This window comes from Dromiciops gliroides, chromosome 3, assembly GCF_019393635.1.
Source record: "Dromiciops gliroides isolate mDroGli1 chromosome 3, mDroGli1.pri, whole genome shotgun sequence".
Lineage (NCBI taxonomy): Eukaryota > Metazoa > Chordata > Mammalia > Microbiotheria > Microbiotheriidae > Dromiciops > Dromiciops gliroides.
In genome coordinates this window covers 468,062,808-468,134,896 of record NC_057863.1, presented here as the reverse complement: position 1 = coordinate 468,134,896, position 72,089 = coordinate 468,062,808, and the positions used below count along the sequence as shown (strand labels likewise).

At 37.1% G+C, this 72,089-nt stretch overlaps 1 protein-coding gene and 1 pseudogene across 1 annotated transcript; one reads left to right on the top strand and one right to left on the bottom strand.

Annotated features, from left to right (window-relative positions):
- Nucleotides 1-14,361: 14,361 nt before the first annotated feature.
- Nucleotides 14,362-14,843, bottom strand: LOC122751472 (annotated as a pseudogene).
- Nucleotides 14,844-41,567: 26,724 nt separating this feature from the next.
- Nucleotides 41,568-69,598, top strand: TNFAIP6 (TNF alpha induced protein 6). Its single transcript, XM_043995913.1, has 6 exons — nt 41,568-41,722; nt 50,641-50,778; nt 54,100-54,261; nt 61,728-61,956; nt 63,438-63,478; nt 67,890-69,598. Exons 1-6 carry the CDS (start codon nt 41,629-41,631, stop codon nt 68,057-68,059), a joined length of 834 nt encoding a protein of 277 aa, XP_043851848.1. The 5' UTR covers nt 41,568-41,628; the 3' UTR covers nt 68,060-69,598.
- Nucleotides 69,599-72,089: the final 2,491 nt, after the last annotated feature.

The following is a 72,089-nucleotide window of genomic DNA, read 5'->3' as shown; positions in this document are numbered from 1 at the left end:
TATATGATTGATCATAAGATGATAGATTCAGAACTGGAAGGATCCTTAGAGATAATCAAAGACAACACCCCTCAATTTATCAATGAGAAAATTGAAGTTCACTTAGTTCAATTTCTCTGGAGGTAAAAAAGCATGAGTGCTATGGTAAGGTTTTTCTCATGTTGATCCTGCTTTTCATTCACACTAGAGCATTTATTAAAGTCTAATCAAATCATAAGATCTAGGGCTGGAATTGTCTTGGATCATTGCACTGCTGAGAAGAGCCAAGTCTATTACAGTTGATCATGATAGAAAATGTTCTCCACATCCAGAAAAAAGAACTGTGGATTCTGAATGCAGATTGAACCTTACTGTTTCTACTTTGGGGCTGTTTTTTTTTCTTTTTTGAGGTTTTTCCCTTTTGTTCTGATTCTTTTTTCACAATGTGACTAATGCAGAAATATGTTTAATGTGATTGTACATATATAACCTATATCAGATTGCTTTCCATCTTGGGGAGAGGGGAGGGAAGAGAGGGAGGAAGAAAAATTTGGAACTAAAAATCTTATGAAAATAAATGTTGAAAACTATCTTTACATGTAACTGGAAAATAATAAAATATTTTTATGATAAAAAACAAAAAAAGATTTAGGGCTGGAAGGACCCTTAGTAACTAACCCTAAGTCTCATCTAGTTCAACTCTCTTATTTTTACAGATAAGGAAATTGAGTATGGGAGAGATGAAGTTATTTGCCAAGGTCATACAAGAAGTAAGTAACAGATCTGGGATTGAGCCTCAGTTCCTCTGACTCCAGTTCCTGTGCTTTTCCCATAATGCCGCAAGTGCTTCTTATACATGCAACTGGCTAAGATTGCCAGTAAGTGGGAAACTGGCTATGCCCTTGAGTTGTTGAAATTGTCAAACCCCATACATGGACTATCTAGTTATAAAGTAAGTCACAAATCTGATTTGAATTTTCCCATAGTCATAACAATGACTAAGTTGTTATGTAGGGTGAATTACTGGGCGTTTTCTATAACTTGAACTGTGACCAGAGGTTTTCCCACATTGATTATATTCATAGGGCTTCTCTCTGAACTTTGTAATAAGATTGGAGCTTCCTCTAAAGATTTTCTATATTTGCTACATTCTATACATTCAGTATAGATTTTCAGATATTCAAAAATGGTACATACTCTTGACAAGGCTTTCCCACATTCATAACACTCATGAATTTTACTTTAGTGCTAATTATTTGGTGTCAAGATCCTTGTGATAACTAAAGGCCCTTTCATAGTAATTACTTTCATAACATTTTTCTCCAGTCTTAATTTTATGATGTTGCCTCAAATTTGAGCTTTGACTGAGGCTTTCCTATGGTGATTTCATTCCTTATAATATGCATTTTCTAGCAGTGAATCACTTTAGAGCTGTGGATAAAGGTTTTCCCATATTTTATTACATTCAAAGTGTTTTTCACCAATATGAATTATCTGGTGTTTTCCTTGGTGTCTGACTCATGGCTTTATCATATTCATTACAAAGTTAAGGTTTCTCTCCAGTATGAATTACCTAACAGCAACTTAGGTTAAGGAATCAGTGAGACATGATAGGAGATCCAGCTTTGGATTCTAGATAGAACCTTTATTGAAATCCTGCTTCTTATGCCCATTACCTGTGTAAACTTGGCAAAGTCATTCACCTAAGTGGCCCAGCAGAGAGAGCTCTAAGCTTGGAGTCAAAAAGCCTTAAAGTTCAAATACTAGCTCTACCACTTACTAGCTGAGAGTCCCTGAGCAAGTCATTTAACCTCTGTTAACCTCAGTTTCCTCATCTGTAAAATGAAGGGATTGGCCTTGATGGCCTCTAAGATCCTTTCCAGCTCAAAATTCTTGACCCTATGACCTAAATGGGAACCATTAAGGGTGTGAACTCTGGCTAAAGGCTCTACCACATTCATTACTTTTGATATAGGAAGCAAAGAAAGGGTTAACAGAAAAACCTAAGACCTGAGCTCTGATTTAGATCTGAGCTCCAAGAGGGGCTATAATTTAGAGACCCCAGCTCTCAAAGGGATTAATGGATAACTTAAAGACTTGGGCCTTCATTAATACAAGTCAGGGACTGGATTCTTGTTACACCCACATTAATCACTACTCATAACAGGAACATAAAGAGGCAGGTCATAGAGACCTTAACTATAACAAAGACATAGAGACAGGCTATAGAAATTAGGCCTGGGAATGAAAAATATAGGGACATTCTCTCTCTCTCTCTCTCTCTCTTTGACATTTTTATCTCTATTTCTGTCTCTGTTTCTCTCTGATGTTAAGTTTCAGCCTCTCTTTGTATCTGTCTCTATCTCTTTTTGTCTCCATCTCTCTGTTTCCTCTCTATGTCTCTGTCCCAATTAGAACTTAGATATCACTTGTAGTAGCCTAAGCCGGAATTATAAAAGTCCATCAGATGCACCAGACATCAAACTGCTCCTGGGTCAAGACTAGGACAGACTAATGTGTTCCCTGCACAAGGAAAAGTTCTAGGATTTTATGTTTACTGGAGAACAATGCTAATGGAAGGAGACTTGCCACCTTATCACTACCTTAGAGGGCTACAGTAGGCAGAGTGAACCTGGTGAGAATAACATTTCTAGGACCTTTAGGAATCAGGTTGGTGGTTTGTTCCCTAGAAGGGGTGATTGTCTCTAGAGAAGAGGAGGCCACTAGAAGTCACATGGAACTAGAAAAGTAGAAGCTCAGACAGAAGAAATTGTCACAAAGATTAGAACCAGGGGCCAGCTAGGTGGTGCAGTAGATAGAATACTGGCCCTGGATTCAGGAGGACCTGAGTTCAAATGTGACCTCAGACACTTGACACTTACTAGCTGTGTGACCCTGGGCAAGTCAGTTAACCCCAATTGCTTCAAAAAAAAAAACCAACAAAAAAAACAACAACAAAGAATAGAACCAGGAATCCAGGAGTGAGGCAGTATGGGCCGGAGTTGGTCCAGAGAAATAGTGGCACAGTTGCTAAATTGCTGAAACTCTTTCTCAACCCCACCCTTCCAACTGCATACCTCCAGGCAGTAAGTTCATACCTTCTTTCTTCCCCTAGAGCTCTTTTATGGAAACTTGAAGCCCTTCCCTTTGGCCACAAGTAAAGTCTTTACCTTTCTTTGTTTTAATTTGTTGACTTTTTTCTTTATAAACTCCCTTGCCAGGGCACAAGTAGCTAGGAGGAGGCAATTCTGGGAGAAGCATCCCCAAAGAGAAAAAGATTTTTTGGTATAGGATTGTCTCTTGGTAGGGGCTGGGGTGGGTGGGGAGAGACAAAGAGACAGAGATGATGGAGGAGGCTAAAAGGGGTTAACAGAAAAACCTAAGGTCCAAGCTCTAATTCAGATATAAGCTCTAAAAGGGATTCAAACCCTGATGTGGGCAGAAATTTGGGGTCAAATTGATTGTGAGTCATCCCAAAAGAATTACAAGACTCAGTGACTCCGTTTACCAAGTTTTATTGCAATGCTGTGAGTGATCACAGGAAGAGAACCAGAAAAGTGGAAAGGTATCTCTCAAATAAGGAAAGGAAAGACAGTTATATTTATAATATGGATAAATTGATTTATCAGTCTCATTATAATAATCTCCACCTTGGGGAGGTACAAGGGAGGGCCTGTCTTACTCATTATAATATTCTCCACCTTTGGGAGGTACAGAGGAGGGCCTATCCTAATTTGGAGTTTCTGGGGTCTTAAGCCAACCCCCGAGGCGGGTACCTTTTTCTGTGGAGGTGTGTTTTTGGGGTTTACACGTCATAAGGTGAATCTGGGGACAAATTTGGCCTTTTCTGGGCATGTCTCTTTTTGATTCCCATGGCTAGTTTCAAAACACATTCATTTTTCTTTTATTTCTAGTCTGAATTTCTATAGGCTGTCATTTAGTCTAAGGTCATCATGGCCTCTCTCCCTCTGTTCCTGTTATAGGCACTGATTTCTGTGGGTAAGAGAACCTAACATGCAGACTCGTAAGTTATCTATTAACTGGGGTCTAACTCCCTTTTGGAGCTAATATCTGAATTAAAGCTTGGGTCTTAGGTTTTTCTATTAACCCCTTTTTGCCTCCTACATCAACCCCAGTTAATGGATAACTTAAGATTTGGGAAACAAGTCAGTATTCTAGGTTCTCATACCCATATTAATCAGTACCCATAACGGGAACATAAAGGGGCAGGTCATATAACAATGATAAAATGACAGGCTATAGAAATTTAGACTAGAAATAAATGATAAAAGAAGATGTTTTGAAATTAAGCATGGAAATCAGAAAGAGATGCACAGAAAAGGCCAAATTTGTCCCCAGATTCACCTTATAATATGTAAACCCCAAAAACACACCTCCATGTGTGAGAAAATGGGTGGTTGTCTCCTCTCAATGAGGATATAACAGTCAATCATACTTCTCCTGACCTGTTTTTAGGACAAAGGTCTCAGATCCCCTCCTCCCTCTCTGGCTAACAAAATCACATGGTTCAAAGAGCCCTGGTCTCAGTAAGGTCCACTCTGGAGTTGTGTCCATATAAGGAAGAATAAGGTCCACTCCTGAGTTATGCCCATATAAGGAAGAACTGATTAGGGATGAGAATACTATGTTCTAATTAGCTAGTTTTTGCCCGTAGATTATAACCCTTGAGTTACATTGGACCAATGATGAAAAAGGTGAGGGTCCATTCGCATTAGGGACTAGGGCCTGCGAGCCCCCTTTCTTTGCACCCACTAGCTGCACACCAGGATGCCTCCTTCTCATGAGAAGGAAATAAAAGAGCCTTTGTCACATCGCTGCTGAATTCCCGAGTATTATTGAGAAGAGAGTGGTTTTCCCTCACGCATGGAAAAAGGTACCTGCTTCAAGGGTTGGCTTGGGACCCCAGGAACTGCAGATTAGGAAAAGCCCTCCCCTGTACCTCCCTAAGGTGGAGATCACTGATAATCAATTTATCCATACTGTAAATATAACTTTCTATCTTTCCTAATTCAAGAGATACCTTTCCACTTTTCTGGTTTTCTCCCTGTGTTCACTCACAGTATTGCAATAAAACTTGGGAAACTGAGTCACTGAGTCTTGTAATTCTTTTGGGACGACTCATGATCAATTTGACCCCAAAATCTATCCCACATCAGAGAGAGAGAAATAGAGAGACAGAGACAGAGAGACAGTGACAGAGAAAGAAACAGACAGAGAGACAGACAGAGCGTGACCCACAAAGAGACAGAGAGAGAGAGATTATAGCCATTCAGTGATTTTTTTTTTCAATAAACCCCAACTGATCCATGAATCAGTAGATGTCTGGGAGGGAAAGAGTGGTTGGAAGAAGGGAAGGTAGAGAAGGGATTTGAAAACAAACAGAAGCGATCAAAAACTCTGCTCACTGTATCATATTCCTTCCCCCTTCCTCCTCCTCCCCAGTCCCCCACTGCTACACATACAAAGTCATTTCAAGAAAGGCATGGCAGTAATAACTGGAGGTTTCCTTCAGCTGGGCCCTGAAGAAAGTTAAGAGTACTAAGAGGTAGGATTGAAGAGGAAATTAATTCCAGACATAAGGGACCTCTGCACAAAGACACAGAATCCAGAGACCAAATGTCATGCATGGAAAGTACCCAGTAGGTCAATTTGACTGCAAAACAATGTGCCTAAAGGGGAGTACTATGAAGTTAGACAGGAAGCACAGATGGAAACAGTACTGAGAAGGGCTTTAAATGCCCAAGTGAGGATTTTGTATTTTATCCCAGAAGTAGCACTTATTACAAACCCAGTACTATATATCCCAGTGCTCTGGAATAAATAAAAGTATGGTTCTAGTACTCAGAGAGGACTTTATTTACCACTTTCTTTACTTTGAGCACTTCTATATTCACTCTATATTACTCTATCATCTTAATTGTTGGTATATTCTTTGTAACTCTATTCTTCTCACTTTGTGTGCATGTTTGATCTTCCTAACTAGATTACAAACTCTTTATCATTGGGGACCATACCTCTTCTTACCAGCAGCTAGGTGGCACAGTACATAGAGCACTAGACCTGGTGTTAGGAAGATAGGTGACCTTGGGCAAGTCACATGCTTCTATCTGCCTTGGTTCATCTGTAAAATTAGAATAATAATAGTAGCACCTACCTCCCAGGGCTGTTTTGTGGTAAGCTCTTTGCAAATCATAAAGCATTAATTATTACTAATAGAGCCCTGGGCCTGTAATCAGGAAGACCTGAGTTCAAATTTGGCCTCACAAAACTGGGTAAGTCACTTAACTTCTGTTTGCCTTAATTCACTGGAGAAGGAAATGGCAAACCACTCCAGTATCTTTGTCAAGAAAACCCCCTGGACATTATTGGACATTATCTACTGCACCACAGGGTAACAAACAATTGGACACAATTGAACAATTAATTATAATTGTTATTATTGTTGTTGATATTACTGTAGTCCTCACTCTGAAAGCAAGTTGCCTCTCCCCTAGAGTATTACCATGGAAACTTGGTGGACTGGAAGTATCTGTCTGCAGAGGAAGAGACCCGACATTACGCAAAGTACCCCAACTTCCTGTAGTTTTTGACCTTGAAGAACTTTTGCAGAGGCAGCAGCTGGTCAGACAGTGGGAAAACAGAGAAGGAACACAGATGGCATCCATGTTAGCTGGGACTCCTCTATGCTTAAAAGGATATACACCCATGGGGCAGCTAGGTGGCGCAGTGGACAGAGCACCGGCCCTGGAGTCAGGAGTACCTGAGTTCAAATCCGGCCTCAGACACTTGACACTTACTAGCTGTGTGACCCTGGGCAAGTCACTTAACCCCAATTGCCTCACTTAAAAAACAAAACAAAACAAAACATTAAAAGGATATACACCCACACCCACACCCACACCCACACACATACATACAGAGGCAAGGAAGAACATAGGTTGGATAAACCTCAGAGCTCAGAATGCACATGAGGTGCTAACAATCAAAAGCTGTGCACTAACCAAGTGACTAGGAAATCACTAGGATTAATGACAGCCTCAGTTTCCTCTTCTGTAGAATGGTAATAAAAATAGAATTCATAGGATCATAAATTTAGAACAGGTAAAAGTTATCTAGTCTAACCCTGTCATTTTCTTCTTTTTTTTTTGAGGGGCAATGAGGGTTAAGTGACTTTCCCAGGGTCACACAGCTAGTAAGTGTCAAGTGTCTGAGGTTAGATTTGAACTCAGGTCCTCCTGAATCCAGGGACAGTCCTTTATCCACTGCACTACCTAGCTGCCCCCAACTCTGCCATTTTCTATATGAGAAAGCCAGGGATTCAGAGAAGCTAAGAAATTTCCCCAGGTCATATGAAGTAGTATATTAAGGTAGTAAGTTCATAGCCAGATCTTAAAGCCAAGTCCTCTGACTCAAGTTTAATCAGACACTTTGTAAACTATAAACGCAAGCTAAGATCATGATCTCCTTGACAGGATTGTTATGAAGGTCAAATGAAATGGCAGATAAAGGCTTTGTAAAACTTTGTAAACATTGTACAAATGTGAATTATTATTATTATTGTACAATATGTGTGTTTTAAAAGTTATATTTAAGGTTAGGGAATAGTATACAAATCTAGAAACAGAAAATAATTCCAACAAAAGTCTCACTGCAGTTGAGAGTTTCCTCTTGTACTGACTTCTGTCTGAGCCAATGACTCAGTGTATAACTTGTACAACAGTCAACAAATCCTGTATTAAGGAGCAAAGCAAGTACTTTTGCCCAACCTATTAATAAAAGATCATTGAATGGATTGCCTAATTATGATGAAATAACAGCAGTTTAAAATCCTGAAATTAATGCTTTTAAAAGTTACAGTTTGTGGTCTAGTCATGAAAAAAAGCATTCGCTCCTCATACCCATTAAAAATAAGCCAGGTAATAGGGCTCCAAAAAATCAACCAGAGTGGGTTGTTTGGGGATATTTTGAGTATATAGTTGTTTGTGTGCTCTGGCTTCTTTGTTTGAATCTTTGTAGGCTGTAAAAAGAGGTTTGTTTTTGTTTTTAAATTGGGTTCAGATCACATAATAAAAAATAGAGAAAAGGAAAAATCCAGTAGACTGATGATGAAGCATCCATCCCACCTCTTGGCGAAGAGGTGATGGAATAGAGATACAGAATCAGACAAATGTTTTCAGATATAATCAATGCAACAGAAATTCATTTGCTTAACTACACTTATTTGTTACAAAGAGGGCTTTTATGGTGCAGTAGATAGAGCACTGGGCCTTTAGTCAGGAAGACCTGAGTTCACATCCACACTCAGACATTTAGTAGCTGTGTGACCCTGGGCAAGTCACTTAACCCCATTTGCTTCAGTTTCCTTATCTGTAAAATGAGCTGAAGAAGGAAATGGCAAACCACTCTAGTGTCTTTGCCAAGAAAACCCCAAATGGGTTCACAAGGAGTCAGACACTGCATTGCTGAGAAGAGCCAAGTCCATCACAGTTGATCATCACAAAATGTTGTTGATACTGTGTATAATGTTCTCTTGGTTCTGCTCATTTCACTCAGCATCAATGAATGACAAAAGGCTTATGGTGGAAAATACTCTGCACATTCAGAAAAAGAACTATGGAGTCTGGTTTTTTGCGGGGGGTTTTCGGGGCAACAGGGGTTAAGTGACTTTCCCAGGGTCATACAGCTAGTAAGTGTCAAGTGTCTGAGGCCAGATTTGAACTCAGGTCTTCCTGAATTCAGGGCCAGTGCTTTATCCACTGTGCCACCTAGCTGCCCCCAGAACTATTGAGTCTGAATGCAGACCAAAACATGCTATTTTCACTTTTATTGTTGCTCTTTTGTTATCATTCTTGTTTATTTTTTTCTTGCATTTTTTCCCCTTTTGTTCTGATTAATGTGGAAATATGTTTAACATGATTGCAAGGTATAACCCATATCAAATTGCTTACTGGCTTCGGGAGAGGGGAGGGGGGAGAATTTGGAACTCAAAAAATATCTTTATATGTAATTGAAAAAAATTAAAACAAATAAAAAAAACAAGGAATCAGGCATGACTGAAACAACTGAATAACAAAAGAGTTGGAGGGGGGAGTGGGTGGAACTGAAAAGACATAGAAGAGGAAAGGAGTTCAGAAGGGTGTATGGATTAGGTTTGATGCCATCCTGTTAAATTTCATACACATATACATACACAAAAAAGCCCCCCACAAGCTGTGAACTGATCCAACCATTCTGGAGAGCAATTTGGAATTATGCCCAAAGGGCGATAAAGCTGTCCATACCCCTTGATCCAGCAATACCACTTTTAGGTCTTTTTCCCAAAGAAATCATGGAAAGGGGAAAGGGACCCACATGTACAAAAATATTTATAGCTGCTCTTTACGTGGTAGCAAGGAATTGGAAGTTGAGGGGGTGCCCATCAATTGGGAAATGGCTGGACAAGTTGTGGTATATGAATACAATGGAATACTATTGTGCTGTAAGAAATGATGAGCAGGAGGAGTTCAGAGAAACCTGGAGGGTCTTGCATAAGCTGATGATGAGTGAGATGAGCAGAACCAGAAGAACATTGTACACAGTATCATCAACATTGAGTGTTGATCTACTGTGATGGACTATATTCTTCTCACCAATGCAATGGTACAGAAGAGTTCCAGGGAACTCATGATAGAAGAGGATCTCCAAATCCAAGAAAAAAAAAAAAAGAACTGTGGAGTATAGATGCTGAATGAACCATACTATTTCTTTTGGTTTTGGTGCTGTTGTTTTTTTTTTTTCTATTTTGAGGTTTTTCATCATTGCTCTGATTTTTTCTCTTATAACAGGACTAATGCAGAAATAGGATTAATGTTATTATGTGTATATATATATCTATGTGTGTATAGATATCTATCTATCTATCTATCTATCTGTATATATATATATATATATATATATATATATATATATATATATATATATATATATATATATATATAACCTATATCAGATTACCTGCTGTCTAGGGGAGGAGGGAGGGAGGGGAGGGAGGGAGAAAAATCTGAAATTGTAAAGCTTGTATAAACAAAAGTTGAGAACTATCTTTACATGTAACGGAAAAAATAAAATACCTTATATGTAAAAAAATAAATAAATTTTTTTAAAAGCCCCCCACAACTGAATATAATAGTTCACTGTTTTATATACAACTTATTGTTGTGTTCTTCTTTGTATATTGAATTGTTCATGTTTGTTGATATGTGTTAATTTCATAATAAAAAAAAATTTATATCACACTTCTGTCCACTAAGTTGGGCAATTTTCCTGCATACACAGAGGACAACATGACTAGCAAATACATTAATTATGCTCCCTAAGACAGGATTTGGTGGTGATTATTACAAAAATGGTTCACTGACTCATTGACCCAGACAAGAGTTAACACAAGAGCAAATTCCTGATTTCAGTGAAACCTTTGAATTATTTTCTATTTCTCACCCTGGTATTAACTGATTGAGAAAATGCTGGGCTGCAATGCTACATGGCGGAGAAAGGATTTCTTAAGGTGCTTCAAGGGCTTTAAGGGAGTCAAACCTGGAGTTTTGGGGCAGAGAAAAGATCTCTCTGGAACCACAGAAATGTAGGGAGCCAATCCCAAATGTGTCCCTTGATTTTCAGCATTTGCAACCCTAGGGAATGCTAAGGGCAGACTCACCCCAGTAAAATAATTTTCTCTCCTTGGTTGAGCTGAGAGTTTATCTTGCTTCGAGCCAAGAATTCCTTTACTATGAGGTATTCTTTGATTCATTCTAGTCTGACCTGGAGTCAGGAAGACCTGAGTTCAAATCTAGACTCAGACTCTTATTAGCTGTGTGACCCTGAGCAAGTCACTTAGCCCTTTTTGCTTCAGTTTCCTCATCTCTAGAATAAGCTGAAGACAGAATTGGCAAATCTTTATATTATCTTTGCCAATAAAACCCCAAATGGGGTCTCGAAGTGTCAGACATGACTAAATGACAAATCACAATATTTTGTGTTACCAGTGTTTGTGTGGTGGGAGCTAAACTGGTAATAGTAAGCAAAGTATTATTTCCCCCTTTGGTAATGATCAGGAAAGTGGCATTAATCCTGGACCCCAAAGTGTTATATTCCCTACCAATATTTGAGCTGGAGTGGATAGCTATAATTCTAGCCAATAACCCCATTCAAGGTAGGTAGTGGAAGGAACACGTTGTTTAGAGGTCAGGCATGTGGCACAGTGGATAGAGTATTCTAAGTCAAGAAGACCTGAGTTTAGATCTGTCCTCAAACACTTAGTATCTATGCCATCCTGGGCAAGTCACTTAACTGTTATCTCTTTTGGTTTCTTCAACTGCAAAATGGGTACAAAATAGTGCCTACCTCCCAGCCTTGTTATAGAATAAATTGAAAATTAATATTTGTAAAGCTTTTTGCAGATCTTTAAGCATCTTGTACTAGTTATTATCATAACCAGGAATAAGCACTCAGTTGTCCTCTTGTTCCCTACAAAGGCAAAAATTGCAGTCTTCCTTGCAGAGGGCCAGACTCCAGATCAGATGTGTACCCAGGCTACACAAAAGCCAAGTGATCTTTATATTCGGACAGCACAACCACTCACATATGCTCCATTTTAAATGAAAGAAATGGAAGATTTATTTTTTGGTTTTGTTTTGGGGTGGTTTTTTTTGAGAGGCAATGGGGGTTAAGTGACTTGCCCAGGGTCACACAGCTAGTAAGTGTTAAGTGTCTGAGGCTAGCTTTGAATTCAGGTCCTCCTGAATCCAGGGTCAGTGCTTTATTTACTGTGCCACCTAGCTGCCCCAAAATGGAAGATTTCTAAAGAAATCAGTGTAGCTTCACAAAAAGCTCCCCAATCACCTCGGATAAGAAAGGATATGTACAAAAGCCAAGAGACTTTCGAAAGTGTTGCTGTGGTTGTTTTTCTTTATTTCACAACCATATGAGGGTTCTCCGGGCTGAGGGGAAGCAAGTTTTACTCCAGAGAAGTGAAATAAGTTGTTTTTCAATGCTCCCCTAACATAAATGTCATTCCAGGGACAGCATCAAATCAAAGCCTAGAGCAATTGTATATGAGAAATGTCCTGACTATTACAAAAGCAAAACTTCAAGCAAAATGATACTGATGATTTTCTGCTTTTGAAAATGAGCATTTTTCCATTGTTGAATCTTAGTCATTCTAAAAATACACCACAACATAGAGTTCCCTTTGGAAGAATATCTCAGTAGTGGGCATAATTTCTGTCACCATCACTAGTCAAGTGGTCCACCATTGTCAAAGAATAGAAATGATTCAAAGGGCAATGGGATGTATTGAATTTATCAGCACCTACTACATGTTAGGCACTTGGGGTACAAAGACAAAGATGAAACACCAGCCCCTGCCCTCAAGGACCTTACTACTGGGGAATTTTATATTGCAGGGTTAGGGAGAACAAACATTTAGTAAGCTCACTATGAGCCAGGCACACTAGGTGGTGCAGTGGATAAAGTGCTGGCCAGCCCTGAAGTCAGGAAGGCTCATCTTCCTGAGTTCAAATCTGATCTCAGACATTTATTAGCTGTGTGACTCTAGGCAAGTCACTTTACCCTGTTTGCCTCAGTTTCTTCTATAAAATGAGCTGGAGAAGAAAATGGCAACTCACTTCAGTATCTCTGCCAAGAAAACCACAAATAGGGTCATGGAGAGTCGGACATGACTGGGCAGTAACAACAAAATGTTCCAGGCCTTGTGCTAAGCCTTTTATAAATATTATCTAATTTAATATAAACTCTTTAAGGGCAAGGCTATTTCATTTGTGTTTTTTTATACTGAATCTATAAATGATAAACATAGGAGGCATATAGGAGGCTCTTAATAAATGCTTGTTGATTGAGTAACCATAAAACAAACAAATATCTTATTTGATCCTCACAATAGTTCTGTGAATCAGGTGCTATTATCCTCATTTAACAGATGATGAAACTGAGGCAGATAGAGTTTAAGTACTTTACCCAGGGTCACACAGCTAATAAGTGACTGAGGCCAAATTCAATCTCAGGTCCTCCTGACTCCCTGCCCAGAGGTCCCACTGCTGTACCACCTACCTGCCTCTTTTATGTAGTAAATGTCCACCCACATTTATATAGTGCCTTATAGCTTACAAACAATTAAGGTTAAGTAATAAAAATACTATGCTCTCGGTTTTATAGTTGAGTAAAAGGTGCCAAAGAGAGGTTAAGTGATTTGCCTGAGTTCACATGGCAGAACTAAGACCTGACCCTAGTGTTTTATTCCAGTGTGTTTTCTACCAGATCATGATACCAAGGTAGAGTATTGTTTAGTACCCTAAAGCCAACTTGATAGGCTGCCCATGATAATTAACTCCTCTCTTTGTTGGCCCTCTCTCCCATAACTAAACTTAACTAGTCTCCCAGGCCTAAGATCTGGGATGTATTCTCTATTGAGAAGTTGTAAAGAAACTATCTGTAATGAGGGGACAACAGTAATTCTCTCTTTTTTAAAAAGTCCCCTGGACTTTTCCACATCTAAGGATAAAGCATCAATGTTTCTTTACCCACTATTTCAAATCCTGCTTCAGTCACTAATTAATTAGCTATGTGACTGCACAAGTTATTTTATAGTCTCTCAATCTCAGTTTCCACATCTGTCAAACAGGATAATAATAACACCCACCTTACAGATCAAATGAGATAAAAGACTTTGCACATCTTAAAATGCTATCTAAATGCTGCCTATTAACATCATCATTACAAAGGTGAGGCAAATGGAAATGGGGAAAATCAAAAGAATTGGTTATTTAGGCTAAAATTCTAGCTAGTCTGTCTAAAATATCTAATGAGTGGTCGCCAATAAATTATAAGCATTAACAAGAGTTAGGCTTTTAAGCATTTATTAAGGAGAATAAGAATTTGGTAAAGAGAGAGTGAAAGGCCTACATTCATCTATCTATTAAAGGGAGAGCGCATTTCTTGCTCCCTTTTCCGCCGGAGTCCTCAGGAAAGAGCGTCAGTCAGAGCGCCAGGCTCCCCCTTCTTCCTCCCACCAACAAACGTCACTTCCTTACGCCAAAGAAAAGACGCATGGTCTTGAACTCAGAGACGTTCACCTCATGGTGCAGCTTTTCTACAGTAAGTCTCCATCAGGTGGCATCATTCCAATCGTTACATGGTCAAAATCTCTTTAGAAGACAAAAGGGCAAGTAAATAATGTAATTAATAGATACAGTGCATTTCAGAGATTTGGAAGAAACTCTTTTCTCCTTTTTCTAAAAATAGAAATACTAAACATAGCCATAATTTTTTTTTTAATCCAAGAATCTTTTTATTATGTTTTTTAGTCATTTATGCCATGAATTCGTAGGGGATTGGTTCCAACAGCTCAGGTTCCTTGCCATTGGTCCTCACAAAGTGCGCTTCTCTGGGTGGAGCAGGCTGATGTTTCAGTTGAACCCGGGTGCCTTTTTCTTTGGCTTCCTTCCTCTTCTCGTCATTTTCTTTTACCCTCTTCAGGAAGCTATCTCTGCTCTTAGAATGCTTAATATGCTCAATACGCACATTAATTCTCTTGGCTAGAATCTTGCCCTTAACCTGTTTGTTTACAACAATGCCTACAGCATGTTGAGTAACATTATAGACCCGTCCAGTCTTGCCATGGTAACATTTGTGGGGCATTCTTTGCTGAACTGTGCCCATACCCTTGATATCTACAATATCACGTTTCTTGTATATTCACATATACGTAGCCAAAGGACAACACCATGTTTTCTAAAGGGCCTAGAAAACATGTAACGTGTTCCTCTCCTTTTTCCTTTTGTGTTCATCATTTTGGCAATTCACTGGAATATGGCGGAGCCGGCGGAAGGCCATAGCCATAATTTTTTAATGGCCTGTGGTAAAGGGTGACCTCACAGCCTGAATGAGCTTGGCCATCCCCTATGAAAGGTGAGACTGTGGAAAACAAACCTAGCAAGAGCAAGGGGAGACGATGACCTTGCCCTCAGTGATCTGCTTTTTCTCTGGGCCTCTCCTATGTAGGATACCTGGAACCTGGAATAGCCTTCCTCTGCAGGAACTTCTTGTGGTTTGAGGTGGGGGTGAGGCATCTCCTGGGTACCACACTGACATCTAGCTGTGGTGTCCCCAATCACCTATGTGATACTTCAAGGAAGTGTTACTAAATTCTTGAACTCCCTTGGCCTCAGAAATTATCAAGCAATAAAATCCAGCCCCAAGATGAGCTTCTCCCTGTCCCAAATGACAATAACAAATTTCCCACAAAAGCATCCTCTAATCTTTTTATTCTAATGAGCTATTTCATTAATCAAAAATGAAACCCAGTTCTTCCTGGAACATTGATTATTCTTATTGTTTACCAGGAGATACAGTTCAAAATAAAAGTTTTTATTAAAGAGCAAGATTTTGCCCTCTAAGTATGAGTTCCCATTCAAGTAAATTGGTTGCCCATTCACTGAGAAAGTAGATCCGGAGAAGAGGTAGAGAAAAAATTTGGAAGTAGGGAGGGGTGTGTTAAGAGGTTAGGATTAAAGCCAGGCAATAAGGTTGACAGGGTTAATGATTAGCCTCAGTAGGAAGTGGAATCAGAGGCAGCAAAAAGTAGATAAGGGAAGAATCTCTGATTCCAGGGTCAATCACTCCACTAAAGCAGATATAAGCCTTAAAAGAAAGATAAAAGAAATAACTAGAAAGTGCTCACAGCATCTCACCATTCACTCAGTCTACTCAGGTTCCAGGGCCCACCTCCCTTAGAACTGGCCAGACCATAAGCCATTATACTAAGGTTACCTGAGCCATGACTAGGCCAAAAAAAAAAAAGTTCTCACCACCAAAATTCTCAGGCTTCCCTTAATTCCTGCCTTGAATCCTCATCCAAGACTGTGAACCTAGCCTATCTGCCTAGTATAATGAGCAACTCCCTGAAACCCCAAGCAGCATTTCACACAAACTAAACCAGCAAACTCCTTCCATCCAGATCCTTCAGAAAATCTTCTCTTCTCGAATTCCTCTGTGCCTCTGAGCTGTAGGGTCCCTGCTCACTATAATTTCTTTCCTTTTCACACATACCATTCCTCCAAGCTCCTTACTGAGCTGTAGTCAAAAAGCTGTAACCAGGGGCAGCTAGGTGGCACAGAGGATAAAGCGCCGGCCCTGGATTCAGGAGGATCTGAGTTCAAACTTAGCCTCAGACACTTGACACTTGAGGTGATCTAATGCCTCTCTTGAGCTAGAAAAAGTCCTTCACCTGAGACAACAAATGATTTAGTCAATGAGGAAATCACTGAAGGCATTGAGAAGTTAATTGACTTGCCCAAAGACCCATTTGAACACCCTGGTTTTTCTTTCTTTTGGGGGGGGGCAGGGCAATGAGGGTTAAGTGACTTGCCCAGGGTCACACAGCTAGTAAGTGTCACATGTATGAGTTCAGATTTGAACTCAGGTCCTCTTGAATCCAGGGATGGTGCTCTATCCACTGTGCCACCTGCTCCCTGAACCCTGGTTTTTCTCAGTCAACACCGGCATAATTCCCAGTGCCACACTGCCTTTCTAATATGTGAATAAGGAATCAACTGATGACTGGCCTGCCTTCTACAACCCATTCTCCAAAGTCAACAAAAATTCTTAAAGTAATTTAAGCTACAGATATTAAAGGATAGCATTCTGTTTTTAAAGAGCCCTATGTTTTCCATGACTATATCTTTGGGTTTTCATCCCACTCCCAACCTGTTTCATAGAAACACCATGTATTTATGGTGTTCCTAGGTTCCCAGAGCCAACCATTATGGTGCCTTTCCTGGACTTTCCTTCCCCAACAGTGTTCCTATCCCCTGGACCCTTCCCATTTACTTATCAAAACTTTGAGATGATGAGTTCAGTTGCCACAGGACTGGTCCTTAAACTAATGTGTCTGATCAATTAATCCTGATAAGGATTCCATATGTGAATAATCCTTTCACCTTTTTAAAAATGCATTTTTATCAAACTTAACAAATGCTGGTTAAAATCCCACCCCATCACTGAACCGGGCTGTGATTCTAACCCTATGGAGTACGTGACCACAACTCAAATGTCCTCTCACACTGAAACTTCTGTCAGTGCCTGGAGCCTTTTCGCCCTGAGATATCCTTCCTTTGTGCTGGCCTTCTTCTCATATTGATGAGTTCCTTTTGGGACCTCCATTTTGGGGAATGGGGCCTAGGCCCTAGGGTGGTATGTTCATTCCTCTCCTGATTCTCTGGACTTTGTCAACATTCCCTACTAAGAGTGCCCCTATCCATACACATTTCTCTCTCTCTCTCTCTCTCTCTCACACATACACACACACACACACACACACACACACACACACACACACACACACACACACACACCCCTTATGTATTATCTTTTCCCATGAAAGTTTAGGTTCCTTTGAGGGCCAGTATTGTCTTCCCTTCTTTGTTTGTGTTGGTATTCTCAGTGCTTAAAATAGTTCCTGGCACATAGTAAATGCTGATAAATAATTATTACCTTCTTTCCTACCTGCCTAAAATGGGCATTTCCATATGAATACTAAGATAGGAAAATAAGAAGGTTGTGCATAAGCCTGCAGATCTCTATTATTAGGTACAACTTACTTTTCTTTTTAAATATATAATAAATTCAGCATATAATTTTTCAAAACTATGCTGATTAGCTGCTCTTTCTGACCTTCCTTCTGTTTTCTTCTATGTATTTTTAAAAGATGCCTCAGCGGCCCTTATTACTTTCTTTTTTCCTTTTTGCAATCCTATTTTTTATCTTCCTTTTCCTTTCTACCATATCTACCCCCCCTCCACACACACACACACACACACACACACACACACACATACTGGAAAAGAAAAAGAAAAACAAAGTCCTTGTTACAAATATACAATCAAACAAAGCAAATTCCCACACTGATTATTCAAAAAAAGTGGGTTTATTCTGCACTGAGTCCATCACTAATGGACTCTTAGGAAGGAGGCAGAATGTTTCACCATGAGCCATCTGGCATTTTGGTTGGTTATTACCTTAATCAGAGTTCTTAAGTTTTTCAAAGTTGTAGTTGTTGTAATGTCATTGTACACATTGCTCTCCTAGTACTGTTTACTTCCTTGTTGTTGTTGTTTGTCCGTTGTTCTCAAAGAGGACCATGACATCGAGGGTGATATCATGACTTGCACTGAATTGGATTTAAGTGACGGAGGTCTTGTTTCCTTCCTTAAACATCAGTTCATAGAAGTCTTTTCAAGTTTCTCTGCAACGGTCCCTTTTGTCATTTCTTATGGGACAATAATATTCCATTACATTCATATACCCACATAAGAATAAATTTCCCAAAACACTCTTTTCACCATGTCGATCCAATCACAAAAGCCTAAAATAGATCTCCTTTGCATACAGGAGAAACTCCACACACCTGATCTTAGGGACTCCACAACCTACACACCCACCCTTAGCTCCCTTGACTCTGAACCCATTATTCAATCTGATTGGCCTACTTTCAGACTAATACTTTGCATAATCCTGCCTCTCTGGCTTCACTCACAAAAGTATTACATGTCACAGGACCATAGATTTACAGTTGGTAGGAGTGTTAGAGGCCGTCTTGTCCCAAACCCTCATTTTATAGATGAGAAAACTGGGGTAGAGAGAGGTTGCCCACAATTACAAAGGCAGTAAAAGACAGAGGCAGGATTTGAACTGAGAGCTTCTGACTACAAATTGATCAACCCACAGATATTTACTAAGCACCTTTATGTGCCAGATACTGTATTAGGTGCTACTGATATAAGCACAAAGAATGAAATAATTCCTACTCATATACTTTCTGCACTGAGTTCATCACTAATGGATTCTCAGGAAGGAGGCAGAATGTTTCACCACGGACCCTCTGTCCCATACTTTCTGGTGGGAAGAGACAACAATTTCATATGAAACTATATACAACATAAATATATAGTGAATAAATATTAACATATACAAAGTAGTTAAACACAATATAGTTTTGGAAGGCCTACTGCCAACAATTGTACTAGCAGTTGGGGTGAGTGGCAGGATCAAAAAAGACTTCACATTTAAGGTGTTACTTGAATGGGTACTTAAAGGAAGAGTTGAACTCTATGAGTTGAAGATAAAGAAGGAATGTATTCCAGGTTTGGGGGACAGCCAATTTAAATATATAGAGATAGACAGAAGTATCATGTGTAAGGAACAGAGAGAAGGCTAGTTTGTCCGGATCACAGTGTTCAAGATGATAAGCAATGTCTGAGCCTGAAAAGGAAGGTTGTAGTTGGGACCAGATTGTGTAGGGCTTTAACAGGGGAATTTTAATTTTACCCTAGTAGAGGTGCCATATGGTTAGATCTTTATAAAATATGGAGTGGGGGAAGGTAGCTATCTAATCTATAAAAGATGCCTACCTGCGACTTGGCGATATATGATCCAAGGACTGGAGACCTTTACAAAATGTAGTAGTAATATACCACCAGTGGTCTTACTGGGGGAAGGACAGGTAGGATCCAAGAGTGTTAAAGCTGCATGATTTATCCTCTAGTCTCCAAAGTGCTACCAGGATCAAATTATATTTATCTTCTACCCCTCAAATATCTCTAGTCTGGGAGTAAGTCCAAGTTCAAAAAAAAATTGCTGCCCCGATTGTTTTTGAAAAGTAAAGGTAGGTCTTACTTTACACTCACCAGTTTAGCCTCTTCCTACCAAATGCTGGTTACACAAAAGACTATCACAAATAGTAAATAAAGCCATTTTTTTTTCTTTTTGCCAGGCAATGGGGGTTAAGTGACTAGCCCAGGGTCACACAGCTAGTAAGTCAAGTATCTGAGGCCAGATTTGAACTCACATACTCCTGAATCCAGGGCCGGTGCTTTATCCACTGCTCCACTTAGCTGCCCCCCCCCCATTTTTTTTTCAAGCAAAATAGCAATGGAAAATGGAGGTGTACTATAGATTAGAATATACCAAAGAATACGCAAGAATAGGTGAACTCTTCAGCTAGGTGCAAGATAAAATCTCATTTCAAACCAGGAACTCCAATCCACCATACAAATGGTTTAACTTCTTGTTTTTTCTCCTAACAGTGTGTCTTTGAAACCAAATGAAATAAGTTCCTCATGCTAGTATGCAGTATCACGCTCATGGACTGGAGTGGAGAGAAACTTGAAGCCATAGTTTTTCCAATGCCCACCTTGTCTAGAACTTACGATAGCTACAAAATACCTTTCCAGTGACACCCCTCTGTCTATATCAGTAATACTTTTTTTCCCCAAGAAGTAGTTCAAATCCCACTTCCCCATGAAACTTCTTTTTTTTTTTTTTTTTTTGCGTGGCAATGGGGAGTTAAGTGACTTGCCCAGGGTCACACAGCTAGTAAGGGTCAAGTGTCTAAGGCCGGATTTGAACTCAGGTACTCCTGAATCCAGGGCTGGTGCTTTATCTACTGGGCCACCTAGCCGCCCCCCCATGAAACTTCTAAATCCCAATTCCACAATGATTTTTCCTTCTTCTGAACTCCTGTATCCCTAAACTCCTATTTTGTTCAAAACATTTACTTGACCTGGTACTATTAATTGTATATTTGCATATAATCATAATAATGCAATTAATATTACCTAACATATTTCTTTACATTCACTGTCTCATTTGATTCTCACAGTAACCTTTGTGAGGCAGGTTCCATAGGTTCTATATTATTATATGCATTTTACATATGAAGAACCTGTAAGAGTTAAGTAAATGCACATAGTTAAGTAACTAGTAGTTAAGTCCTTGGTCATATAGTATCAGAGCCAGGATGCCAATGTAGGTCTTTCTTGACACCAAGTCATGTTTTTTCCATTGAACCATCCTCCCTTTTGTGATGGAGCATATGTTTTTTTCTCCAACTTATTAACTCCCTCAAAGCAGGGGACATTTATTCTGATTTTCAGCCAGAAAATCCACTTCCATAGCACTAAGCAAAATGTCTTATATGTAGCGATTACTTAACAAATATCTGTCTATTGAATATTATCCCTTTTTGGTAACAATTTTCACATTAGCAAGAGCTTCCTAGAGATAGAACCTTAAGCCAAAGAAATAATTCTAACAGTAGACATTTCAATCACTGCAAGAAGAAAATGAGAGGAAATTGAATCAAGTGGGTTTTTTTGATACTCTTGAGATTATAGCACATCAATGGTCTCTTATGGCTTTTGTGGTCTTCCATTGTCACTCAATTCTACATTCTTTCTGGAACATCCATCCCCTCCTTAAGCCTTCTCATCCTATAGCATCCCTTTGCCAAGTCAGCCCTCTTCTACCACTGGTGACCTCTTCCCTGAGGCCTCCATTTTGGGGAGGCAATTAAGCCAGCCAAATTTAATTCCCCTTCTGGCTCCACTTTTAACTTTCTGATTTTTAGCTTCTTTTTGTATGTTGTCACTGATTGGAATGTAAGCTCCTTGAGGACAAGAACTGCCTTTCTTTTTTGCTTATACTTGTAACCACAGCAATCCCACAGTGCCTTAAACATAGTGAATGTTTAGTAAATGATTATTGCCCATTGCTTGGGAATCTGCAGAGGAGGGCATACCAATCTTCCTTTTTGCATTCCATACTTCTGAATGAGGGGCTCAAGTTTAGTTCAGTTATTGTTGGCTCCATTATTGTTCACCAGTATGACATATTGGAAAAATCTACTGGGCCAGTAGGTAAGAGACCTGGATTATATTACCAGCTCTGTCTCTGACTCCCTGTGTGACATTGGGTAAATCACTTAAACTCTCTGTGTCTTCATTTCATCACCTATAAAATATGGGGGCAGAGCTAGCAGATTTCCAAGGTCCTTTCTGCTCTAATATTGTACCATTACAATAAAAAAAACTCAAGTAATTATGATGTAGATTAAGAAAATTTTCATTGCTGACAAGGTAGACTAGATGACCTAATATGTCCCACTTGCCACTAATTTCTGTGATTTGGTAAGCATCTAGAGTAGAAGTATGATTCATGTCTAGCATACAGTAAAAAGAGATTATTAAAAATATATGAATTACTTTGACCTAGACAGCCCTTTCATCATCAGTAAACATCCCCTGGATATAAATTCAATTTTTTTCACTTGAGATAGAAAAGCCCTATTATATCATCATCTCCAGAACTCGAGGTAGTACTGACTCACAGAAACATGTTATTTGGCATGAGTCCAAGGGATACGGTTTCTCTCACTTGCTAAGAAGTCTTAGTCTAATAAAACAGTCTGAGACTGAGAGAACTTTTTATTTGAACATATCTGCTATGGGACAGACTGGAAAGAGTAGGAAATTACAGTTTGCCACTCATACTTGTGAATTAATCATTTTTCATGAATCAACATGGATTTACTTCATTTCTTTGAATAATAATCTTGTAACTCTTCAGTATCATAATGGTCTTTGGGCTAGCTTAAGGTGCTTAGAAATGTCTTTTTGGAACATGTTACCACAAAGAAATAACAAGGCAAATGGACAGAGAAGGGACATCTGAAAGAAAATAGTGTAGTAAAAATAGTATATCAGGTCCCATTTAGGATTGGAGCCAAGCTCTGCTTTTTTGGCAGAAAATCAGAGTAATATAACAATGAACACAAAGAAGCCACTGTAGTCCAAGAAATGTTGGGAAAGTTTCCATGAAATCTCTGGAAGGATAGAGGAGAGCAGGAATAATACCCAAGTTTTCTTGCATCTGGTTTTCACTGAGATTCATTTAAAAAGAATAAAATTTCACTCTGAATTTATCTATGTTCATCTAGCCCCACTCTTCTCTTTCTAGGCTTTTTTTTTTTTGTTCCTCTGAAATCCAATGAAAATGGCTTCTTTTCTGTTCCTCAAATAAGACACTCCATTGCCAGATCCTTTATGTGATGTTCCACTGGCCATGCACCATTCCTAGAATCGCCACCCTTCTCATCCCTGCCTCCTGGCTCCTCTGATTTCTTTCAGGTTCCAGCTAAAATCCCACCTTCCTCAATCCAACCCCTGCTACAGTTGAAATAAATTAGCTATGTTATATCCACAGGCCTAAATGGCAACATACCTACCCCAGGACCTTTCCTCTCTTCCAATCCTCAATTTGTTTGTAAAGAACCTTTGAGATAATGTAGGCAAACGTCTTTCTTTTACAGATGAAGTAGAAAAGTGACTTTCAGAAGAGTGAAAATAAGCCTTTCCCAAAGACTCGTATTGCTAGTGTCTTTGCTCTAAGATTATTTCCAATATAGCATGTATATATCTTGTTTGTACATAGTTGTTTGCATGTTGTCTCTTCCATTAGATTGTGAGCTCCTTGAGGACAGGGACTGTTTTTTGTTTGTTTGGTTTTGCCTTTCTTTGTATCCCTAGAGATCCTGGATTCAGGAGGACCTGAGTTCAAATCCAGCCTCAGACATTTGACAGTTACTAGCTGTGTGACCCTGGGCAAGTCACTTAACCCTCACTGCCCTGTTTCCCCCCCCCTCCAAAAAAAAGATTAGCATAGTACCTGGCACATAATAGGCATTTAATAACTGCTTATTAACTTGACTCGACTTGTTCCATGTGATATGGTATATATTACTTTTGTGTTTTTTTTTTTAGTGAGGCAATTGGGATTAAGTGACTTGCCCAGGGTCACACAGCTAGTACGCGTTAAGTGTCTGAGGCCAGATTTGAACTCAGGTACTCCTGACTCCAGGGCTGGTGCTCCATCCACTGCACCATCTAGCTGCCCCTGTATATATTACTTTTGAATAACACTTAAGCAAAAGCCAACCTACATCTTATGATCCCATGACTTATTCGATATGGGATAGGAGAAAAGGTATGGTGAATCAAGAGAAAGATTATTGTGTTGGGAATCAGGATGCCTGTGGCAATCAGGTGATTCACTAAATAGAGTCCTCTGCCTGAAGTCAGGAAGACCTGAGTTCAAATCCAGCCTTAGACACTTACTAGGTATGTGACCCTGGGCAAATCACTTAATTCCTGTCTACCTCAGTCTTCTTTACTCTAAAATGTAGATAATAATAGCACCTACCTCCCAGGGTTGTTGTGAAGATCAAATGAGATATTCATAATGTGCTTAGCACAGGGCCTGGCACATAGTAAGTGCTTAATAATAATAATGTTGGTTTCTTTCCTTCCTTCCTTTCCTTGCTTCTAGTACCAGCTCTACTACTAGCTTGCTATGTGACCTGAACAAGGCATTCACTCTTCTGAAACTCACTTCTTTAATTCATCTGTAGGAGAAAGATATTTGACTACATTATCTCAAAGGTTCCTTCCAAACAGATTGAGGGTTGGAAGAGAGGAAAGGTCCTGGGGTAGGTATGTTGCCAGTTAGGCCTGTGGATGTAGGATAACTAACTTATTTCAATTGTAGCAGGGGTTGGATTGGGGAATAAAAAGTAGAGCCTACATGGTGCTGAACTCAACTTCCCTGGCCATTCCCACAAAGTGTATCTCACATAAGAGTTGTTTGGAAGCCTATTTTCAGCTAAAGGAACACAAAGTCAGAAGAGGCATCCAAAGGGCGCAAGGCCCCTAGGCCAGACTCAGGCTCCCCTAGGTAGAGCAGGCTTTAGCTGCCATGTATGAACAGCTGATGAGAGAAGGTTTTTTTTCCCCTTTTAAGTCTACTGAGTGAGCTGCTCTTCTTGCCCAGTGAACAATAAAAGGATTGTCTTGTCATTTCAAAGTGTATATCCTTTAGCACTGCCATAGTTACTGGAAATGCTCAGGGGACCTCTGCTCAGCTCTACTCATACTCCATGGGATATGTTCCAATCCACCCCCCATTACACTAAGCTGGGAGGGACCTTAACACTCATCTACTCCTAACTCCCACTCTACTAATAATCATTCCAGGAGAGTTACTTAAGCAAGATTTTCTCTCCTTTTTCCATCTTAACTTGAGGCAGTGGCCTGTATAATGGATATAGTTGGAGTCAGGAAGAACTCAATATACAACCTGCTTAGGTTTGTGATCTTGAACAAGAAACTCCTATTTGCCTCAAGAAACTCACTAGACCTATTCACAAGCAAAATCATAACCAAGTCCTAACATTGAAGATACAAAGTTAAAGACAGGATATCGTTGCCATCCTTTGCCATTTGTGATTAAGTTGTTTCAGTTGTGTCTGACTCTTCATGACTCCATTTAGGGTTTTCTTGGCAAAAATATTGGAGTGGTTTGCCATTTCCTTCTCCAGCTCATTTTACAAAAGAGAAAATGGAGGCAAATAAGGTTAACTGACTTGCCTAGGGTCACACAGCTAGTGTCTAAAAGCAGATTTGAACTCAGGAAGATGAGTATTCCTTAATCCAGGTCTGGTGCTCTATCTACTGCACCACCTAGCTGCCCTGTCTTGATATCTCAGGAAGAAGGATTTCTCACATTAAGCAAATCACAGATTTTCATATATTCTAACTCAACAAGAATGTTGGTGCTCTATTAAATTGGAAGAGAAAACAAAAAAACAAGCAGGCAATGTTACATACTGGAAAGAGCAATGGTTTTGGAGTCAAAAAACTAGATTCACACTTATTACAAGAGTTACTTCTCTGGACTTGTTCAAATTCTGGCTCAACTAATAACAAACAACTGTCAACTTGGAAAAGTTCGTTTCACCTTTCTGACCCCATGTCTTTCTTGGTAAAAAGGAATAGATTATACTACATGACCTGTAATCCAAGTTCTCTTCCAGTGCTAAAAACTTATCGCCTTTATGAAAAGATATAAACATGACTGGATGCAGAGTGAAGTAAGCAGAGCCAAGAGAACAAGATGAACAATAACAACAATGATAATAAATGTAACTGGAAAGAACCACCACCACAAAACAATGGAAAGTGAAAGTTGCAGAATTACAAAGAACCAGCATGGCCCCAAAGAAGAGCTGTGAGAAGATGCTTCCCCCAATCCTTTTCAGAGGTTCATTGATGTAGAACATTGCATACATTTTCAAACCTTGTTGGTGTATTATTAATTTTTTTCTCTTCCTATATTTTTTGTTTCTTTAAAATATGTATTTTTTGCTATATGGGACGGCTCTCTGGGAGTGGGAAGGGAGAGGGATACTGGGAGAAATTTAGGAGATGTACAAACAAGAGATAGCAATAAAAATTTATTTTTTAAAAATGGAAAAGAAGTAAGGAAGATCTCCTGACAGAAAGGTGATGAACTAAATATGCAGAATAAGAAACACATTTTTAGACATGGCCAAAAGATTTGTTTTTCTTGATTATGCATATTTTTTAGACATGGCCAAAAGATTTGTTTTTCTTGATTATGCATATTTCTGTGTGTATTTTTTTTTCTAGTGAGGGGGAAATGAGGATAGAAAATGCTTGTTCATTTTAAATTTTAAAAAAAAATTTAAAGGAAGAAAGAAAAACTACAAGGAGGGGTTAGGGCAAATATAGGAGGAGAAGAAATGAAGAAAATACATCAGAGAAGAACCAACTTTTAAAGTGTGACATCAGTATCTATGTCATCATAATGTCAGGAAAAACCACAGGGGTAGGTGGGGATCTGTGTTCTCATTTTTAGTGACATAAGAGATTTCATGTAAAATGAAGCAATTAGCCAAACTTAGTTGCCAGAACAGATCTGGTCATTTATCCTCAGACTTCCAAGTTCTAGAAGAGGCCAGAATTGTGTAATAATAAAAAGGTCCCCAAATGTCTGAAAGGCAGAGAGTATAAGCTTTTGTGATCCTTATCCTACAGAGGAGGGTTAATTTTCAGGGACATGAAAATTCACTTCTAGGAAATAACCATATTCACAGCTTTCCTAGTCTAAGCCTTCCCTTTTTTCCTCTTTCCTTTTTTTCAACATAAATAATTTCTTCTGATTTCCTAAGAAAAAAATGGCAATGGAACTGAGAAATAGAGGCTGCTAAGAACTAGGGCCTCAAATTTGATTACTTCACAGGAATTGGCATTGAAAATAGTTATCCCAAAAGTATTATTTTTATAGCGGAAGAGAGAAAAAAAATTCTAATTTGAAAAAAAATTAACAACAAAAGGAGGAAAAATATAAACCTAACTTGTAACTTTTCATGCAAATAGATTAAAAAATCTAAACACTTTTAATACAATGCCAAACAAATTGATAAAGGGCTGCTTTATATAACTTGATAAAATACTAACTAAATTCATCTGGAAAAAATAAAAGTTCTAGAATATCATGAGAAATTATGAAAAGAAGTAGGGACAAGGAGGAAATAGTACTTCTAGACTTCAAATTATATTATAATGTAGAACTCACCAAAAGCATCTGGTATTGCTTAAAAATAGAGAGGCAGATTAATGGAATAGTCTAGACAAGGGAGAATGAGAGACAACAGAATTCAATAACCCAGTGTTGGATGAAGCAGAAAATAAAAATTCCTTCGGAAAGAAATTTTGATTTAATAGAACAGAAATATTTCTTTAAATTTCTATTTTAAAAATATCTTTATTTCATAAAGCTGGCTGAGAAAACTGTAAAGTAGTCTGGCCAAAATAAGGCTTAGACCAACACTTTATATCAAATTCCACAAAACATTCTAAATGTTATATAACACCTTAATATTAAATATCATATTATTTTTTAAAGTAATAAACATTTTTATTTATAGTTTTGAGTTCTAAATTTTATCCCTCCTCTCCCTCCCCTCCCCCTTACCTGAGGCCACAAGCAATCAGATATGGGTTATACATGTATGATTATGTAAAATATTATCATATTAGTTATTTTTTACAAGAAAACTCAAATAAAAGGAAAAAAATCAAGTAAAGTGAAAAATCACATGCTTCAGTCTGTGTTCCATCAATATCAGTTTTTTCTTTGAAGGTGGAGAGTATACTTCATTGTTAGTCCTTTTGGATTGTCTTGGATCATTGAATTGCTGAGAAAAGTTAAGCTATTCACAGTTCTTCATTAAACAATATTGCTGTCTCTGTGCACAGTGTTCTCTTGGTTCTGCTCACTTTTACATCAGTTCATACAAGTTAAAGATCATATTATTTTTAAAAAATAGAAGTGAAGTAGATTATACACCTCTCACAGCTTTGGGTTGTAAATGTATACATAAGCAAACAAGGGAAATGGGCAGTTACAGAAGATAAAATAGATAACTTTCATTACAAGTATAACTAGAGCTTTGCTTTGGACATGCCCGGATAACCTAACTGGAGACATTGAGTTTCTAGAAGACATCCTAAATTCCCTTCAATGGAAAAAAGCTGCACAGTCAGGGCAGGCTTCATCTTTAAAACTGCCAGATTAGGAATCTCTGTGTCTTTGTCATTGCTGTGTGTGTGTGTGTGTGTGTGTGTGTGTGTGTCTCCATGTTCAAAAAGGATGAAAGTCATGCTCACACACAGCATGAGCACTGTGTGCTGACTGCTTGGGAGGAAGAGCTACTTTTCCCTCTACCCCCTTTTTATGCTGTGGCCTAAAGAAATGGGCATGAGGTTGGAGTTTAGTCCTTGGTTGGTTCTGTTTGTCCTTTCCAATTATAGGAAAAGGCAGTGGAATCTAGAATGGACCCAGGAACTCTACCTTTGGCAACCTTGGAGACAGAATCCAAGCTGGATCTATAGCTAGCCATCCTACCAGGCAAGACCTGAGAAGCTAGGGGGCCTGATACTTAAGTCTAAAGCCAGAGTGGGCTTTGGACTTGAAAATTGGAGCAGTGCTATTTAGGAATGGAGCTAATGCATAAATCTATTTCCTGTCCTCACAATAAAGAATGAGATAGCATGGGGGAATTATGTTCCAAGTGTGGGGGAGTATGTTTTTATATTATTAATTTGAAGTAAATATTCCTTTGTAAAAGCTAATTTGACTGTTAAGTAGTAAATGGAACTAGAATGCATGGGACCCCTCCTATAACTGAGGGAATACCATTGGTGGAATGCCCCCAAATCTCCTTAGGGGTATGAAGGTACCTGGGGAAAGGATGAAATATTACATGTCTGGCCTTCACATAACAGAGGTCAGGGTAGTCACTGTTACTCAAACACTTCTGCATAGACAAAATTACCATATTTAGAATAAGAAGGGAAGTGACTGAACGGGGGAAAAATCTTTATATCAAATTTCAGTGATGAAAATTTGGTATCCAAGATATTTAAACAATAATATATGGGTATATACACATATGCACTCACATATACTATATAATCAAAAGCCATTCCTTAATAGAAAAGTCATCAAAGGATATGAATAAATAGATCCCCAAAGAATTATGAACTATTAACAACAATATGAAAAGAATGCTCCAAATCACTATCAAAATAACCCTGAAGTTTTACCTCCCACCCCCAAAATTGGGAAACATGATCAAAGATGGGACTAGTTAATGTCAGAGAGGTTGTGAGCAAACAGATACATCAGTACATTTTTGGTGGAGCTGTGACTCAGTATAACCATTTTAGAAAGCATTTTGCAAATAAAGTAACTAAAATACTCCAAGGAGGCTGATGATAAAAAAAGTCACTTTATCTATATTTATATCTATAGCTATCCATATATTTGTTTATAGAAGCATTTTTTGTGTGTGATAGGAGAGAACTGGAAACCAAGTAAATTCTCATCAATTAGGGAATGGCTAAACAAATTGTGGTACATAAATGTAAAGGAATATTACTGAAACAGTTAAAATGAGATAAACAGGCACAAAGTTCTGAGTATGATCAATTTATTAGTAAAGTTTAAATTTACCAATAGGATCTCTGCTTCCTTGGTAAGGCTTAAACCCTGAAGAAGAGGGATAATTATTCTTTATAGTTTGGGGGAATACAGAACAAAGAATAGGACTTCATAGGTGGGGGGAAATTATGATTGGTCAAAAGAGCTTAATATCATGAATGGCAAAATTTAAATGATTTATTACAGACCTGAGGCATGGGGGACAGTATGATTGGTTATTAATTGTGAATGAGAGGCTAGCAACAGCCCCCTCCCCTTCCTCCGGGGACTAAGAAATGTTCATTGTTTTCATCTACCTTCAAGGTGAATGATAGTAGACCAGACTTCTTTATATAGCAAAACAGATATCCTTGAAGGATAGCTTGGTATTGTGATAAAATAATGGGACTTGGCAGATGCCCAGGAGCCCCACCTGAAGACTGATTTGAAATTGATTGAATTGAGTGAGACTGAGAAACTGAGAACCTACTTAATAATGATTAAATCAGGACCACACCTGGCTGGCCCTGAGTAGAGTGTGTTCTCAGAAGCTGTGGACTGCAATGTCAACAGGAAACCACTCTCAACCAATCAACTTGAAGAACCTCCCATTTCAGGGAGGAAAACAGGAAGTAGGAAGCTGAGGCTGTCTGACTGGATCTGCCTGTTTTGGTTCAAGACATCAGCTTGGCAAGCAGATCTTCACCTGGGCAGCTGGGAAAGCTAGGAGTTCCAAAATCTTTCTCTCTCTTCACTATCTTATAATATATCTTTTAATAAATCCTTAAAAGACAAAACTCTTGCTGAATTTTTCAGTGATTTTAGCCAGTTTCCCCCTAAAACTGGGTGGGGGGGGGCAGATTAGAACCCACATTTAGATTTTAAACAACACAGTATAAAAATAATAGACCAGACTCCCTGGTGTCCACCTGCATCCCTCAAAAATAACAGATTTCCTTGAGGCAAAAATAGAAGCGATTAGAAAGAGAGATGGATTGTAAATTTAACTCATTACAAGGCAGCTGAATTTCTAAACTAAGTTCAAAGACAAAGAACCATGCAAGACTTAGAAATTCACAGGACAAAATTAATTCATTACAAATATCAATTAAAAAAAAGAATCAATATGATAATTTCATTACTATGCTATAAGAAATGATGAATATAATGAATAGAGAGAAGCATGGAAAGATATACATGAACTGATATAGAATGAAGTAAATAGAGCCAAGAAAACAATATGTACAGTAACTCAATTATACTAAAAAAACTTCTATTCCTGCTTTAAAATTTTCCTTTTTATTATGAAATTAGCAATCTTTCTTTCTTTTTAAACATCTCTATCACTACATCCTAACTCATACCCCACTCCCAAACAATTAAGTATAGAAAAGTTCTGTTTTCACTAATATCAGTAGTACCTCCACTGATGCAGATAGCACCCCTTCCATGACTTCGTAGATGTTCTTCAAGAATGTCTATGGATGAAAAAACTTATTAGCATTAGGACATTCTAGTGAGGAATCTCTCTGAACTTAGCTAGGATGATCCTCCAGTAGACAAACTATTTGTAGTATAGTAGGCAGGTAATACACTAGATAGCTAGTATAATTTTTTTTTTTAAGTTTAACCTGAGGAAGCCAAGATGGTAGAATAGAGAAAACACTCAGCTATGCTTTCTCTCTATATTCCTCTCCAAACAACTGTAAAATAATGCCTTAAATCAAAATCTGAAGTGGCAGAGCCAACAAAAGGTTAGAGTGACACATTATTCTAGCTCAAGACAACTTAGGAATTCAGAAATAATGAAAAAATGCTAACCACTTTCAGAGAGAGAACAGATGAACTCCCAATGCAGATTGAAGTATACTTTTTTAAACTTTATTTTCCTTGTTTTATTTTGGTTGTGTTTTGTTTTGTAAAATGGCTAATATGGAAATATGTTTTGCCTGACTTACATTTATAACCAGTATCACATTGTTTGCCTCCTTAAAGAGAGGGAGGGGCAAAAGGGAGGGAAAGAACTTGTATTTCAAAACATTAAAAATAATTTTTTTAAATTTACATACAATTGGTAAATATTTAACAAAATAAATTAAAATCTATTTTTAAATTTTAATTTAATTCTAACATGGATTTTTTGTTTGGTTTTGTGTTGGTATTCTAAGTTTCCAAATCTACTGTTTTGTGAGACATTTTCCACTCTGCTCTGAAAACTTCTAAAACTTTACCCTTTTCAGTTCAGAGAAACCTAGAAGGACTTGCATGAACTGATGATGAGTGAGATGAGCAGAACCAGAAGAACATTGTAAACAGTATCATCAACATTATGTGTTGATCAACTGTGATAAACTAGATTCTTCTCACCAATACAACAGTACAAGAAAGTTCCAAAGGACTCATGATGGAAAAGGCTCTCCAAATCCAGAAAAAAAAACAAACTGTGGAATATGGATGCTTTTGTTTTTGGTGCTGTTGTTTTTATTTTTTGAGGTTTTTCCTTTTTGCTCTGATTCTTTTCTTATAACATGACAAATGCAGAAATATGTTTAATGTTATTATATATATGTATATATATATAACCTCTATCAAATTACCTGCTGTCTAGGGGAGGGGGAGAAGGGAGGGGAGGGATGGAGAAAAATTTGAAATTGGAAATCTTATAAAAACAAATGTTGAAAACTATCTCTACATGTAACTGGAAAATAATAAAATACTTTTGTTAAAAAAAAACCTTTACCCTTTTCTTGATTCCAAGCATTCATCAGCATGATTATTATATAAATCTCACTGTTGATATGATCTTTTTTTTGTGGGGGGGGGCAATGGGGGTTAAGTGACTTGCCCAGGGTCACACAGCTAGTAAGTGTCAAGTGTCTGAGGCCAGATTTGAACTCTGGTACTCCTGAATCCAGGGCCAGCGCTTTAACCACTGCGCTATCTAGCTGCCCCTAAATCTCACTGTTGAAAAGAATTATAACTACATGAAGAAATTTAAACCCTGACTCTTTCTACTTGTTTACCAAAACCTATTGGGAAAATATACTTTTTCATTAAATTCCTAATGCTTGTCAATCTTACACCAAGAGGATTATGGTAACAATAATGCCAAATATAGTAGGAGACCAGATAGGGAAATCCTTTCAAAAGTGGATAGCTAGGGGGCAGCTAGGTGACACAGTGAATAAAGCACCAGCCCTGGATTCAGGAGGACTTGAGTTCAAATCTGACCTCAGACACTTGACACTTACTACCTGTGTGACCCTGGGCAATTCACTTAACCCTCATTGCCCTGCAAACACACACACACACACACACACAAGTGGATAGCTAAGGACTTGTTCTTCAGTCTGGACTATTATTATTTTTTTAATCTTTAAAAAAGTCCTGACTGCAGTTTTCTTAGTGCAGTGAAATACTGGAGGAATAAAAGCTTTCTTTCTCTCCTCTTTTTCAGTGATCAGCAGAGGGTTACTATGATATCAGATTTTCCAAGTGCTATCAGGGTTGAATCCAGGCCATGTAAGCCCAGACCTGAGAGGCTCCTTACCACTGTGTCAGTTGGTACAGACATATTTTGGTCACTTTTTTATTAATCACAAATTGTTTTCCAGAATGGTCAAACCAATTCATAGCTACAGTAAAGGGATATTTGGATGCCTGTCTTTCTATAGCCCCTCCAATATTGACCATTTCCATCTTTTGTCATCTTTGTCAATTGTATGAGTGTTAGGTGAAACTTCAAAGTTGTTTTAATTTGCATTTCTCTTATTATTAGTGATGTGGCTCAATCTTTCATATGGTTATTAGAAATCTGAGATTCTTCTTTTGAGAACTATTCATTTTCTTTGAGTACTTTCCCACTGAAGAATGGCTCTTAGTCTTATATATTTGCATTAATTCCCTACATATATTTGGCTATCAGACATTTACTAGAGATCTTTTATGTAAAGATTTTCTTCCCAATTGGCAGCTTTCCTTTTTGTCCTACCTGCATTGATTTTGTTTGTGTAAAAGCTTGTCAATTTCATATAATAAAAATTGTCTTTCTTGTCTTTTGCAAGCTTTTCCAATGCTTGATTGTGTGATCTCCCCCTAGGTAAAGGTATAAAAATTACTTCCATTCAGTTTTTATGTAAGTTTTTTTTTTTTATGAAGAGACAGTATTTAGTTTACTTATCCCTTTGGAATTTATTATGTCATATAGTATAAGGTACTGATCTAAGCCTATTTTTTGCCAAGTTTCTTTAGTTTTTCTAATAGTTCTAAAAACTCCTAAAAGTAGAAGTAATACCACAGAAATGAAAGGCATTGGAACAGAAGAGACAAACATCCTTATTTATAGACTGTGTGATGGTTTACTTAACAAACTCCAGAGAAATTAACTGTTTTTAATAGGATAATAGAGATAGAGCCAGGAAGGACCCTGGAAATCATCTAGTTCACTTCCCCTGACTTGCCATTGCTCACACATAATTAGTGGCAAAACCCAGAGTTTGAACTTAGGTACTTTTTTGTTAGATTCAGCACATTCTTCAGCCTGAGGGAAGATGGACATACTTGGTCAAGCTGTAAATTGAAATATAGAAAACAATTTGAAATTATATGAGAAGAGTATCTAAATTGTTTATATCCCCAAACCTTCTACTGGGCATAGATCCGAAGGAGGTTAATTACAGGAGGAAAAGTACCATATATACCAAAATAGCTATACAACATTTTTTGTAGAAGCAAAAAAAAAAAAAAAAAAACCCTGCAAAACAAAAGAGTGTGCCTAACAAGTCAAGTCAACAATCATTTATTAAAGGTTTACTATGTGCCAGGAACTATACTAAGTGATATGGCTAAAAGAAAGGCAAGAATAGTGCCTGCCCTCAAGCAATTCACAATCTAAGGAGAGAGACAACATACAATATATGCAAACAAGGTATATATGGGATAACTTGGAGGTAATTTCAAAGGGAAGTTACTAGTATTAAAAGGAATTACAGTAAAGTCTCCTTGCAGATGAGATTTTAGCTGAGACTTGAAGGAAGTCAGGGAACCCAGGAAGTGGCTACAAGGAGGGAGAGAATTCTGGACATAGAGGACAGGAGTTAGGAGATGGAGTGGAAGGTAAAGAACAAGAAGGTAAGTGTCAGAAGATCATGGATGGATAAGGATAAATAAGAATAAAGAATAATAAGAAAAGGGATGTAGGAAGGGGCCAGATTTTGAATGATTTTAAAGCTAAATAGATTTTATATTTGATTCTGGAGGTAAGAGGTAGCCACTGGAGTTTATTGAATAGGGTGGAGGAGGGAGTGACATGGTCAGTTTTATTTTATTGTTCATTTATTTATTTGGGGGGGCATTTTAAAAAATTATTTTGATTTTAATTTATGGAATAAAACAAGCATTTCCATAACATAATATATAGTAAAAAAAGATGATTGTACATGAACTGAAAATCTCTTATGTACAACTTGCTATTCCTTTTAAATATATAATAGTTATCATGTAAATTTTTTTCTTCTCTTCCCTCCCCCTGCCCTAGGAATGGCTACCATTAGACACACACACACACATACACACACACACACACATATATGTATGTATGTATGTATGTATGTATGTATGTATGTATGTATGTATGTAAAATTATTCCAAACATGCATCTATTTATCAGTTCTTTCTCTGGATGTAGATAGCATTTTTCTTCATATGCCTTTTATATTTAATTTGGGTACAGTAAAGGCTAATTATAAGGCACTCATCAAGGACATGATCAGCTTTAGGAAGATTGCTTTGGCAGCTGAATAGAGAATGAACTGGAGTGCAGAAAGACTTAAATCTGGGAACTTAACCAGAAGGACTTTGAAACAGTCTAGGTGTAAAAGTGATGAGAGTCTTCATCAGGGTGGTGGCACTGTCAAAGGAGATAAGGGAGCATATGGGGGAAATGTTGCAAGGTATAGAAAATCTTCAATAAAACAAAATGATACAAAATAAATTCCTGGAATCACCATTTCTATGTATCAATATCAAAGATCCAGAAGAAGTAATGGGAAGAAAAATGTCAGTAAAGTTTCCACAAATTTCATAAAATACTTGGGAATTAATTTACTAAGACACATCCAAGTTATATAAATACAATTATAAAAGTTTCTCTACAAAAATAGAGGGATACTTAAATAATTGTAGTGGTATTCATTTCTGGTACATGCCAATATATTCAGTTCTAGTAAAGGCCAATATAAGAAAAATATTACCTAAATTAATTTACAGATTTAGTGCTGTGCCAATCTAGGAGTTACTTTAAAGAGCTAAACAATAATAATACATTCATTTTGCAGGAACAAATGATCTAGAATCTTAAAGGAAGTAAAGAGGGAAAAAAGTAGGAAGGAAGAATGGTACTTTGAGGCCTCAGACTATGGTATATACACCAGTATTTATTTTAAAAATCAAAACTATTGGGGCAGCTAGGTGGCGCAGTGGATAGAGCACCGGCCCTGGAGTCATGAGTACCTGAGTTCAAAGGCAGCCTCAGACACTTAACACTTACTAGCTGTGTGACCCTGGGCAAGTCACTTAACCCCAATTGCCTCACACACACACAAAAAAAAAACAAACCCAGGAAAGTCAGTGTAATAAATAAGTAAATAGGAAACACAAATGATTTAACTCAATAGCTCAATGTTTGTTAACCTCAGAACCTATACAATTTTAGAAAAGACTACTATTTTTTTCTTGAAGTTCTTTCCCTGATTTTCCAATGCCCAGGCCATGAAGTAGTATTTTTCATGATCCACCCAGTCATTTTCCTCCACTCTCCAAAAAACTTTATTCTTCTCCTGTCCTAAAAATGTTGATTTACTAATGAGGAAATAAGCCCTAGTACAAAATATATTGAATCAATTCTTTCCCCTTTCCTCTTACCAATTCTTCTGCTTTCCTTGAAGTTTATCCATACATAGTTACTCTTTCTTGTTTCAATGGTCCTCAAAGAATGTGAGGGTTTTTTTAATAGCCTTATCTCACCAAAAAGTAATGAATTGATTGCGTTGTTTAGAATGTTTTTTTAAAAATTACTTATTATGTAGGGGGCAGCTAGGTGGTACAGTGGATAAAGCACTGGCCCTGGATTCAGGAGGACCTGATTTCAAATGTGACCTCAGATACTTGACACTTACTAGTTGTGTGACCCTGGGCAAGTCACTTAACCCTCATTGCCTCACCAAAAAAAAAATTACTTATTATGTGTTTACTATTTCAATTTACACTTCTTTTCTTCTTTTGATAGGTCTGGAAATCAAATTCTCTTCTCTGATTTCCTTTGAAAGAATAGCTCAATTTCCTCCCTTTTACTGAAAGGGCATATTTTTCTTTAATAAGCTCAGCTTCACAGGCTATGTTATTTTGGGGTTCAAATTGATCTCCTTTTCTTTTTTATCATATTATAACTTGTCCTTTATTATCTTATAAATGGTAAGCAAACAATCCAGACTGATTTCTTCTGGCATATAAAGATGTTTGATAAATGTGTTGTTTGATTTTTAAATTTTGAATACTATCCAAAAAAGTTTCCTTATGAGTTAAAATGTGTGTTTTTCTCTAACATTCTATGGATTCTAGCAATCTGCACTTTAACTATTTTCCAGATTTCTAAGCAATCTTCTTGAGAGATTTCTTGAAATATATTACTTAGATTGTTTTTATTTCTTCATTTTTTTCCCTGAATGACATATAATTGTTTTTTTAGACTTTTTTTTTTGGCGGGGCAATGGGGGTTAAGTGACTTGCCCAGGGTCACATAGCTAGTAAGTGTCAAATGTCTGAGGCCAGATTTGAACCCAGGTACTCCTGAATCCAGGGCCGGTGCTTTATCTACTGTGCCACCTAGCTGCCCCCGACCTATAATTTTTTAAATTTATCTTTGCATCCTAACTTTAAACTTAGTTTCCTTGGTTTGTAAAGATATTATATGTTTTCCCAATCTTGTCTCCTAATTATTACTTCTGTTTCCTCTGCCAAAGAGAATGGTCTTTGGATTGGCTTTGAACAGAGCAAAATGACTAATAATAAGATGACATTCCAAGTAAGCAGGAAAATAGTAAGTCGTTTTGGCAAGGGAGAAAATTACTTCATTCTCTAAAATTAAAGAAAAGAAGGAAAGGACAGGTGAAGAGAAAAAAATTTTGTAGCCCATTAATGTAGTATTTTAAGTTTGGGTTGTTATTTTGTTATATAAAGAACAGGAGTTGAGGGAATTCAGTTCAGATAATCTCTATCTTTTCATCAAGATCAACTCCTGATAGGAATTAAAGAAAGAAGTTAGACTTTTTTTTTTTGAGAGTGTGGAGAAAGTCTGTAGTAATTTCTGTGGTGAGTCTGGGAAGGAGTCAATAAGAAATGAGTAAAAGGATTATTACATAAGTAAGGTCCCAGCAAAAATTTATGGTAGACTTAGCACAGTTTTGTTGATATTGCCAGGAGGAGTCAGCAGTTTAGAAATAGGTGGGGATAAAACAGATGGTGAGGATTATTTATCATTGGGGATTAACAAAGTGATAACAGCTCTGGAAATATGGGATTAGATTTGTGTAAGCCTAAGAAATCTGGTTAAGAAAAATGTAAGAAGTGTCCCAATACTAAAATGTTGTGATGTTTAAAAAGTCTGAGACATAATTTCTGGGTAATTTAATCATTTTATTAGTAATACCAGCATGTTTATTAATAAAAGGATGGTCATTTGGCCACCTTTCTTTTAGACCAAAGACCCCTCCTGGTGGTGGGCTCACACTTTATATGTTCTTGGAAGAGTAGGTGTTCCTGAGGGTTGTTAACAATTAATGAGAAAATGAATATTACAATGAGAGGCTGGGCTATATTACCGTGAGGGCCTTTGGGTTTGTGACTTGGATCACCCAAATCTTGGTCAAAGAGACTTATCAATTTCCATATCACCCGGCTGACAAAAGGGAGGATTCACATTTTCCCATATCTGTTTGAACAAACACAATGAGCAGGAATGTACCCATTAGTCTAAGCTGAGAATTTATTTTACTGTCTGATTAAATGTTGGCCTTTGAGAGATTTCCTATACTGGTTGATTTCTCAATGAAGAAGTAGAAAAGGGGAAAAACCTTGGTCTCTATACAAGAGTTAATTGTTGCTACAAGAGACAAACAATTATTTCTCTAATAGTCTAGACTACTCCTAAGAAGATGACTTAGTTCTGGGGCCTACCTGTAGATTCCATTATAATTGGTGGGTGAAAGGTAGTCAGGAGAGAAGTGAAGCCCTGAATTAAACCACACACTCCAGAAGACCATTCATTCAAAAATTCATTCAATAGGCATGTATTACTTACCTGCAATGCACCAGGCATTGGGGATAACACACAAAGTGAAATAGTCCTTGACCTAAAGGAGTTTATGTTTGTTATGGGAGGATAAACAGTATATATACAGATAAATACAATATGTATAAAAAGTAAATCTGGGCAGCTAGGTGGAGCAGTGGATAAAGCACCAGCCTTGGATTCAGGAGTACCTGAATTCAAATGTGGACTCAGACACTTAACACTTACTAGCTGTGTGACCTTGGACAAGTCACTTAACCCCAATTGCCTTACCAAAAAAAAAAAAGAAGTAAATCTAAGGTAATTTTCCAGGGCTGGGGAGGGCACTAACAACTTGGGAATCAAGATGGGCATGCTGTAGGAGCATTTGAGCATTGAGCATTTGTAGCATTTGAGCTGAATCTCAAAGAAAAAACATGAGTTTTAAGAGTCAGGATTGGGAAAAGAGGGCATTTTAGGCAGACAGCTCTGGCAGATAGAATCAAGTGGTGGAATGTTCTGGGGGTGAACAGCCAATCATCTACTTTGCAAGCTTGAGAAGGAAAAGGAAGCTCACATTGTGATGGGCTTCAAATGCCAAACTTGAGGGCTTTGGTTTTTTATCCTAAAAGTACAAGGGAACCACAATAGTTTCTTTAGTAAGATTGTGATGTGATCAGAACTGTACTTTAGTTATTGAGAATTGCAAATATTATTTTACCATATAGAACTAGAAATAGTGTAACCTTATTAAATTTCTTAGTTTTTCTTTCTTGTTTCTTTTTTTTTTTAACCTTTTTTTTTGTTTCACTTAAACCATGTATTTGGAAGTCAAATTTCCCATTCAACTCTGGTCTTTTAATAAAAAAATGCTGGGGGCAGCTAGATGGCACAGTGGATAAAGCACTGGCCCTGGATTCAGGAGGACCTGAGTTCAAATCCGACTTCAGACACTTAACACTTACCAGCTGTATGACCTTGGGCAAGTCACTTAACCCCCATTGCCCTGCAATAAATAAATAAACAAACAAATAAATAAAAGATTATTTTAAAATGCTTTAAATTCCTCTATTTCTTTAAATGTCTATTTCCCCCCAAAAAGATTATATTCAGTCTTGCTGGGCATGTAATTCTTGGTTGTAAACCTAACTCCTTTGCCTTCTGGTATATTATATTCCAAGCCCTGAGATTCTTTAATGTGGAAGCTGCCAAATCCTGTGTAATTCTGATCTAGGTATATCTAAATGTAATCATGTAGAAAATTTACACTATATATGTCATATATGTGTCTCTATGTATATTATATCTATGTTTTATATATGTATAAAATATAATTACATATTGCAAATAAAATAATTTTTTTTTTTAAAAAGAACTGTACAGGGGACAGCTAGATGGTGCAGTGGATAGAGCACCAGCCCTGGAGTCAGGAGTACCTGAGTCTAAATCCGGCCTCAGACACTTAACACTTACTAGCTGTGTGACCCTGGGCAAGTCACTTAACCCCAATTGCCTCACTAAAAAAAAAAAAAAAGAACTGTACTTTAAGAATATCACCTTGAGAAACTGTATGAAAGCTCAATTGGAGAAGGGAAAGATTCAAGGCAGGGAGATTCATTAGCTATGAACTGGATTATCCTCTCCCTTCATTCCAGAATGGAATAAACAAACTGATCTTTTCCTCATCTACATAGGCTTCATAGGAGTGGGTGGTGGCACAGCACAGAGAGTATTTGGCCTGGAATCAGAAAAAACAAAAACAAAAAAAAATCCCGAGTTCAAATTGAGCCTCAGAAAATGACTAACTGTGTGGCCCTGGGCATATAAATTTTTTTGCCTCAATTTCCTCATCTGTCAATTATGAGCACCCACCTCCCAGGGATATTGTGAGATACTTGTAAAAGGTATTTAGCACAGTGCCTGGCACATAGTAGGCACTATATAAATACATACTTATTCCCTCATCAAGCCCATCACTGGAGCAGTGCTTGAAATTAGAGCATGCCTAATTCATATAATTTTGCTTTGAACACTTCTAAATTCTTTGACATGAGAGAGATTGACAAGGTATTACAGTTTTGAAGTAACTGCTTGGATAAATTAAAAAATAAGAGTCCTGATACCAAGATTGATGCATTGAAAATGACATTGGGGCTTTGCTTTTAAAAGTTTGTTATCACCACTGAATCTTAATTCACAGTAATTAGATCTACCATATTCCACCAAGTTAAATAAACTTCTCAATAGTAATAAAATATTTGTCAAATGTGGGGACAAAAGGATATCTGGATGGGCAAGAATTTTCCTATCAATTTTAGAATTTGACCATTATTCTATACTCTCAGTTTTGTACTCCAACGCATATGAGTCAGACTAATAGATTCAGACACTGTCTTAATTGTGTTACGATGCAGCTGCGAACGCAATTGGAGCATGCTTGCTGACCTCACAGCTGAAAAAACTATTTAAAAGATCTGGAAACCAGATGTTCCAGTCAAATTTCAGCAGCTGCTTGAAGAGTTTACCCTGAGTAGCTCCCAAAAGACTGTTATACATTTTCTACAACTGAAGATATGATCGCCTTCATTTATTTCTTTGTTTTGCTGTGGGATGAGGCTCAAGGCTGGGGATTCAAGGATGGAATCTTTCATAACTCCATTTGGCTTGGTAAGAAACTTCATTCATATGCTTTTTGTTAGGAAAACAAAGTCTTATTTTTTACAAACAAACTGTAGAGAAGTGGGGCAAATCAGCAGGCTCTCCCTCAATTCATTTATAGGTGAATCTCTTGCAAAGAAAATGCTACAAAAAAAAAATCTCAATGAGATTTATATTCTGAAACTACAATGTCAGTGAAATATTTTTAAGGCTTTATTTCCCTCCTTTAAAGCTTAGAGGAATAAATTCCCTAGACAAGAAAATAATTGACTTTTGAACACATTTAACACAAATGTTTTGATTATTTTTTCTCCATGTGAATATGTGTGTCATATTTTCAAGAGAAGACCCTAGAAAAGGTTGGAGGAGGTGGGGGAGAATTGTTGTCTGGTATTTTTAAAAACTAATTTGTAGTGATATCTTTTGTTTTCACACTGCCTAAATTTTCCTCTGTATTTTAACTTGCTTCTGATGTAAATGGAAAACATAGTTAGGACTCCAAACTGTAATATACAAAAATCTTTAAAGCATTTTCAACAGTGATAGTATTTTTAAGTTTGATATTTCTCTAAGGGTTTGGTGGGTTGTTTTTTTTTTTTTTTAAGTTTTAACAAATTTACATGTGGTGTATAGAAACAAAGAAAAGGATATCTTTCTGACAGTAATCTGTTTCATTCCTTTTTTTCCCTCTTGGTACACATTTAGATGAGATTTTATCTCATTTATTTAAAAAAGGAATGTGATTTAGCAAAATAAATGTAAAAAGTCAAGGTGAAATGACACTGAACACTAACCAAAAGCCCCCCCCCCAAAAAAAAGCACAACAGAACAAAGACAATATCTCAAATTCTCTGACTACTTCAAAAATTAACTTTTAGATAAAATTCTCCCTAATTCTCAAAATGCAAATAAATGTTTATTACTTTATGCCTACTTTGTCATAATGGAAAGGGTTTGGGTTTTTTGAAGTACAGAAAGGAAATTGGATAAAACGGTACTGAAAATATAGAAATAACAATAGTCATGAAATGTAAGAGGATCAGCTTGGATCTTAGTTTCACACTAGCTAAGCAAGGTCCAGATCATTTTTCCTTTTCAGCATGTGTCATGCTTGTAATAAGAGCCTCAATGAGGATTTCATTACAAAGCCTGACTTATGATGGACAGTCTTGCCTTCTCCCCTTCATTTTTATCCTGTTTCCATGAACCATTTTCTCACTGAACAAATGTTATCCTTTTGCTGGAGTTGGGCTGATATTTATTGCCAGGAAAGCAGCAAATATATACATTTAGTTACATTGTATGTCATCAAGGCTCCTGTTGGAAAATGTGCATGTATTTTAGCCAGAAACAGAATAGCTAACAGTTACTAACATAGCAGAGACTAACTTTGCAGTATTAGTAAATTCTCCAGTATTCCTCCTGTGCCCTAGAATAGAGACTGTTTAAAGGAAGAGGATGTTAATTGTGTGCTTTACAAAAATTTCATATGGGTAGATGGTAATGGTTATGTTCCACAGGAAGAAAAATACACACTAACTCTTTGCCACCCTGGCATTAAAATCCCCACAGAGTTTGGGCTTGTTGTGTTAATATTTGAACTGTAATTTGAAAAAAAAACTCCTAAGATTTCATTATCATTTAAATCTTGTGCTGATTATTAATGAAGAAACATAGTACAAATGATTTAGGATTGATTAGAGTCTAATCAATAATTAAATACAATAAATATTTTTAAATGTAAAAAACCATTCTTATTTTGTAGGCTCTACAAAAACAAGCAGCAAGCTGGATTTGGTCCATGAGCCATAGTTTGCTGACCCCAGGATTAGACTAATATGATTAGAATAACTTCTTAGGAATAGTTGCCTGAAAACTTAAGGGAAAAAAAATTTTTAACATCACACAGAGGGGCAGCTAGGTGGCGCAATGGATAGAGCACCGACCCTGGATTCAGGAGAACCTGAGTTCAAATCTGGCTTCAGACACTTGACACTTACTAGCTGTGTGACCCAGGACAAGTCACTTAATCCTCATTGCCCTGCAAAAAAAAAAACAAAAAACAAAAAACAAAACAAAAAACCAAAACCAAAACAAACAAACAAACATTGCACAAACAGAACATAGAGTTCATTTCATTCATCTTATGGAGTGATTCTCTCTATTAGAATCAAAAGACTTAAGAGGTGAGAGAGACCTCAGTAATCATTTAATCTGTATACATATATTGATGATGATGATGATGATGATGATGATGACAATAACATGGATCTAGGTGGCACAGTGAATAGAATGCTAGACCTGAAATCAGAAAGACTTGAATTCGAATATTACATCATACAGTTACTAGCTGTGTGACCCTGGGCAAGTCAGTTAATCTCTCTCTGTCTCAAGTTTCCTCATCTATAAAATGAGGATAATAATAGCACCTACCTCCCAGGGTTTCCATAAAGATCAAATAGAACATATTTTAAAAGTGCTTTGCAAATTTTACAGTGTTATTAAAAATGATAGGTATTATTATACATATATAGTATTGCTATTTGGTAAAAATGTTAGGCTAATTAGGACTGCCTGAAGAGCAGTCTCAATGTATTTAATAAACACCTAACCTCTCAGACTCAATTTACTCATCACTAAAGTAGGAATAACAACATTTATGCTACTTCCCTCATGTGGTCATTGTGAAAAAAGCACTTTGCAACTTTTAATATATTATATATTTTCTTGTATTAATCTTAAGTGGACTTCATGTATTACTCATAAGACCTTTCAAGCAAATGACAATTTTATCTTGTTCTGACTTTTAAAAGTCAAAATGTAAATTTAATAAGTTATTAAATTATATATTATATATAATAATTTGAGATGTTTTATGGGCCTTGTAAAAGAGGGGTGAAACCCTTGGGATTGTCTGTTTAAAACTGAGATACTCAATAAATTAACAAGTATTTGTTAAATTATTACCACAGCATGTGCTAGGTACTAGAGATACAGAAACCAAAGTGAGATGGCCATTATCCTCAAGGAATTTATAAATGCTTATTAAATACCTACCATGTAGAGATACAAGAAGTAAAATGAAAACCAGTTCCTGCCCTCAAAGAGCTTACAATCTAATGGCAAAGACAAAACATAAAAGAAAACTAAAAAACTAGGAGTGGAGGTTAGTACTGGGGGGCATGGTAGAGTACAAATCTAAGGAATGTTGGGAAATGAAGAATTAACTGGGATATAATATTTATAATGAGGGGAGATTTATGTAGATGAGATGTATTTATAAGTGTATAAGGCTATTTCTACAGAAGTTATTAAGACCTAAACTAGCATGGTTATTTTATAGGTCAGGAAAAGGGGATGGTTATAGACATATTACAGAGGCAGAATTGAGGAGACTTGAAATTAGTCAATTATTGGGTAGTGAGAGTGAAGAGTCACAAATGACTCAGATTTTGAATCTGTGGGATTAGCAGAATAGTGCTGCCACTCAACAGAAATATGAAAGTTTGGAGAGGCAGATGAGTTTAGAAAGCAAGATAAAGAATTCAATTTTAGAGAGATTGAGTTTGAGATGCCTATGGGATATTCAGAATATCTGGCAGGCAAGCAGATATTCTGGACTGCTGTTTGGGAGAGTGGAGGGATGGTTAGTTATGTGATGTGAGTTATCTACATAGAAATGATGGTTGAATCCATGAAAACTGCATAGACAGGGAGAGGTGAAGAAAATCCAGGGCAGAATTTTGGGGCACACCTACAAACACAGGGAAGGAAGTGGATACTAATCCTGCAAAGGCTTTTGAAAAGGATTGGTCCAACAGTTAGGAGCACTAGGATAGAGCAGTGTGGTTAAAACCCTGGTAGTAGATAACATCCAGAAGATAAGGGCGGTGGCAGTGATGAATAATCCAGGGCAATCAAGAAGAATGAACATCGAGAAAAGACCACTAGATTTAGCAAGAAAGAAATCTTTGCTTACTTTTGAGAAAGCAGTTTCAGGTAAATGGTGAGGATACAATACAGATTGGAAGGAGTTGAGGAAGCAGTGGAGAAAAGGAGTTTAGACATTTTCAAAAAAGAGTTTGACTGTAAAAAGGAGGAGAAATATAAAATGATAGCCTGAGGGGACAGTAGGATTAAATTAAGGTTTTTGAAGAATGAGGGGATGGTATGTTTGTAGGTAGAAGGAAAGGAAATAGCAGATAAGAAGAGATTGAAAATTAAGGCAAAGAAATCATTGAAAGGTCAAGCTCCTAGAAGTAATAGGAGGGAGGTAATGAGATGAAGGGCACAAATCGAGAGATAAGCATTAACAAAGAAGGGTCACCTCTTCCGAGAGTGGGGAAATGAGGAGAGGATGATGGATGATGCTATAGTGATTTGAAATGTGAAATTGCCAAGGAGAGGAAGATGGATCCTATCACCTCAATATTCAAGGGACTTCTTCACCTGAGGTGGGGGATAGGAGGGACTGGCATAAGTAGATTGAGGAGAGAAAAATTTTTTTGGAACAGAAGCTGTCAAGAGTATGAAAGATTGCTGTGCAGTAATAAGCAATCAGTTGAGATTACATGAAATCAGATTATAGTGAATCCAGTCAGCACAACTTGCAATTATACTAGCAGGCAACAAAAGTAGTGGGGTGAGACTAAACCAGGGTTGTAGTCTCTGAAGGGTGATGGTAGGGTCCTAGAAGTGGCAGTGAGGAGCAAATAGCATACATACACTTCCTCCTGGCCCAGGAGGTCTGGAAGCATGAGAGAAGGTACATTGAGTACTGGGGAAAGTAGCCAAGGAAGTAATTTAGAGAGGAGGAATCTAAGACCCTGGGAGACTAAAAACTTACCCAAGTTTACTCATGTGCAAAATAAATCCAGAATTCAAACCCAGGATGGCTGATTCTAGATTCAGCATTCTTTCCATTACCTTTAATTGTCTCTCATCTTATGCTTTCCTTATTTCTTTCTTTCTTTCTTTCTTTCTTTCTTTCTTTCTTTCTTTCTTTCTTTCTTTCTTTCTTTCTTTCTTTCTTTCTTTTTTTTTTTTGCAGGGCAATGAGGGTTAAGTGACTTGCCCAGGGTCACACAGCTAGTAAGTTTCAATTGTCTGAGGCTGGATTTGACCTCGGGTCCTCCTGAATCCAGGGCTAGTGCTTTATCCACTGCACCACGTAGCCCCTTATTTCTTAATATATAAAGGAATACATTTTTTGTTTCAATGCAATATTCGTTTCTTTTGGATTTCTTTAAGGCTTTGCCCAGATTTTAGTTTGTTTATTAAATTCTTGTGCACTGTTAGTCATTCTCATTAAATGTCTGGTATTTTTCCAATTATGTCTACAGGATGGATCAATTTTCATTATTTTCTTCTGTCTTCATTATACCTTTTTTTGTTTCCCTGTCTATATTTCATGAATAAACTCAAAGACCAAAGAAAGTCACTATTTTTCTATTTGTTAAAAGGCATTAATAATCTAGGATGTATTGCTTCAGGGAATTCCACAGGCTTAGATTTAGACAGATTGAGTTTGAGATGTCTGTGGTATATCCATGTGTTATACCTAGCAGGTGGTTGGGCATTCTGGGCTGGTGCTAGGGGAGCAAAAAAATGGTTGAGTATATAGGTTTAGGAGTTATCTACATACAGATTATGGTGAAATGCATGGAAGCTGGTGAGCTCACTAAGAAAGAGGGGAGAGAGAGAGAGAGAGAGAGAGAGAGAGAGAGAGAGAGAGAGAGAGAGAGAGAGAGAGAAGAAAGGAAGAAAGTCCAGGACAGAATTCTGGGGTAAACCCACATATACAGAGAATAAAGTGGATGCTGATTCTGTAAAGGCTTCTGAGAAGGATCAGTCCCATAGTTGATTGGTTGTTGTGCTTCATTCTCAAAGAGGATCAAAATGGCATTAGTATGTTGGGGTCAAGGTACAATGTATCTGATGTGTACAGTGTGTATACATGTGTATACTATGGCTGATCAGACCAATGTGAGCTTGGAAGCAATGGAAGGCTTTACCATAGGTCAGGCACAAACAGTCCATATGAACATTTGAAGTGGAAATGTCTCTAAATTTCTGCATTTCACATTTCTTGCCCAACAGTTAGGATCACTATGATAGAGCAATATGGTTAAAACCCACATTGATTTGGAACTATGCCCAAAGGGTTATAGAACTGTGCATACCCTTTGATTCACAAATACCACTGCCAGGTTTATATCCCAAAGACATCCCCCAAAAGAGAAAAAGACCTATTTGTGCAAAAATATTTATAGCAGCTCTTTTTGTAGTTGGCTAAGAATTGGAAATCAAAGGAATATCCATCAATTGGGGAATGGCTAAACAAACTGTGGTATATGATGGTGATAGAATGTTATTTTGCTTGTAAGAAATGACAAGCAGGATGATTTCAGAAAGGCCTGGAAAGACTTATATGAACTAATGTATAGTGAAGTGAGCAGAACCAAGAGAATGTTGTGCACAGTGACAGCAATATTGTTTGATGAAGAACTGTGAATGACTTAACTATTCTCAGCAATACAATGATCAAAGACAACCCCAAAGGACTAATGATGAAGTATGTTATTTACCTCCAAAGAAAGAGTTGATATTGATTGAGCACAGACTGAAGCATGCTATTTTGTACTTTCTCTCGGTTTTTTCTTTTATTCAAGTTTTCTTTTACAAAATGACTAATATGGCATTGTTTTACATAATTGCACATGTATGACCTATATCTGATTGCTCAAGGAGGGGGAGGGAAGGGGCGACAAAATTTGGAATGCAAAGCTTTAAATAAAAGCGAATTTACTGAGAAAAAAAATCCATATTGCCCACAATTGTTAAAATTGTTTCTTTAGAGCATATGCCATTTTCACATTTACTAATGCTAAATTTATAATATTTGGTGATTTTGTGTATCATTTTCTTATTCACACATAAAAACCAAGGCTAGTGATTGTTACCTTGGTATTTGAGTAGATCAAGTTGAGCTTCATATGGTAATAGTGCTTACTACCATCAGTTTCATCCTTTCAAAAAATGATCAGGCAGTGTTCTCTCCCTGCTAAAGGTCAGTGAAAAAACTACTTTTTAGTTAAATTTTTTTCAGGAATTCTGATGATTAATTTTCATGTCATCAATCACATGTGTTATATATTCAATATAATTCCATTGTTAAAATAATTCCATTAAGGGGGCAGCTAGCTAGGTGGTGGAATGGATAAAGCAGCAGCCCTGGATTCAGGAGGACCTGAGTTTAAATCCAGCCTCCAACACTTGACACTTACTAGCTGTGTGACCCAGGGCAAGTCACTTAACCCTCATTGCCCCCCCCCCCCAATTCCGTTAAAACCCATATTGGTGTGGCAGCTAGGTGGCGCAGTGGATAGAGCACCGGCCCTGGAGTCAGGAGTACCTGAGTTCAAATCCGGCCTCAGACACTTAACACTTACTAGCTGTGTGACCCTGGGCAAGTCACTTAACCCCAATTGCCTCACTAAAAAAACAAAAAACAACAACAACAAAAAAAACCATATCGGCTCCCTTTCTTGTTAGTATTTTCCAGGGAACTGACATGGCCTTAGATATAGGAAGGAAACCTGATTTTCAAAAGTATAGATAAACATCTGACCAAAAATGCATCCCAATGACTCCCCCAGACTTTCTTATATGACCATTCGATTTACAATGAACAGAAAGGTCTCTGTTGCCAAGCATATGTCATGCATGCTTTGTGCATTTTAAAAGAATTAGTACAAAAGAAATTATGCTTAATAGTAAATCTATACTGAATACAATTTACTATTTCTTTGATAATTCGAATAATACTTCTGGGTCTCTATCAGAGGATCATCATTTTCAACATCAGCTAGCATTGTACTAGCATATAAATATGAGTTTCTAGTTGATAAAATGTTGCATTGATTCATTTTGATTTTTAAAATTTAAAACACATTTATATACATTAGTGTGTTACTATACATCATATATGCTAAGTACATCAGTATTCTTCTTACTTTTAGATTGATAGTTCAGAGAAAATATTCATTTAAAAATTTGCCTCTTTCCCTAAAATTCCCCTCATTCACATTTTTTTCCCCAAAAACTTTCTAACAAAGAAAAGTCAGCTGTCCAAAGTGAATAGTTCTGGAAAACAAATTAGCAGCTAAAATAGCTGATGTAATATTGTAACATTAGTCAAAAAATTTCCAGCGAGTTATAAGACTAAATGATATAGTCCATTTTCCACATGGCCCACAATCCACATAAACAACTGCATTGAACATGGGGCATAATTTATAGTAAGTATACTTTCTTTGGTTCATTTACTGATCCTGGCACAGCCAAGAATTTCTACAGTCATCTGAACTCAGTTTGTCCTAGCAAACCAATCAAATAACAGGCATAAAGTATTCAATTGGGACTAAGTTCGCAAAAGAATTTTTAAAAAATCAATCTCAGCAGTCATTCCTTGGACCTGATCCCTACAGAAATTGTGGGGAAATTTTGGGAAATAATCCTGGAAGACTCCTCTCTGGTCTGGGTATGGCAAAGTTGCTACTAACTGAACTGAACTGAAGAGAAGATTCAGCAACATAGAATCTGAATCTGTCCACACAACCTGCCACTTTCTTTTTTAACTTCACTTAATCAGTTAGCAGACTGTGCTGCTTCTGTTGCCCTTATTCCTGTGCCAGGAACTGTCATGATCCTTTCCATGTGACTTTCTGTTCTTCTCTCCCCTCAGATATAGTCCTTGTGATACACTATGCCTGTACCAGTGATAACAGACTCATAGGAAATGGAGTCCTGGGAAATTCAAACAAGCTCATCTCTGAGGTCCAGAGCCTTATGGGAAACACAGTCAGTTCTTCCTTCTAATGTGACCCATTTTCCTGATTGTTTTTTGAAATTTTGTCATTTCACAGAACAAGCAGCAGGAGTCTATCACAGAGAAGCACGTGCTGGCAAATATCAGCTTACTTATGCAGAAGCAAAGGCAGTATGTGAATATGAAGGAGGGCAGCTTGCCACCTATAAACAAGTAGAGGCAGCCAGAAAAATAGGTATGTGATTTACATTAGTGTGAAATTTTAGGGGGGTCGCTCCCTTGAGAAAAAAAGTTCTACAGGAAGTCTTCCCCCTCCATTTCCCTCAATAACCTTCTTTCAAGGTTTTTCTAGTCTATAGTCTCAGAGAATGTTAGAGCAGAGTTGGGCCCAGCTTACAAGTAAGATAGGCAACTAACTGCCCAAGGTGGCAGCATACAGTGGAGGTGAAACAAAGGACACTTTTCAATGTTTTGTTTTGTTTTGTTTTGTTTGTGTGTGTATGTGTGTGTGTGTGTGTGGCAATTGGGGTTAAGTGACTTGCCCAGGGTCACACAGCTAGTAAGTGTCAAGTGTTTGAGGCTGGATTTGAACTCAGGTCCTCCTGACTCCAAGGCCAGTACTCTATCCACTGCACCACCTAGCTGCCCCTAATGTTATTTTTGATATTTTCAATGGCAGAAAATCCCATTCTCTATAGAATGCAGGTATTTATTTCATGATGAATTGTTTCTTGTATCCCTCTAAAAGTTTCTACCTAATAGCAATAAACAAGGAGCTCATTTTATTTTTTTTTTCCTTTTTAAATTTATGGAATAAAACATGCATTTCCACAACATAGTGTAATAAAGAAATATGATTGTACATGAAATTTCAAATGTCCTATGCACAACTTGCTATTCCTCTCATATATACAACAAAATTAACATGTAAAAGAAAAGAAAAAAAGAGGTTATTTTCAAGCCTCACCTAGAGAAGCCTTATTCAAGTTCAGCCTTAGAGCTAGAAGAGATAGAGAAATACTGCAGAGGTCTTTTTCCTGAATGTCTGTTGGGACACAAAGCTTAAGCTCCTTCCTTCTCAGGCAACTGGGTCCAGGGCACAAGCAAGGGCAGTATGTGAATATGAAGGAGGATGCCTTTGTGAAACAAAGGGTGGCACAAAGAGCAGAAAATACAGCCAATGGCTTATTTATTGCATCTTTTGGATTTCCCCCTAAGATTCAGGCCATGACAGTCTTGCTTCTCAGGATCATTAATCTTTCCAAATATATTTCTTTGTTTATTAAAAAAAAATCCCACAAATCTAACTTCAAGTTTATGGAATGCAGTACTGCTAGAAGTAGTTAGAATTATAGAGTTAAATTTTCTTTATCCATTTTATCTTTGGGCTACTATTTTTGTTTTCAATTTTTCCAAATTCTATGGCAATAGTTAACATAACATGCCACTACATTTGGGGAAATAATTAAGGTAGGACAAATACAACAGAAAGGAATGATGTTGGTTTGGGGGTGGGTGGTAATAGGATTAGTGGTGCCATCGGACTGTCTGGCATGTCTGTTATTTAGAGGGGAGAGGGGAATTGTTTGTTTTTAATTTAATCTTATTTCTATTGATGTACTTATTGTCACATAACATTCATTTCCAAATATACACACTATATACATATATACACATACATACACATACACACACTTTCCATCTGCTGCCCACTACTCACTCCATCCACTCTCCATTGCTGCCCACCAAGCCATTCACACAAATTTTAAAAGAAAAGCCAAGAAATTCAACAAAAATAAATATAGTAATTCTAGGCTTATTTTCCCAACACACACACACACACACACACACACACACACACACACACACCTAGGTCAGGTGCCTAGAGCTAAGGTGACTACATCTCCCCCTCAGGGTTCTAGGGTACACATGAAGGACAGTGGGAGGTATCTTTCTCAAATGATATCCAGTTGAATCCCCATTCTGGTATGTTCTCCCCACTGCTGACCACCAGTGAATATTATTCCAGTTTTTTTTTTGGTCACTTAGGTTGTACAGAGATTATTTCTTGAAATGAAATATAGCAAGAACAGATGTCACAAAGCATTTCCTCTCAATACCTAGTGGCATGAGACTCTTCCCACCTCGATCTTCAGGGAGAGTGGGCCCAAACAGCAATGCATTACTTTATATGTCTTCTCATGTTTCTCTGAATTTTTCATATCCACCATTCCCTAGAGCACAACAATATCCCACGTATTGATATACCATGATTTGTTCAGATATTTCTTAGTCACTGGGCATGTAGTTTGTCTCCAACTTTTTGCTCCTATAAATGGTGCCATTTTGGCAGCCCTCTCATCAAGTTGCTGATAATCTATCTTCTCTCCTGGGATGGAAAGATAATATTCATTCCCCTTAGACAATCCAAGGATTGCCCTTTGTTGAAAGAGAGAATGGCTAGCAATAACTTGGGCTTTCAGGTCATGACTTCCACAATAGGGAGGACAGAGTATTGGATTTATAGTTAGGTCCAAACTTAGATACAAATTCTGTAGTTGTTTTGCATCCTCTGTGGCACTGGAAAAATCATTTTCCACCTCTGGCCCTCAGTTTCCTCATCCATAAAATAAAGAGATTTGCCTTGATAATTTCTAAGGGATGTTCTTGCTTTAGTCCTGTATTTAAATGAGTGACTTTTATTGCTTTGCTCCATACTTTTGAACTGAGCCTCTTTTAAGGAATACGTGATGCAGTGAAGCAGTATGTACCACTACTGAGGCCATATGCTTCATCCCTGTGGTAAAGTAAGTAATGTCTGTTGAATTGAATTTCAGGATAGCTTGTATGTCCCTAAAGCAGACTACCCTAAGTAGGTCATGGAAAATAGGACTGATTATGTATTTTAGATTTTTCTCCTCGAGGGCAAAAACTGTCTTTTGCTTCTTTTTGTATCCATAGAGCTTAACACAGTGCCTGGCATAAAGTGGGTGCTTAATAAATGTTTATTGATTGATTGATTGATGAGGCATTGTTTTTTCCTTATGTGCATCTTGGTAGAATACTTGATACTAACCTTGGCATCAAAATCAAGGCCTAGAAAATAGCAGTTAGGAGACTAAAATGATAGCCTACATTAGTATCTATTTGTAGTTAAGATCATATTACTATTGATTAGGGTTGCAGAGAGGAAGGGAGGAGAAAAAGATGAGCACTTCCATGGAAAATGCCATGCCTGAACTTACCTTCTTTACAGACATACATGTATTGAAATTTATGGTTCATTTGTGTCTGATACCATGAGTAAAAATTATCTGTTTTCTTGTAAAAGAGAAATGATCATCTTTTATATATGAAATTTTCCATTTCTCAGAAAGAGAATTGCTTCACTGATACCACTCCCTAAAAAGTACTCTTTCACAAAATGCATTTGGGCAATTGGGAAACTGTCATGAAATTGAATGCAATCACAGGTTTTATTATGTTTTCTTTTTAGCTAGCTAATCTGTAATATAATTTACCAATTGAGCCTATGCAATACAACTCTCTCTTGCAGGATTCCATGTGTGTGCTGCAGGATGGATGGCCAAGGGTAGAGTTGGTTATCCCATTGTGAAGCCAGGGCCCAATTGTGGATTTGGAAAAACCGGCATTATTGATTATGGAGTCCGCCTCAACAGAAGTGAAAAATGGGATGCTTACTGCTACAACCCTCATGGTTTGTAAAAGAACATTATTTCATACCTTTTGTGTATAGTAGTTTGAAGTGAGCCATAGGGACCTGAAGAGGACAATGTCGCAGGGATTTACTTAGATAGATATGACCTAGAATACTTCATTCCACAGGAGACAGCTAGGTGTATTAGTAGACAGAATTCTGGAACTGTAGTAAGGAAGATCTGAGTTCAAATCCTGACTCATACAAGCATTAGTTCTGTGGCCCTGAGCAAATCAGTCTCTCTCAGCCTCAATTTTCTCATCTGTAAAAAGGGGCTAATGATGGCACTTATATTCCAGAATTTTTATGATAACATGTTAAAGGGCTTTATAAACATTAAAATGTTTAGCTATTATCATTATTGATATCTCTAAAAGAGACTGGGTTTTCTTTGTGAAGAGTAGGAAAAGCAGCTGTGATTAGACAAGCACTCCTTTACTCTCCTACCTTCACATGATTTACTGGAGGTAGGATTACAATTATCAGTATGCTATATTTTCTGTTTAGGCATACAATGCTTTGGAGAGTTCAGGATAAAGTCACTTTCCCTCATTGCCACAGGTAGTCCCTTCTTAAATTGGAAGGGCAATGTAATTAGCTTAATCTCTTCAAGTTTACCTTCCCTAAAACCAAATACTAAACATGGAAGACAGTGATAGATCTCAAACAAACATTTGTTGAGGCAAGTAACAAAACAGTAATCAGGAAAGTTATATAGAGAAGGTTAGGCTATGAGACACACAAGAATCAAATGGCCATGTCCAGAGCTATATGTCTATTTCCGCATCTTGAGTCCATCACTTCTCTGTCAGGAGATTGACTGTATATTGTCCTCTGGGATTCTGATTGGCCAATGTGGGAATTTGTTTTGTTTGGCCATACATATTTGTTACAAGGATTTTTTTTTTTTGGTAATAAGGGAAGGGAGAAGGAAGGAAAGAAAATATATTTTTGTTCACTGAAAACAAAATAAAACCAAGTTGTTTGTACAATATTGTAATAATTGTATGAATTGCTCTAATTCTGCTCACTTCACTATGCACCAGTTCATACAAGTTTGCCCAGTTTTCTCTGAACTATTTCCATTTGCTCTTTTTTATAGAACAAAAATAATACATTTCACTTTTCCATCTCATCTTTTATCTTCTGGAAAGGGCACTATGGCTATTTAAATAGTTCACAGGTTTCCCAATTCTTTGTGTCTTGTTTTGTAGCACCTTAACTTGGGTAATCAATTAAAGATAACATTTCAAATCTTTGCCAAATTAGAAAATATCTGAGTAATGGAATATGTTGTATTGGACTTGGACCCTACATGCTCTGTAAAGTGTACTAAGTGCCCTTTCACCTCTACATCTCTGATCCACATCAGAGTTGTGTTCTTTATGAATTTTTATGGTAAAAAAAAATCATCATCTAAAGGCTAAATCCTGGTGATAATCTTAAAACTCATCTAGCTGGATCCTTGGTTGGCCCTTCTTCAAAGTGTTTCTAGCTTGGTAACAAGGGCTAGAGCTCAATCTGCTGACATTCTCTACAATAACCCAGCACTGCCTTTATCACTATACCACAAAAAAGTATTAGAGCAGATCTTTGGTGAATGATAAATCCCTTACTTATTCTATCCCATAATTATCAATAAGTATGTAAATCTCTTCCCATGTCTGTTAGAATAGAATTAAACATTAAAGCAAATGTCAAGAAATGGCTTGGTGAACTTCATGTATCCATTTCAACTTAAAAAAAAAACTGAAAAAAATTATGCCTGAGCTTTAGTGGTTTGGGTACACATCAGCCAAGTCCTAGAGATCATTTTTTGATTTGCCATTTCATAAGGAACTTCCTGAAAAAATTAGTTTTTCCTTGATTTGCAGCAATTTATTTTGGGCAATTGCCTTCTGACAATATGCCTCAAAACTCTACGTTCAGACATAGTTATAATTCAATCTAATGCAGCAACCATTTGTCAAGTTCCCACTATATGCAGACCCCTGTGCTAGGTAGGCACCGGGTATATAAAGATAGAAATGATGTGATATGATTCAGCAGCTCAGTGGGGAATGGTATCTGGAGAAGGGGGGCACAGAGATACACCATGTATATAGATCAGCATGTTGCAATTTATGAAAACCAAGGAAGAATCTAGAGAAAGATACTCTAGAAAAATTTGAGTTATAAGGGACTTCTATATGTGGTAGTACTTGGGCTAAGACTAAATGAAAAATATGGGCAGTAGCTATATGTTCCTTATATCTATCAACAATGACAAAAACATATTGTTCCAAAAACATTTTGAATAAGAGTTTAACGAATTGGAATGTCTTATGTTTTCAAAGGACTGCTGGGTGGCACAATGGATAGAGTGCCAGGCCTGAAGTAAGACTCATCTTCATGAGTTCAAATACAGCCTCAGACACATATTAGCTTGTGACCCTGGGCAAATCACTTAACACTTTTTGCCTCAGTTCTCCATCTATAAAATGAGCTGGAGAAGGAAATGGCAAAGATATTCGAGTATCTTTGCCAAGAAAACCCCAAATGGGGTCATGAAGAAACAGACATGACTGAACAACAACAAAATGTTTTCAAAAGTTGCATGAAAGTGGCTCAGAGTTTTTGGATTATAATTTACTTCTAACATAATTTCAGTACTTTGATTACATTTGGTTTTAGTGGATTTCTTAATTATAAAGGAAGTGGCTAGCCTGAGGGAGTATTGGGACTCAGTATAACTAGTATACATATGAAATAGCACCAAGTCACTAGTGGACAATTTGAATGAAAAGACTACTTTTTAAAGTATCATTAAAAAATAAATATATGGGGCAGCTAGGTGATTCAGTGGATAAAGCACTGGCCCTGGATTCAACAGGACCTGAGTTCAAATCTGTTCTCAGATACTTGACACTTACTAGCTGTGTGACCCTGGGCAAGTCACTTAACCCTCATTGCCCCACAAAAAAAAAGAAAAATAAATATATGTTCTTATTCAGAACTTATTTTACAGGTTCTTTTTTATTGAAATTAGTCCCTAGGGGCAGCTAGGTGGCACAGTGGATAGAGCACCGGCCCTGGAATCAGTTCAAATCCGGCCTCAGACACTTAACACTTACTACCTGTGTGACCCTGGGCAAGTCACATAACCCCAACTGCCTCACCAAAACCAAAAACAAAACAAAAAAAAGAAATTCATCCACAAAAATGGAATTAAGTAATCAAAAGTCAGCTTATAGATTCAGAGCAGGAAGGAATCTTAGAAGGCAATTAGTTTAGCACCCTCGTTAATTTTTTTTTAATTAATAAGCATTTTTTCTTTTCTTCCCATGTCTCCCTCCACTGGAAAAAGTAAAGAAAAACAAAATCCTTGTAATAAATCTGCATAGTCAAACAAAACAAATTCCCACATTGATCACATCCAATCATAGATGCATTATAATGTGGATTGAGTCTTTATCTCAAATCATAGGCTGAGTATGATAATATTTATTGAAACTGGATATAATGTTTTTAATGTTTAACCTGTTAAAGGTGTAAGCTCTCCAGGAATTATAATTTCTATGAAGTAGTTATAAGACTGGAAGGTAAGCAGAGTAGGCAAGTTCCTAATGGTGCAAAATGTAGAGGTGTTATAGGCCAGGAGACTGGTAGAACTGGGAAGGCATGAGTTAACTCTCACACTCCCACAACATTAGGGATTGCTGTCATCAAGGAAGGAGTTCTGTAGATCTGGGGAAGTTTGGGCTAACTTTGCCCCCAAGTGAATTGATCTGGGATTCAGCTGTCCCTCCTGTGGGCAAGAAGAATATAAAAGTGTCTGTAGGATTGAGGTAGAGACCTCCTGAGATCCTAGGAAATCTTGCTAGGGTGTGATGGTTTTTAGCATGCTCTAAAATTGGTTGAATATTACAAATCAAGATTTAACTTAACTGTGTTGTTAATTGTCTAGAATTAAGAAAATAATGGGGAAAATGTTATAATGCAGATTAAACTTAAAAATGTGTTGTATTTGACAATTTTTTTTCCTGAAAGGCAGTTGTCAAGCATTTAGCAGCCTGCTACTGCTCTTTACCAACTGCTTTTTCCTTGTCGGAGGCTTTTTAATCTGTTTCTATTCTGAACATTTTCTTAAAGCAATTTGAGACCTGCTTTTATTGGAGAGTATATTAATATATTTTTATTAAAGAGACTGAATCCTCAGGAGTCACGTAATCCTACATCAGATGCAGAATAGGTACTGAGATAAAAGAGATGCCTTTTAATAAGATTTTTTGCTAATTCGCATTTTTGTGTGTGTGTGTGTGTGTGTGTGTGTGTTTTGGTGAGGCAATTGGGGTTAAGTGACTTGCCTAGGGTCACACAGCTAGTAAGTGTCAAGTGTCTGAGGCCGGATTTGAACTCAGGTCCTCCTGACTCTAGGGCCGGTGCTCTATCCACTGCACCACCTAGCTGCCCCTAATTCATGTATTTTTAATGCCAGAAAATTTGTTCTCCATGACAATATAGGCATTTATTTTGTGATGCGTCAAATCACTTCTATTCTAGGGAAGGGTTGAAAACTTGTGTGTAGGTGGTACGATTTGGAACATATGTTCAAATTTTTCACACTTGTTTCTATGATACAAATGCTAGCATTGAGAATAGTCATAGTAGACTGTCCCAGGAATCACCCTCAAGGAGATAAGGAATGAGATTTTTCTTTATTATACTCCTGTACAGAGTGCTAATGAATGATTGCTCTGAGGTAGTCACTCAGGAAAGTGACATTCTAATTATAATACCTTAAATTGGTGTAAGTTTTGTGTCATGTTTTGGTCGATTTTTGGTCAATTTGGGGAGATAGACTTTTCTTGGCTTAAGCTTCTACTCAGAAACATGGGGTGGGGAGCAGCAGGGAGGAACGGTTTAACAGTTACTGACAATTTCATGATTGTAAGGATGATTGTCAAGCACAGATTTAGAGCAGGAAGGAACATTAGAGGTCACCTAGTCCAGGGCTTCTTATTTCACTTACAACTCCTTTTCACCCAAGAAATTTTTACGGGACCCTGGGTATATAGGTATATAAAATAGGTACACATAACCTTTTACTGTTGCCAAATTTTTCATGACCCCTACATTCAGTTACACAAGACCATATGGGGTTATAAGCCACAGTTTAAGAAGCTTTGACAGCCCCCTTATTTTAAACATGAGGAAGTTGAGAGTTAGAGAGGGAAGTGATCTTTTCCAAAGTCACACAGGTAATAAGTATACAACTGGGATTTGAACTCAGGTCTTCCAATTCCATATCCAGTCCTTTCCCCACCATGTCAACCTTTCAAAGGGTTTACTTAAAAAGGAGAAAAAATTCAAAAGGTATTGTACATTTTTCAAGTCCTACCCTAAGTTTAAACTAGATAGCTTCTAAAATTCTTTCCATCTCTGAGATTCTATAATTCTATTCCCTCTATATGGTTCCCCCCACCTTCCTTCCCATATAGAGCTCCTTGCTATGGTTTTCCATCTCTTGAGTGATCTTGGCTGCATGAATCTTGCAATGAGTCTCAGTGTTTTCCTTGTGCTATCCTTCATCTAAGAAATTATGAGATGGGGGGGCAGCTAGGTGAAACAATGCATAAAGCATTGGCTTGGATTCAGGAGGACCTGAGTTCAAATCCGGTTCAGACACTTGACACTTATTAGCTGTGTGACCCTGGGCAAGTCACTTAACCCTCATTGCGCAGCAAAAAACCAAAAAATAAAATTATGAGATGGATGGCAGTAGTAGGTAGTACATAAACTTTAAATTCTTTTTCACAGCAGTAATATTGTATTGCAATAAGCTCTCCATACTTTTCCATCAAGTCTCTCAGACAGTTAAAATGGACATAGAGATTGATCTTGTTATAGCCCATTTTATTCATATCCCTATGATATGACTATATTTATAATATATCCCATGATAATAAATGCCATAGAAAATATGAGGGGGCAGCTAGGTGGCACAGTGGATAGAGCACTGGCCCTGGAGTTGGGAATATCTGAGTTCAAATCCAGCCTCAGATGCTTGACACTTACTAGCTGTGTGACCCTGGGCAAGTCACTTAACCCCAATTGCCTCACCAAAAAAAAAAAAAAGAAAAGAAAAGAAAAGAAAAAAGGAAAAAGGAAAAAAAAAGAAAATATGAGAGGAAATTTTTTATCTGAACTCAACGTCAAGATATTGGATCATAGTAACCAATAGAATCATGCACAATCTATATTCCTCTAGATTCCCTGTCACTGGAGAAGACAAATTGCTAAAATGTAGGCTAATAGTATAACTTGAAAATGGAAATACCTAAATATAAAGATATTAAATATTCCATCAATAGGTAGTTGGGAAACAATTACCCTAATCAAAATTGTTCCTTACACTAGCACTTTATGGTATTTCTGTATATAAGAAATAGCTTGACTTTCCATTCAATAATTTACATTAATTGTTCCATTTAGGAGTATTACTGCAATTTTGTAGATAAGGGAAATGAGGGTGAAGGGTTATGACTTGCCAAAAGTCATGCATACATGGCAGAGCTGTGACCTGACCCCAAGTCCTCTGACTCCAAATCCAGTGTTCTTTTCACTATAACACATGTGTTTTCACATGATAAAAACTTTGCCTAGGGGAGATTAGTCTGGAAGTAGTAGGTAGGATGAATTGAAGAAAGGGGAAGGCTATGAAGGGCTTACATTGAATGATCCTGAGATCCCTACCAACTCTAACTTAATAATCCAGTATTTGGGACAGAGAAGCTAGTCAGTTCTATAACAACAATCCAGATGTAAGGTGATGAGGCTCTGGACTAGTACATAGAGGGAATGAAGGAGAAGCAACATGCTGTTTTTTGTTGTTGCTGTTGTTGTTGTTTTTTTAATTTACAAAAAGAATTGAGAAGTATTGGTGACTGGCAGTAAATAAGGGATGGGAATTACAGATGTTTGATTTTAGACATGTTGAGTCTGAGGTGACAGACAATGGAATGAAAATGTTGAGTATGGGAAATATAGGACTGATACTTGGATAAGAGTTCAGGACTGGAAACAGATTTGGGAATCATCAATGTAATGGTAATATTTGAAGATAGAGAACAAATGAGGTCTCCAAATGAGAGAAAGAATGTAAAAATAGGGGAGTAGAGAACCAAGGACCAGACCTTGGGAAATGCCCAGCTAAGGAGCAGGAGCTTTTTCTAAAGTTACTTGTTGACCCATAAAACAATGATTCTATGACAGTAAAGTCATGGTAATTATCCTTACATGTTCAAACCAGTCAAAGCCAAGAATTCCTTTGAGGGAAAGAGCCAAGAAATCATAAATCATTTAGTTAGTGCTTATTATTCGTCCATTTATCTAACATTTATCTATCTGGGGGAACCCAGAAACAAATCTTATTCAAGAGCTCGGTTGATGTTTTATTACTTAATGGCACTTGTTTTCCCTTTCAGCAAAAGAGTGTGGAGGGGTCTTCACAGACCCAAAACGAATCATTAAATCTCCAGGATACCCAAGGGAATATGAAGATAACCAAATCTGCTACTGGCATATTCGATTAAAGTATGGTCAACGTATTCATCTAAGTTTTCTGAACTTCAATCTTGAAGATGACATAGCTTGCCTTGCTGACTACTTAGAAATATACGACAGCTATGATGATATTCATGGATTTGTAGGAAGGTAAAAATGACTTTCATGTGTCTAATTAAATTGAGAGGTAACAGCTTGTCATTTTTGGCTCTGCATTTCTTCAGTATTAATTTCCTATATCCATTTGCTGAGATATTCCTTGACTCAACATCCTGTTTTGAAAAAGGAGGATTCTTTGGCATGAAAAATCTTGGCTTGGTATTATAGTATGTAATAATTGGTAGCCTTATTTTGTAGTTGTTCTTTGTTAAGAATTAGTTTTATAGTCAATTTTTTAAAATGTTGTGTTGATCCTCTAGAAATGCATTCAAGGTTAAGAAAAATGTGTTATGGGAAATGCATTATAGTTTCAATGTCATTATCTCCCCTCCTGCCCATCTTATTTAAATAATTCTAAAGAATCACTATCACCTCAGTAATTAAGGTTGCCCTGCTATTTTTTTTTTTAAGTTTCCTATCTCTCCTTAAAAGTGTCTATGCAGAGCAAAAAACTCTTTCCACTTTGCTACTCAAAAGCACATGGCAATAAAAATCTATTGTTCAGACTCTACAGGACTCATTTTCACCAAATCACACAGAAGTTCACATTTATGGTACATTAATCCTTCTCCATGTTTACCTTCTTTAAAGTATGCAAATTCCAAAATCTCCATGCTACTTTTCCATAGGAATAGAGGGAAATCACAGCATGGATAGTTCAATGTCAAATAATACAAATTTTTTAAAAAATCAAATGTCCACTCAAGAAGAAGAAATGAGGCAAACTATAGTTTTAGGGTAGTGATGAAGGGGTACTTTTAAAAACTGGTGGAAAACTATTATTGAGTAGGAAAATGACTCTTTGGAATATTTTTAAATAGACATGAAAGAGAAATGTATCAAAGAGGCACTGGATTTTTTAAAAAAACTAAGTCACATCCTTAAGGTCACAAAAAAGCCCTTTTTGTCCTTTTAAACTAGTTTCAGATATCTACTAAAAACATCTATGATACTATTCATGAGGTAATTTTCAAAAGCATATTCTGTTACTTAAATTACATTATGTAATATGTTTTGTCTAAATTAATTAATTTCAGAGAAGTTTTTATCATTCCTGCTTTTTATATTGTTCCAAGTATTTCTTTTCATCTTGTGATAGGGAAATCTTTGAGTGTGGCCTTTGACACTTTTGCCATTCAAAAATCATCCCATAGTTGTAGTTGCCAAAAATATCTTCAGAAAGGGGAATGATATTGATACTTTTCTTTAATTGACATCAGAAATCAAGAAATGCCAAAATTTTTCTTTTGCTTGTGTCCTTCATTTTGACAGACAGTTCATTGAAATGCCATATTCTCATTTCTTGTCCTTTCTCTCGCTTTTAAACCTAATTCAATCATTTGAAGGTACACCTTGAAAAAAAAAACTGAAAAAAATGAGTTGTTGTTTAAGGAAAAATAAGGAATTTTTATTAGTAGTAATGGACCATGTATTAATCCATGAATCATTTATTTTCTTTTTTTCCCTTCCAGATACTGTGGAGATGAAATACCAGAAGATATTATTAGTACAGGTAATTACAAATTATTGGGACAAATGTGTGTGTGTATATATATATATATATATATTTTGGTTGGGCAATGAGGGTTAAGTGACTTACCCAAGATCACACAGCTAGTCAAGTATCTGAGGCCAGATTTGAACTCAGGTCCTCCTGACTCCAGGGCCAGTGCTCTATCCACTGTGCCACCTAGCTGCCCACAAAAATATATATTTTAAATGAACCAAATGTACATCTTTGTGCCTGGTTTGGGTCACTGAGAATGTGACACAATTTCTCAGAAGAAATGATAGAATCACAGAATTTTAGAAATAGAATGGATCTTAGCAATCTTCTAGTTCAACCCCTTTATCTTATCAATGAAGACATTGAGATCCAGGTAAAATGAAGTGATAGGCACATGTTTATAAGGAGTGAGAATAATGGTAAAAGCACTGGACCTAACATGTGAAAGCCTGGGTTCTAGCACTGGTTCTATTTCATATTGCCAAGTCCCTTTGGGCAAGTCATAATTTTAGAGACTAAATATCTTCATCTGCCAAATGGGTGTTATTATAATTTTATTTGTGCTGTCAATTTTATAGGATTGTTGAAACTACCTTCTGTGATATATAAATGTGTTATTATTGCTGCCTTTCAGAAGATGAAGTTGAATTTGAACTAGGTTGAACCTTGAACTGGGTTGTCATGAAAAGAAATGTCCCCCATTGCTCTAATATAAATATTTTGCATTTATATGGCACTTTTAAGTTCTCAGAGTTCTTACATATGTCTTATCTCCTTTCGTTCTAAAATTTAGTAACAACAAGGACCATTACATTTTACAGATACAGAAACTGAGGCTGTGGGTGGTAAATTAATTTGTTAAAAGTCACAAAGAAAGGGAGTTGGAGCCTTGTTATTACTATAAGATAAATAGGTCCTTAAAGAACCATCTAGACCAAAAAATACCTCCCAACCAGACTAACAAAGCTTGCATTTCTATACTTGATTTGTCTGCTGCAAATCTCTTTGGGAAACATAATGCTTAAACTTTCTCAGTCATGTATGCCTTTTTTTTTTTTAAAGGAACGTTACTAGGTCCTTTTGAAAGCAGGTTTCGATGGGGGAGATGGAAAGAGAAAAGGTAGAAAAAGTTTCCAAGCATCAGTTCCAAAAGACTTAGAGAATGACATGAGCATTATGGAAATAAAAACAAGAAAAATGCAGCCTATTAAATTCATAGTTTTATGGGCCTACTCTGATTATAAATGTAAAAACAGGGTCACTGAGAGGCTAAATGTAAAGTTCAAAAGAAATTACAAAGGCTGAACAATAATATTTTATTTCATAATGATAAAAAGCCTAGAAAAAATAAAATTTTAGCTGCAAAGAGGAATGAATATTAGCATGAATAAACACGTGGGGGGGTGGAGAATTTTATAGAAAACAAAAAAAAGACTTCCAGATTGAAGACAGCAGGAGAAATTTGAAAGATGAAAAATGCATAATCTTTCATTTTTTGCCTCCCAATACAAATTGTGTCAGCCTACATAACATGAACACTGACATCTTTATGTTTTAAAGATGTTTAAAGTTTCGGGTAGAGAATCTCTTCAGGTTTCTTGCAAATGGGAAAGGCCCAATTTAAACCCAGAAGAAGCTTAACCTAAAACACAGTTGCCATTGGTCCCACTCTCTTGGGATCAGACCTACTGCATTTTTCAATCTGTGTTCCCAGGCACTGAAGTGATTGATTGGAATTGTCTCTCTTCTCTAATATTAGCTCAAGGCCCTGCTGTTGCCTCTCTCCCCAAGCTTAGGGGCTCAATGACAAGCACCCCCGTGCTATTTTAACTCCTAAACAAAGGATTAACTTTTTTTTTTGGTAAGGCAATTGGGGTTAAGTGACTTGCCCAGGGTCACACAGGTAGTGTCAAGAGTCTGAGGCCGGATTTGAACTCAGGTACTCCTGAATCAAGGGCCGGTGCTTTATCCACTGCACCATCTAGTTGCCCCAAAGGATTAACTTTTACAAAGGGATATTTACTTCAAAAATAAAGCGAGAACAAAAGTACTAACATTTCACCCAACACATGACTGGCATAATCCCCCTTAGGATACCTTCACTATCTTTGGGATGAGGGTGGGGAGGGTGGGGGCTCACAGCTTAGCTCAGTGTTCAAAGCAAACAGCACATGTACAAAGTATACAGTACAAAGCAAACGTGAGTGCTCAAGCGCGCACACACACAAAACTTTCAAAGCCAGCATCAGTGTAGGCCGTTACTGGGCTAGAGTCCAGGACCCAGGACCCATATTCCTCAGGGTATTCTTTCTGGGCTGGCTATAACGCCCAGCCTGGATTACTGAATTCCCATGGCTCATACTCCTGGCCAAATTGGAGATTATACATCTAGCACCTAGAACTGAAAAGAATAACAACAACAACAACAAAAACCCCACCAAAAACCAGTCTTGTTTTTCTGGGCTACATGCCCTAAGAAGGGGAAGAAGGGGAGGGAGGGAAGTAGGCAAATCTTTTCCCCTTACCTCATGCTCTTACCAGCCATCAGTGAGACCTTTCACTTTCAGACACAAATACAGCAAAAGCCTCCATGTATGCTGAATAATGTGGATTTGAAAGACTTACAACTCCATCTACACAGCTCATGTAAAAAGTCTACTCCTTACCACAAGGCAGGCTAGCACAGAATGTCCAAGCATGCTCCAGGCCTCTAGTTCCCCTAGGTTGACACCCTAAAGCAGTTCCCTAATGTCTTCCAAACAGGAAATACTTTTTTAGGTGGTCTGGACATTCCCCAAATCCCCATTACATTTGCTTTATCTTTTTTTTTTTTTAAGTGAGGCAATTGGGGTTAAGTGACTTGCCCAGGGTCACACAGCTAGTACCTGTTAAGTGTCTGAGGCCTGATTTGAACTCAGGCACTCCTGACTCCAGGGCTGGTGCTCTATCCACTGTACCACCTAGCTGCCCCCATTTGCTTTATCTTAATTGTAGTAATTATCATAGCTTTAGGACACAGTTCTTTGATTGGAGTTGAGAATTTGGAAGACACCCACCCTAGCAGTTACTGCCAAATATAACTTAGAACTACCCCCTCAGTCCTCTTCTTGGCTCTCTAGGGTGTGCCAGGAAATGGGGTTAAGATTGAGTTATTGTTTTGGTTTTTTTTCCAGTAGCTCTGTTTTTAGAAGAAAAAAAAAATTAACTGTTTATTTACTTATACAAAGCTGGATGTGGAGGTGATCCTTAATCCTCAATGGCTATACAAGTGAACAACAGGGTACAGGCTCCTATAGGTCCAATTCAGTTGACAAAGCTAGGGCCCATTGCCACATCAACTGTTAATGACCATTTCTTGAGTTATAAAAGATTTGCAGTCAGCACTGAAGGAGGGACTACTCACAGAGATCCTTGAAGTATCATAGTATTTGCTCAAGGCACTGTGGGAGATGAATCAATTATACAGAAGTCCTGAGCAGCCTTCCTGAAGAGTAGTTCATAAGTTAAAATGATGTCCTCAACCATATTGGGATAGATGACTGAGGAGAGCAGAAAGCAAACCATATAAGAATCATTTGAAGGAAATGGGAGGTATTTAGCAAAGATTAAAAAAAAAAAAAAGACTTAGGGGAGACAGTTATAGGAATTGTCTACAATTTAGAGGTTTCGATTAAACAAACTTGTGTCTACTGCATGCAAGGCACCATCCCACATCAAGTGGGTGCCAAGATTAAAAACAAAACAAAACCCTGTCCTTAAATCTCAAGGAGTTTAGAATCTACTGGTACCCCTAGGTCAAGAAGACCTAAACAATTAAAAACTGATGAGTGCACTAAGACTTTTGGGACACCCTGCATTTATTGACCCTTGTTGTAGACAGCAACAACCTACCACCGATTGGAAGAATGGCTGTTCAGGCTGAGTTGTGCTCTGGTCCTGTGAATGCTACTACCATAGTTAAATCCTGTTTGTTTCTGTTTTAACTCAGTAGGACAAAAGCCACACACAAGTAGGAATTACAGTAGACTTAGATTTCACCGGAGAGAATTTCCCTCTTGCCTTAGTAAGGTAGACAGCCTCTATGACTCAAGAAAACTGCACTGATAGAAATGGTAGTTTAAACCAGGCTTCTTAAACTTTTTCTACTCGCTATCCCTTTTTGTCCAGGAAATTTTTATGAGACCCCGGGTATATAAGTATATAAAATAGGTAAACATAACCTTTTACTGTTGCCCAATTTTTCATGACCCCCACATTCAGTTATGTGAATTCCCCACCCCCAATATGGAGCCATGACCCACAGTTTAAGAAGCTTTGGTTTAAATCCAATTTATTAATATTCATGTTCTTGAATAAATGTTAAAGGTGAGGAATTCTCAACAGATGAGGAAGTAATCTTTGTGATTTCTTGCCATAGGAAATGTTATGACCTTGAAGTTTTTATCTGATGCTTCAGTGACAGCAGGCGGTTTTCAACTCAAGTATGTTACAGTGGACCCCACATCTAAAACAGGTGAAGGAAAAAATGCCAGCACAAGTTCTCATGGAAATAAAAACTTTTTAGCTGGAAGATTCAGCCATTTGTAAACCAACACAGAATCATCAAAAATGATGGTATTTGGTGATTGCATTTTCTTTTTACAACTCTCTTTGTATCTTACTTTTAAAAAGAAGTCACTGCTGTCATCCAGAGGGACAGGGGCCAAACGTCTTGTTAATGCTAACCATTTGCACTACTGTGGTGAACAGTGAATTTAGTGGATGAGGATTAAAATCCAACTAACAAAATAAAAGTGAGAAGAAGCACTAAAGAGAAGATAACTTTATCTTTCTGAACCCAACAAAATCAAGAAATTTCCTGAGTGAATATTATTTAACACCCATTAATTTTTCTTCCTGTTTTTCATAAATGTGAGCTATTTATGATTAGTATTACATGTTACTTAGACCCAACTCTTTGTGATTTTTTCATTATTCTGTATCTGCCCCATTAGATTCTGATTTAAAGCTTTCTCTCTCTTTTTTTTTTCCAATTGCAATGATGTGATTTTACAACTTCGAAGTTCCCATAACTTGAAGTGAGTCTTAGGAATCTTAACTAATGTCAAAAAAGTTTAATTGTCAAATGAGATACATATTCATATATATAAAGTATGAATATATTTTAAAAAATAAAAAGGACTTTAGAAAAGTAAAGTATCACCATTGGTAGATGTACACCAAGCAGGATTTTCACATCAGCTACATCCATATATATGAAAGTGTTAGCATAATACTAAGCATATTTCCATAAACTTTGCATATACTGTGGATTTGTGTGTACTTTTATAAACAATATTTCCTTATTAGGAGACATTCAATTTTAAATGATTACTGATATCACTAATGTAATAATTTCCACTTTCCCCCCTTTTCTATTCTTTCCCATTTACCCAGTAAAATTGACCTAAGTCCCTATTATTTATAAATGTGGGACTTGAGGAAGGAGAATAGAAGAAGGGGAACAGAAGTCTTCTATATAGTGTTTGTAGATCTTGAGACTAATAAAATAACAAGATTAGCTTTAGATTCCTGATCATCAATGATCATTATTATTTTTTAAAAAGGTACCAAAAAATTATAATACTTTTTACTCACCTTTGTAATACCTTTTCTAGTACCCTAAGTCCTAAGGAACACTACTGTCAATAAATATTCATTTAAAGTCTGTGTGCTTGGCACTGTATCTATAAGCATTTAATTATGAGATGTTCTCTCTCCTCACTTCTTGAAACTCATACCTCCCTTGAAGGCTCAATTTATGTGCCACTTTCTTCAAGAAGCCTTTTGTGATTCCTTCAGTTGTTACTACCCAATCCCTATCCCTTTGTATTTATTTTGTATATATCTTGTTTATATTTATCTGTGTACATATTTTCTTCCCCTAAAAGAATGTAATTGCCTTATGGGGTGACACTCTCATTTTTATATTTGTATGTGCTCAGTGCCTGGCACATAATAGGTGCTTAATAAATATTTTTAGAATTGAATTTTCATTGAATTGAAATTGTTTAATATGTTGTATGACAATAGCTATGTGTGCAATTAATGATTAATTTAGCACAATGATAATACATTTAATGTCAGATTTACAGTGTTGGTTTTTTTAAAAATAAAAGTATTTTATTATTTTCCAGTTACATGTAGAAATAGTTTTCAACTTTTTTTATTTAAGATTTCCAATTTCAAATTTTCTCCCTCCCTCCCCTCTCTCCCCCGCTTCCCTAGACAGCAGGCAATCTGATATAGGTTATATATACATAATAACATTAAACATATTTCTGCGTTAGTCATGTTATATGAGAAGAATCAGAGCACAAAGGGAAAACCTCAAATCAGAAAAACAACAGTACCAAAAACAAAAGAAATAGTATGGTCCAATCAGCATCCATATTCCATAGTGTTTGGTTTTTTTTTCTGGATTTTCTGGATTTGGAGAGCCTTTTCTATCATGAGTCCTTTGGAACTTTCTTGTTCCATTGGATTGGTGGGAAGAATCTAGTCTATCACAGTAGATCAACACTCAGTGTTGATGATACTGTGTACAATGTTCTGGTTCTGCTCATCTCACTCATCATCAGCCCATGCAAGACCCTCCAGGTTTCTCTGAACTCCTCCTGCTCATCGTTTCTTACAGCACAATAGTTTTCCATTGTATTCATATACCACAACTTGTCCAGCCATTCCCCAATTGATGGGAATCCCCTCAACTTCCAATTACTTGCCACCACAAAAAGAGCAGCTATAAATATTTTTGTACATGTGGATACTTTTCCCTTTTCTATGATCTCTTTGGGAAAAAGACCCAAAAGTGGTATTTCTGGGTCAAAGGGTATCCACAGCTTTGGGCATAATTCCAAATTGCTCTCCAGAATGATTGGATCAGTTCACAGCTCCATCAACAAAGCATTAGTGTTCCAAATTTTCCACAACTTCTCCAACACTTATTATTTTCCTTTTTTGTCATTTTAGTCAATCTGGTAGGTGTCAGGTGGTACCTCAGAGTTGCTTTAATTTGCATTTCTCTAATCAATAGTGATTTAGAGCATTTTTTCATATGGGCATAGATAGCTTTGGTTTCTTCATCAGAAAACTGCCTGTTCATATCCTTTGATCATTTCTCAATTGGGGAATGACTTGGGTTCTTATAAATTTGATTTAGTTCCCTATATATTTTAGAAATGAGGCCTTTATCAGAAGTACTGGCCATAAATATTGTTTCCCAGCTTTCTACATCCCTTCTAATTTTGGATGCATTGCTTCTGTTTGTACAAAACCTTTTTAATTTAATGTAATCAAAATCATCCATTTTGCATTTCATAATATTCTCTATCTCTTGTTTGGTCATAAACTGCTCTCCTTTCCAAAGATCTGAAAGGTAGACTATTCCTTTTTCTCCTAATTTACTTATGGTATCACCTCTTATGTCTAAATCATGTACCCATTTTGACCTTATTTTAGCATAAGGTGTCAGATGTTGGTCTATGCCTAATTTCTGCCATACTATCTTCCAGTTTTCCCAGCAGTTTTTGTCAAATACTGAGTTCCTATCCCAGAAGCTGGGGTCTTTGGGTTTATCAAACAGTACATTACTAATATCATTTACTACTGTTTCTCCTGTGCCTAGCCTATTCCATTGGTCCTCCACTCTATTTCTTAGCCAGTACCAGATAGTTTTCATAACTGCTGCTTTATAGTAGAGCTCCAGATTTGGTACAGCTAATGCACCTTACTGTGCATTTTTTTTTTCATTATTTCCCTTGATATTCTTGACTTTTTGTTTTTTCAGATGAATTTTGTTATTATTTTTTCTAGCTCTATAAAATAATTTTTAGGTAGTCTGATTGGTATGGCACTGAATAAGTACATTAATTTAGGTAGAATTGTCATTTTTATTGTATTAGCTCAGCCTATCCATAAGAAATTGATATCTTTCCAATTTTTTAGATCTGATTTGATTTGTGTGAAAGTGTTTGGTAATTGTGTTCATAGAGTTCCTGGGTTTGTCTTGGCAAGTAGACTCCCAAGTATTTTATATTATCTACCATTACTTTTTTTTTTTTTGGCAGGCAATAGGGGTTAAGTGACTTGCCCAGGGTCACACAGCTAGTAAGTGTCAAGTGTCTGAGGCTGGATTTGAACTCAGGTACTCCTGAATCCAGGGCCGGTGCTTTAACCACTATGCCATCTAGCTGCCCCTTCTACCATTACTTTAAATGGAATTTATCTTTCTATCTCTTGCTGCTGAGGTTTGTTGGTCATGTATAGAAATGCTGATGTTTTATGTGGATTTATTTTATATCCTGCTACTTTGCTAAAGTTGTTTCAAGTAATTTTTGAGTTGATCTCTAGGATTCTCTACATATACCATCATATCATCTGCAAAGAGTGATAGTTTTGTTTCCTCCTTGCCTATTCTAATTCCTTTAATTCCTTTTTCTTCTCTGATTATTAAAGCTAACATTTCTAGTACAATATTAAATAATAGAGGTGGTAATGGACATCCCTGTTTCACCCCTCATCTTATTGGGAAGGCCTCTAATTTATCTCCATTACATATAATGCTTGCTGATGGTTT

Coding starts and splice junctions, on each gene's coding strand:
- TNFAIP6 (XM_043995913.1), top strand. CDS start 41,629: ATGATCGCCTTCATTTATTTCTTTGTTTTGCTGTGGGATGAGGCTCAA. Junction 41,723..50,640: donor TCATAACTCCATTTGGCTTG/GTAAGAAACTTC, acceptor GTCATTTCACAG/AACAAGCAGCAGGAGTCTAT. Junction 50,779..54,099: donor AGAGGCAGCCAGAAAAATAG/GTATGTGATTTA, acceptor TCTCTCTTGCAG/GATTCCATGTGTGTGCTGCA.